The sequence below is a fragment of the Rhinopithecus roxellana genome, chromosome 12, assembly GCF_007565055.1.
Source record: "Rhinopithecus roxellana isolate Shanxi Qingling chromosome 12, ASM756505v1, whole genome shotgun sequence".
NCBI lineage: Eukaryota > Metazoa > Chordata > Mammalia > Primates > Cercopithecidae > Rhinopithecus > Rhinopithecus roxellana.
In genome coordinates this window covers 51,943,486-52,004,433 of record NC_044560.1, presented here as the reverse complement: position 1 = coordinate 52,004,433, position 60,948 = coordinate 51,943,486, and the positions used below count along the sequence as shown (strand labels likewise).

The 60,948-nt window shown below is 42.7% G+C and overlaps 1 protein-coding gene across 1 annotated transcript; it reads right to left on the bottom strand.

Moving 5' to 3' along the window:
• Positions 1-1,019: 1,019 nt before the first annotated feature.
• On the bottom strand, positions 1,020-43,852 carry C8B (complement C8 beta chain). Its single transcript, XM_030913817.1, has 12 exons — positions 43,655-43,852; positions 37,453-37,609; positions 34,204-34,345; positions 32,138-32,279; positions 24,308-24,440; positions 21,805-22,002; positions 18,114-18,354; positions 15,983-16,111; positions 13,187-13,350; positions 5,659-5,812; positions 4,126-4,194; positions 1,020-1,863 (listed from the first exon to the last, which is right to left on the bottom strand). Exons 1-12 carry the CDS (start codon positions 43,744-43,746, stop codon positions 1,709-1,711), a joined length of 1,776 nt encoding a protein of 591 aa, XP_030769677.1. The 5' UTR covers positions 43,747-43,852; the 3' UTR covers positions 1,020-1,708.
• Between the last annotated feature and the right edge of the window lie 17,096 nt (positions 43,853-60,948).

The following is a 60,948-nucleotide window of genomic DNA, read 5'->3' as shown; positions in this document are numbered from 1 at the left end:
GCAAAGCAATAATATTAAACCAAACAAGGGCCCAGACCCGTCAGCTGAATTGCAGGGGCCACGGGGATGCAGGAAGGCAGGCAGGATCACCACAACTTGCTGGAAGAACCCCTAGCAGTACAATAGAAGCTCCTTCTGATGGCTGTTCTATGGACTCAATTCCAGACAGCTGGTTGGGTGAGATTGCTGTGTGCCAGTAACCAAAGCTTGGTGTCATATGTTAAGGTCTCAGGCCCCAGCATCAAACCCAGTGGTAAACTCCAAGCAAATGGTTTGGCTGAAAATCAATGGGTTGAATCAATAGGATGAACCAATTCACCTTTAACCAACTGCTTTTTACTCTACCAACTTTATTTCAACAAATTCACCTGAAGTACTTAAATCAGACAGGAGGGGCCCAAGAGCAAAGAAAATCTTACAGGATGTTTTAATATGATGGAATGAATGAGAGAAATAAAGCTTAAATGCTCACTTGACAATCTAGAAAATTAAAATTTTATTTCTGGTAGCCCAGAGAAAAATTGTCTTCTTATTCTCTTCTTCAAGCCTTCTGCCCTACCCCCAAAATGGTATTTGCACAAGAGCATAAGTGAGCAAAGTAGAATGTACAGACAGTTTCATGGGGGAGGTAGGGAACAGTTTACTTTGCACATTACCCCACAACCATCAACTTAAAATTCTCTTTCACGTGTTTCCTCTTCCAGCCACCATGATCTTCTCTTCTCTTTCAACTTTCTCTCCTTTTTCAACCTTCTCTCCTTCAGGTATCAGTTTCCCTGGCTCTTGTCTCCAGCTCAGGATCTTCCCTGGGAACCCACCTTGCCACTCCTTTATTAAGCACAACAATTCCACTCTGCCCCAGAACTCCTGCTTCCAGCATGTATAATCACACCCTTCCTATACGCAGCATCAAAGTGAGCTGGGGGACCACGATCCTCTCTCCTCAGAAGGGAGTGGCTGGAGATTTGTCAATCACACACACACACACACACACACACACACACACACAGACACAGTAATTTCTGCTGCATTTTATTTCATGAAAAACTCTTTGTTAATCAGATACTCATTTACTGACAGGTAAGAGAGCATCATAGTTAAGAATTTAAAATTCTAGAGCCTGAATTTGCAGCCCAGGTCTGCCGCTTTCTAACTGTGTAACAATGGACAAATTGCTTAAGTGCTGTAAGCCTCAGTTCCCCCAGCTGTTCTGGCATCTACTTTATAAGACTGTCATGAGGATAGAAGGAATTAATATACAGAACACATGGCTGACATATAGTAGTCATCCAATAAACAGGAACTACTATTATTATTGAACAAGACCTTGTACTCATCAAGGAAAGTACATATTAATATTCATTCATCTATTCATTATTAACCACCTACTATACGCCAGGCGCAACTAGAAAGTGGAAGTGAAATGTGAACAACTTCCAACACAATTCCTGGCTGGTAGTCAATATGAGTGAAATAAAGTTGTAGAGTGAGTAAGGTGAGGATTACAAAGATGCTTAAGCCTTTAACTCAGTATTTATTTAAATCAACTGGCATTTTACAAGCTAATATCTCTGTTTTAAACAGCCTGCATGGCACTGCCTTTTGTCCTTGCATGAACCCCAGCTGGAAACTGGTGTAGGGGTGAGCTGGCCTGAGTATTTGAGGGCTCAGAGCTCTCACTGTATGTAGCCCACTGCTGTATTATCTGCTAGGAGCAGTCAAGTGTTTCTGAAGCAGGGCCTGAGCAGCGGCTGCCCCCATTTTGAGGAGGTGGATTGTTACACTGCCTTTGTCTTGTCTTACGTCCTCCAGAGCATGAAGACCAACTTGACCAGCAATTCCACTTCCCATCAATGGGGATATCTATAAGAAAGAAGGTCAACAAACATCAATTAGCCCTTCTTATATTCTGGTGCCTTACTGGGGTTGGGTGAGGTATGCAAGCCAAAAGGCTTTGGGAGTCTGAATCTCTAAGCTTCCTGCTGCAGTTGACTGGCCATCTTCCTAGCCATTGTACTTGTCATGCTCCTGCCTACCACAAGGCCTTTGGATAGGCTTTCCCCCCTTGCCCAGAACACTCTTCCCTCCTCTACTCACCTGGTAAATCCAATTGACCCCTCAGATCTTAGTAAAAGTGTTATTTCCTTGGGAAAACCTTATCTGACTCCCCAACTCCCTATCAGTTCCCTGTGACTCCTAACTTTCCATCAGTTCCCATAGTTTAAGTTCTCTGAGCATTTTGTAGCAGTTGTTACAATTTAAACTTTAAAGAACTTTATGGGACAATTCAAATGATATTGGCCTTCCTTTCCAAAGCAAAGTCTCCATTGTGACAGGGGCTATATCTGATTTGCTCACCCAGCAGCTAAACTGGCACACAGGAGGCCCTTGCTAAGCATATGTTGAATGGATGAATGGATGAATAAATAAATGAATGAATGGTTTCCAGCTTAGACAGATCCCAGCTATAGGATGCTGGACAGTTACCTTCTTCTCAACCTATATAATGGAGCTGTGTTATCTACTGTGAGCAATGGATGTTGTAGATGAGGTGACAACAGACACCAGTGCTTTCCACACCCTGACACTTTGCTTTCACTTGAGGATTTTTGATTGTTGGTGAGATTGGCAAGTCATCAATCACTTCCATCATGATATATCGTGTGTCCAGCTATGCCACTGCCTCACAGTGTAATTCTGGGTAAATTACTTAAATAACTCTGGGCCTCTCCATTTGAAAAATAAGAGAGCTGGAGTGCATGGTTCCCAAGGGCTCCTCCAGCCAATAAGAACCCTGTGGTTGTGTGACTGCAGACTCACTGGGAAGACGACTGTTACGGGCATGGTTGAAGTGCAAGATGAGAAGGTGGACAACCTTGAGTGTTTCACTGGGAACATAAGAGTGCAGGCAGTAGTTACGATCAAAGGCTGTGGGGGCAGACCCACTGGACCTGAACCTCAGTTTCTATACTTCCTAACTGCATGACTATTGGGCATGTTAGTGAGTGACCCATTGAACCTCAGTTTCTTCATCCATAAAATGGGAATATCAATAATATCTACTTCATGGGGTTGTTGTGAGGATTAAAGAATTTAATATATATAAGATACAAAGTAACAATGTGCTCTTTAAAAAGTAACCAATGTTATCTTGCTTTTACAATGTGTAAGGTATCATTCCAAATGCTTTATATGCCTCGTTACAAACTCAAGACAACTCTATGAGGTAGTTAATATGATCATATTCATCTTACAGGCATAGAAACTGAGGCATAAAGAGGCCGAGCATCTTGCTCAAGGTCAGTTATTAAATGATGGAGATGGAATTTCAACCCAAGCTGAGTTCAAGCACTCAGCAAGGTGTCTAGTATATAGTAAAGTGTCCAGTAAATGTTCGTTGTTTGTTTTACATGTGCCATTTCCATATTGAACAGTATCACCAAAAAGTCACAGAAAGGAATAAAAGTGAGAGAGGAGTGAAAGGTTGAGAACTCTTATGTGTTAAATTGGCCAAAGAATTTGAGAGCTGGAAGGGATCTTAATGATAGCCAAGTCTTTCATTTGTTAATTCAGCTATTATCACTGAGCAGCAGCTGCGCCTGGCTACTGAGACACAGAGGTAAATGGGATATGGTCCCTACTCACAGGTGCAGGGGAGCTAGATAGACACATCAACCCAAAGTACAATACACAAAGAGCTATAATAGATACATGTTCAAAGTCCCGGGGGAGCCAGCAGGAGGAATTAGCTAATTCCTTGGGGATTAGAGGAATTTTCTATGGAGGAGGGGGCATCCATGCTGGAATTTGAGGGCTGAATAGGAGCATCCTAAGCAGAAAAAGAGGGTAAGCATTCCAGAATGATCCAAAGAGATGGCTTACAAAAGCCACGCATTGATATTTCTCTAACATGCAGCACTCTGTGTTGTAAAAATAATGAAATGAGTAACAATCAATGCATCAGTTATTAAATGATGGAGATAGAGTTTCAACCCAAGCTGAGTTTAAGCAGGATGGATCTCAGGTTTCCTAGTATCCAGCCCCACACTCCACACCCGCACCTTGCTCTTGTTCTGGTGAATTATTCTCTGGACCTCCCCAGAGTTCCTTTTCCAATCAACTTACTCTTCCGATAGGAGATCTCACAGGCTAGGCCTTGGGATCCAACAGGACAGATGCAGTCACAGCGTGATCCTGAGAAGACAAGGCAGAGAAAGTGTGAATCATGCCAGGTGGAGCAAAGAACTCCTGGAGCTCAGCCCTGCACATCACTGCAGTTCCATCAGGTTAAAACAGAGCACATATTTAGTTAAATAGCTTGCTAAGGGCAGGTTCAGTGCCAGGAATACCTACTCCTTTCCTGAGGGCCTTTGCCATGAAGGGGTGTTTATTGCCATCCCTGGGAATACATAAAGTTGTTGAGGACAATTACTCATTAGCTGACATTTGACCCATTCTTAAATGCTTTCAGTGTCGGAAGCTACATTAGCAGTCACTGAGGCCAATTGTCATTGACGTTCAACTTCATCCCAAATAATTGCCTAGCCTAGGCTTGAATACCTCAAGGATGGGGAACTCCTTACTCTTAGATGTCTCATCTGACTTTTGGCCAGTTCTGACTCCTTGGAAGTAATTCCCTATGCGAATTTGCAATCTGTCAAGGAACTTCTCATCTGAATCAAAGAGATCAAAGAAATCTCTTTACAGGATTGCCCACCATAGGTCAGGCCCTGCAAGCACCCCAGTCTCTGGCTCCATATTCTCCCTCACCTTCACCCTATAGCCTCAGGTGGGTCCAAGTTTCTGGGTCCAAATTTCACACAAGGCAAGGGAGAGTTCAGCAACCCTAGATTAAAATCTTGAGCTGATGAGCTGATTCTACTTGCTGCAGAACTAACCCTCACATAGGGGTCCTTGTGCTGATAGCAGAACTTTTAGGCCGTATGCTCTCACTTATGTCTTCTCTGCTCATGTCCATCCTGTCCAAAGAGCTAGAGACATATTCCTTAATCCCAGTCTGGCAACTGGACTCTTTCTGCCTGAGAATATGCCTTCTTCTTTGTCCCTTCCATTGAGCTAACTTCATTCACATGGGCTCTGCCTTGACTCCAGCTGGTTCCTGGGCTGGGACTTGCTGTAACCAGTCGCTCCTGATGCCCTGTTTTGTGTGCTGGGCTGGCCTCTTTTTTACAGTCTTGTTAACCGATCACAACAGGAGCATAAGATCCCAGGCTTTCACCCCTCCCAGTCTGCTCTGCCCACTGCAGTGACACCAGGCATGTCTCTTGAGTTTAACAATCAAGTTCTAGTGGCCCATCCTTGCTGCTACCCACAAATCTTATTACATATTAGTCAGGACATGCACAAAGGGCTTCTCCTACTCAGCCCAGGCCATCTTCTGGGTAGAGATACTCTGAGTCTATTCCCACTCCTTGCTGTGGACCACAGGGTCTCAGCCTGCTCCTGAATTCAGCTTAATGATGCTGTCACCCACAGTAACCCATGGGGCTAGAACCCAGGTATACTGACAGCCAGAGTAGTTTCTCCCGGTGGACTAAATTCTGACTTCTTGGTAAATAGAAGCAGGCAAATGGCTGGCCCCTAGTCTGCTTCAGATTATGGTTTCTACCAGGGACACTGGCTGCCTGAAAGTGGTACCTTTCAGGACAGGGACTCCATTCCCTTGACAGGGAGCACAGTGGCAGGAACTAACTTCCTTCTGGAACTCCTCCAGCGCCTGCTTCATGTTCTGCTTCACTGTGCTCGAATAGGCAAAATCTGTGGCTGTCACTAGTTCGTACAAAGGCTCCACCTGGAAAGAGAAAAGGGCACTTATTTAAAGAGAAAAACATTTATCAAGTAGAAGTGTAAAGCAAAACTACAAAGGAATGGACCGGGATCAGTGCACAGAGACCACATGTGGGTTCCTATGAAACTAGATAGATCCCCCATCTTCTCTCTGCTTCCCCTTACCCGATATACACAAATTAGCTTACTCAAGTTCAGGTCAACAAACACTGAGAATGCTTACCAAGTGCTAGGCATTAAGCAAAAAAAAAAAAAAAAAAAAAAAAAAAAAAAAAAAAAAAGGCTAAGATAAAATCCCTGCTGTCAAGGAACTCAGAATCGAGAGAGACAGAGACAAACATACCAACAGATGGTTACCACATGGTGGTTACAGGCAAGAGCAGAAACTTGCAGAAAGAAGCAGGTGAGAGCAGAAAGGAGTGGATGGTTCATCTATCTTTGGTGGGGCAGAGAAGGTGATTTTCCAGCAGCTCTTTGGAAGGATTATAGGAGTACTGTCCCAACATCACTATGCCCTCCAAACCTAACAAAATCATGCCCATCCCGTAAGAGTCACCATCAGGAACCTTCCAGAGCTCCAAAGCTCACAGGACACCTTCCCTCCATTAATCACTAAAGGTACTGTCTGCACTACTCATCTGAAACAAATCCCAGGTTTTTTACTGCTCCTTTATAGTCAATACTGTTTTTTTTTTTTTTTTTTTTATGTGCAGAGTTCCTTTTTTTTTTTTTTTTTTTTTCTTTTCTGATTAGATTGTAAGCTCCTGGAGATCAGGGCAACGTCTCAGCTCTGTGTTTCGAGAGTCCAGCCCCCAGCTAAGTGAATATAGTGGCTGGATGGATGTAGGCGGATGGAAGGCCTCATTAAGGTGATGGCAGGAGGTATGGATGAGAGGATTTGGCTGTCAGAAGCATAGAGGAAGAATCAGCAGATGCTGTTCACTCGGTGGGCATGGCCGTGTTTGAGAGGGAGATGTCACAGATAGATGTGGCATTGTTTGTGGGTTAGAAAAACCAGAGGCACAGACAGTCCAAATAGATAGTTTAAAATGTTCTATTCCTCTTGACTCAAGTTGCAACTCCAGGGCCAGGTTCCTCTCCAGGTTTTGCTTGTGATTCTGCCCTAATCCTGCCCTGGAGAGTTTAGGGTCTGTCTAAATGCAGGCAATCATGACTAATAGAAGCCTCCCTTGGGAAGAAAATTGCTTCCATTTCTTAATGCATCTGACGCTGACCTTCGCTCCAGTGGGCAAAGCAAGGCCCCTTGGTGGTCCCATTGTCTCACCATTTTGTGGTCAATGAATTGATCCAGGGGCTGTTTGCAGAACCATCCAACCTGCTGGCCACACAAGGGGTGGGGGTGGGAGTTTGGAGACAAAAGAGGGGAGCTTGCTTTACACCAGTGAAGAGCTCCTCCAATAATCTGATTTTGCTCCCGAAGCACCTTAAAAGACTGCCATTAACCACAAAGGCATTTTCCTACCAGCACTGAGATTTGCTGCAGGAGACAGAGGAAATCAGAGGCCAAACTGGAATGAATCTTCCATATGTACTGTGTCCTGGGAGCTGTGTGGAGGTCTACAAATACGATCCTACTTCGTCCTCACAAACTAGCAATTATCAGCCCCATTTTCAGGTGAGGCTAAGTAATTTGATCAGTTCACAATATGGTATTACCAGAATTCGGTTCCCAAACCTGTGTTTTTCCTCCTACTTCACTGTGATTATTGATAAAAATGGCTTGATTATTCCCATTTACAATCTCCCTCCTAGGCTTCTCCAAATTTTGCAAGCTATGATTTGACTTGCAGTTTAACAGCAACTCCTCAAGACTCCAAATTTCCTTTTTAAACTTAATATAGCACATTCATCTGTTCTTTGATTTGCTCCTCATTTTTTCCTGTCTTTTTTTCTTCTCTCCTTTTGCTCCTCCCTCCTTACCTTTTGTCCTCCTTTTCTCTTTCTCTTTCTTTCCCACCTCTTCCCCCAAATACACAATTCTAACCACTCACATTGACCATTGAATCCTTAACACACCTGCCCTTGTGAAAAATTTCTTTTATCATATTGCTGCAAAGAACTGGTGAGCACCGACTAAACTCTACACAAGTTTCTATACTAAACCTTGGTGTTCTTAGCAATAACAAATAATTATTACCATAGCTAGCATTTATTAGGTGCTGAATTAAATACTTCACATACATTATCTAACTTAATCTTTACAACAATCTTATGAGGTCATTAGTCTTTTGTTTCCTTCTTGTACAGGTGAAAAAGCTGAGGCACAGAGACATTAAGTAGATTCACAAAAGTCACAAAGCTAGTGAGTAGTGGAAAAAGGATGTGACCTGTTAACACTGTGGTCTGTTCCTTTCAGTGTGTATTTTTGGGGAGGTAGATGGACCTATCCAAAGGATGAACAGGTAACTATTTACACCAAATTGGTGGCAAAAGGGCAATTTTATATCTCACTTTCTTCACTTATCATCAGAATATGAGCATTTTCCCACACGATTCCATCGTCTTTGACAAAATGGCGTCTCACAGCTTCAGAGTATCCTTCTATATGGGTGAGCCACAATGTATTCAACTCTTCATCTGTTCTTGAGCCTTTAGGACTCGAGAGTTTCCTTTCTTTCTTTTCCATTTTGCTACTTCAAATAACAAACTAAGACATGCCTTTACACATGCATCTTTACCAACTTGTCAAATTATTTCGTTAGTACACTTTTGCATTGGGGGTTGTTGGATGAAAAGCTATAAGCATTTTTAATGTATTGGATATATCCGCTTAAATTCTGTTCCTAAAGAATTGTATGAAATTATATTCCCATCCTATTTGACAGAAATATCCATCTCATCACAGTCAATGCCAGTGAGTATTGTAGACTTTTAATCACTGTCCATTTAATAGGTAGAATATAATATTGTAGTTACTTTAATTTTTATTTTTTATGACTACAGAGGTTAAACATTTTGTATCTTTATAAACCAACTGAGAAGTGTTCATCTCCTTTGAGATGTCTCTTTCTTCAAAACTATCTTTCCTTACATGTTAAGGATCTCATGTTGTGGTAAAATTTTTTTTGATGTGTTATCAGCCATTTAGTTATATTCGAGGGTTTTCTTTGTTTCTTCTTTTCCTTTTTTTTTTTTTTTCTGGAGACAGAGCCTTACTCTGTCACCCAGGCTGGAGTGCAATGGCACCATCTCAGCTCACTGCAACCTCCACCTCCCGGGTTCAAGAGATTCTCCTGCCTCAGCCTCCCGAGTAGCTGGATTACATGCGCCTGCCACCAAACCCAGCTAATTTTTCTATTTTTAGTAGAAATGGTTTTCACCATGTTGGCCAGGTTGATCTTGAACTCCTGACCTCATGTCATCCACCCTCCTTGGCCTCTCACAGTGCTGGGATTACAGGTGTGAACCACCACACCTGCTGGATTTTCCTTTTTGAAATTCAGAATTTATTTTTGCAGGTGAGCTTTGTCGGTCCAAATCCAACATTGTCTTTCCAGGCATATGCTGCCACAACATTTATATTTTAAGCACTCTCTGGACCAGAGTAATTTGCTTTGAGAAAATCTTTGAATAATTTGCTTTGAGAAAGGTATGAGGGTCATTATTACAGTTTATTAAATACTTTAGCTTCTTTTCTTTCTGGGCACATGGTAAGGCTGCCATTTTTGCTCTCTTTGAAGGCAGGTTTGCAATGTGACTTGTTTTAACCAGTGACAGGTGAGAAGAGAGTGTCACTTCAAGGTCGAGGCTTTCCAAACAGAGTGAAGCGACTTGTCCCACTCTTTTATTATCACTGCTATAGTGATCTTGGGAGCACATGGCAAGATGCAGCCCCCATCATCTGGATCTGTGAGCAACTACATGGAGCAAATGCCCCTTGCCAACACACTTTGGACATATGTGATTGAGAAACAAGCTTTGTGGTACCAAGCTACTGAAATGTGGAGATTGTTTCTCTGCATCATGACCTAGGCTATCCTGATCTCTGTGTGAGCACCATTCATTACCATATTTTTTCCCTTCTGCCCTGGGCGATGCCAGTGATTCATACAATGGCTTCTCCACCAGCATAGGACTCAGCCCACAACCTAACTATCCTGACTAGCATAGAAATGTACATGGATGACAGACTTTGTGACTAGGATTACCAGTTAAAGACAGGACATTCAGTTATATTTTAATATGAGATTAAAAAACAAATATATATATTTTTAGTTTAAGTATACCCCATGTGATATTTGGGAGATACTTACACTAAAAAATTATTCCTTATTTATCTGAAATTCAAATTGAACTGAACTTTCTGTGTTTTCATTTGCGAAATCTAGCAACCTTTTATGTGACTCTTTTACTATCTAAAATCTCTTTGGAATTCTTCACCCACTAACGACTATTTCACTAGGCCATAAGTTTTTCCTTCAAGACGCCACAGTTGTTGCTCCATTTTCTTCAAGCATTTCACACTGCAAAGAATTCTAGGGCCAGTTTGACTTTTATTCCTTTAGGATATATTTGTTCCTAAAAGTAAACACTTTCACCAGGATGTGTTTCAGTTTTGTTTTGTTTTCAGTACTTTGGCTTAGTTTTCAATGAGCTGTTCATTCTGCATTATCAGCTCAGGGAAGATTCTCTTCTTATGTTTTTGATTAATGTGTTTTCACATTTAATCTTGTCTCATTGTTAGGAAGAAGTCTCTGTGTTTTAAGCTTTCTACTCCTGTACTCTCTGTCCATCATATTTCTTTCCTGCCATTGTTTTAATCTCCCTGTCTCTTGCTTCTGCATTATAAGCACATGTTTACAACACCTTCCACATCACTGTCTCAATTTTCTGCAATGTCAGTTCTGTCCTTTATAGCTTCCAGTGTGGGCTTTAATTCTGCTATTGTATGTTTGGTTTCCTGTATTCAGTCACTTGCTTTGTCACCTGATTAGTGTCTAAACACCTCAACTTTTATTTCATAAATTCTTCTTTTCCTTGAATTTTATGATAATCACAGAAAATGTATTCTAAAATTTACTTCTATTTTTCTGGTTTTTTAGACAGCATGATTTCCTGTATCATGAACATAATTTCAATCTTTTGTGTTCAAAAATATCTTTATATGTTCATTGCTGCCTCTTAAGTCTTCTTTGAACAAAGAGCTAACTATGTGTAAAGTTTACCACTAAATATTAAGAATGGATTCCTCTGTGGTCTCCTTCCCTGCCTATCTGCTTCTATAGAAATTATGTTTTAGGCCTTGGTCTTGAAGACTGGTTTACATAATTAAGCCTTGGCTGAAACTATTGCATCTAGAAATTGCTTGTCTACTGGGCTCTGCTGTCCTGAAATCAATTGCCACTCCAGCTACCTGGTAAGCTGGCTTTGTGGAGAAGAATTATTCTGACATAATGTGAAACCATCTGCAGTTTTCTTTTGCCAGAAAAAATGCATGTGAGAGTGGGATGCCCAGAGTGTATATTTCCAACTCAGGGTGAGAAGGTACAGAGGTGTGTGAAAACCTTCAACACTCCCGCCTCCTCCACTCTTGCAACGCACCCAAAACATCTCTGATTCTCTAACACATCCCACATCACATCACATGCTTGGCATTTGACATTCCCAGTGGCCAAACAGGCACATTCAACTGATCTGAGTAACCAGGGCATTCCTTTGGTTCTCAGTTTTTTAAAAAAAGATTCAGGGAATATATTTCAGGAAAAAGAAATAAAGGCTAGAGATCTATTTTCCCTTGAACTCTGTTCTCTCCCATGATGAGCTGTGATGCCCACCAATGTCACCATGGCATCAGCCAAGCCCAGATTTCTCAGGAGCTCCTGCAGCTCAGCTGATTTTATCCTTCTCATGTTTGTCAGCAACTGTACCCTAAGTGCCACTGCTGAATAAGTGCAAAGGAGAGGGTTTGAATGGCAGTCTTCTTGTTCCACAGAAGCTATGCATTTGACATGCAAATAAAGAAATCACCCAGACTAGAGACTGCAGAGTCTCTCATCAGAGGTCCAGCCCCTCAACCCTCTACCTTGACTGCAAGGTGGGATCCCCAGCGGGTGGGTACTAGCACATAATGACTGTACAGACACTGGCAAGAAGAGCATGGTGTTAAGTTGTGCTATGGGTACCATGCAGAAGTCCCCACAGGCAAGGACCTACCATCACTGATATGTATGACAGTCCTGGTCTAACAAACATCTTTTTAGTTTAACATTGTAAAACTCCCTAGTTTGGGTGACAAGTGGTTAAGATCATTTTTTATTCATCAAACCCACAGGAAAGTCTAGAGGGGAGGGAAGAAGTCAGTCTTTTGTTTGAACCGAATAGACTCTTGAGCAGCCAAAAATGGATACAACCTCCCTAGCCCTTGATTTTTGTCAATCACAACATGGAGATAAGAATAATTAATTTGCAGACCAGTGTGGGGATTAAACAAAATAACATTTTTAAATGTTAGATGAAAAAGCATTTATAAAGAGGGTCATGAATATATTAGGTGCTCAAGACATGTTAGTTGTTGTGATGTCTTATTCTGTCCTGTAAGATAGTTATGTGTGTGTATATCTTACTGTCCCTCATAGACTGTATGTTTTATCCTTGCATCTTCCTCTATTTTTCCCTAGTACCTTAGTTCCTGTAGCATAGCAGGAATTTAGCAACTATTTGTGGGTTGAATGCATAATGTTTAATGAATAAATAATTAAATGAGTGATTCTCTACTGAAATAAAAGGAACATTAATTTAATTGATTATATTTTAATGAAATTAATATTTCTTTTATTTCACTAGAGAGGCTAGAGGCCAGGCACAGTGGCTCACACCTGTAATCCCAGCACTTTGGGAGGCAAAAGTGGGAGGATCACTTGAGATCAGGAGTTCAAGACCAACCTGGGCAACATAGCAAGACCCCATCTCTCTAAAAAAAAATTTAAATTAGCCAGGTGTGGTGACATGCACCTGTAACCCTGGCTACTTGGGAGGTTGAGGCAGGAGGATCACTTGAGCCCAGGAGCTGGAGGCTGCAGTCAGCCAAGATCATACCACTGAAGCCCAGCCTGGGCAACAGAGCAAGACCCTGTCTCTGAAAAAGAAGAAGACGAAGGAGCAAGCTAGAATTAGAAGCTGATTGTTAGTTTCTTTTAGCAACTTGGGGCCCAAGTGAGAGGGAGTCAAAGGTCTCTAGGTAGTACTGAGCAATGTGTTATAATTTATTTATTTAAAATATATTTTCTACTATTGTATATATGTCTCAAAATCAGGGCCTGGGTCTTAGTGATCTCTGCATTTTATACCTTGGCTCATAGTAGGTCCTCAGAAGCTATTTTCCGGGTGGAGGAAAGGATGGTAGAGCAGCATTGTGTACCTTAACTTTGATGATGGCTGGGTTGTACTGCACAGCGTCTCCCCACTCCTGCATCAGGTCTGCTGTCGGCAGCTCCTGGTACGCCAGGGTGGTGATGTGCTCACTTGCCCCTCCTCGTACCAGGACCACCAAGTCCTCCACCATGGTGTCCCTCTTGTTTCTGTCTGGAATGGACACAGAGAGCTAGCAGGTCACAGAGGATACCCCTCTGCCCCCTAGAATTTACTGCAACCCAACCAACAATTTGGGTACATCATATTCACTGAGCTTGTCTGAGAGATGTGGGTAGACCAGACACTTCCTTGCCCACAGGGCAGTCATGGTACATGGAGCAAAGGGAAACTCACCCATCCATAAGCAACACAAATTGAGGGCAGGACAAGAAAAAGACATTTATCTTGAGCAACTGTAAGTGCTAGTTACTGAGTAAGTTTATGGAAGATAGATGATAGCTAGACTAGATAGATAAATAAAGAGATAATAGGTAGGTAGATAGGTAGATAATAGACTGGCAAATAGGTAGGTAGATAGGAGAGTAGATAGGAAGATAGATGATAGATAAGTAGGTAGATAGGTCATAGGAGATAGATAATAGATTGTTAGAAAGACAGATAGAAAGATAGATAGATAGATAACAGATAGTAGATAGATAGATAGATAATAGAGAGACACACAGAGAGGTAGATGGATAGATAGAGAGATAGGGTATGATATTTTCTTTTACCAGACAGCAATTTTAGGAGCCCAGCATTATTAGCTCTACTTCACAAATTATGAAACTCATACCTGGAATTGTTAAGTGACTTGCCAAGGCCCACACAGCTAGCAGCTGATAAAGATAAATTTTAAACAAGGTTTGTCTGGTTTTATAGCCACTGTTCCTTGGCCAAATAACTTTCCTCTCCCCAAACTGACTCCTGCAGGTAGAGTATAGTGGAGCTCACCTGGGGGAAGCTGAGTTCATCCTCTCCTCCACTCACCCTACACACCTTGACCAGGCATGAGTCCAGCTATGATTTTGTCTAGCCTCGTGGTTTTGGACAAATTATTTATACAGTATGAGATTTCTTTTTTGTTCTCATCTGCAAAGTGGATACTCTGCATCCATGTAAAGAATAAATGGTATATTAACAGCTAATAATTATTGATTATTTATGTGTCAGTCACTAATCTAAGTGCTGTACATGTATGAATGCATTTAATCTTCACTACAAAATAGTAGCTATATAATCTTCACTGTGCAGATAAGAAATCGGGGAGAGATGAAGGTACTTACCAGACAGTCCTGTCCAGGCCTTACGTTGTCTCACTTCTTTGTGTGAGATGACAATTGTGGGAAAATTTATAAAGCCTGTGCTAAGCATGTAGTAGACACTTACTAAACAGTGGCCACGATAAAGCAATTATTATTTTAACTTATAGAGTTGCCCAGAAAGCCCTCAATCGTATCAGTGAGTTATTTCCATTCTAATGTGTCTATGTCCCCAGTGCCAAAAGAACTGGTGTAAAACAGCCCAGCGAGGTAGCTCACGCCTGTAATCCCAGCACTTTGGGAGGCCAAGGTGGGCAAATCACTTGAGGTCAGGAGTTTGAGACAGCCTGGCCAACATGGTGAAACCCTGTCTCTACTAGAAATACAAATATTAGCCAGGCATGATGGTTGGGCGCCTGTAGTCCCAGCTTTTGGGAGGCTGAGGCAGAAGAATCCCTTGAACCCAGGAGGCGGAGGTTGCAGTGAGCTGAGATCATGCCACTGTACTCCAGCCTGGGTGACAGAGTGAGACTCCATCTCAAAAAACAAACAAAAAAAGAACTGGTGTAAAACAGCTCCTCAAGTCTGAGCCTGCAACACCTGAGCAGCATTAAAAAGTAGGGGGCGTCTCCACCAGGCATGGTGGTTCATGCCTGTAATTCCAGCACTTTGGGGTGACAAGGCTTGTAGACGGCTTAAGCCCAAGAGTTTGAGACCAGCCTGGGCAACATGGCAAAACTCGTCTCTATAAAAAATAAAATAATAATAATAATAATAATAATAATAATAATTAGCCGAGCATGGTGGCATGCACCTGTAGTCCCAGCTACTCAGGAGGCTGAGGTGAGAGGATTGCCTGAGCCCAGAAGGTGGAGACTGCAGTGAGCTGAGATCACACCATTGCACTCAAGCCTGGGCAACAGAGTAAGACTCTGTCTCAAAAAAAAAAAAAAAAAAGCTGGGGGAGGGGAAGGGGAGGAGTCCTCATCTATGGCCAACAGGAGTATAAATTGGTGCAGCCATTTTAGAAAACAGTTCAGCATTATCTAGTCAAATAGAAAAAGCGCACCCTCTAAAACCCAGCAGTTCCAGTCCTATGTGTACTCCCTGGAAAGAGACTTGTACACGTGTACCAGATAACTATGTAAGATGTTCAGAGCAGCATTGATTATAATTGCTTGAAAGAGGAGACAAAACAAGTGTTCATCAATAGTAGAATGGACAAAGAAAAAGTGGTATATTCAACAAAATAGTATGCAGTGATAGAAGTGAACTAACTATAGTTATACACAAAAACATTATGTTGAATGGAAAACACAGGACTGGAAGGATTATAGTCCATCCATATAAAGTTCAAAAATAAGCAACATTAGGTCATATTAGTTGGCGATATGTTAGGTGGTAAAACTATAAAAAACAGAAGGACATACTTGGCATAGAAGTTGGGATAGTATTTGTCTCAAAAAGGGAGGGAGATGTAATCACTGGAAGCACTAGGAGGATAAACATTGTAAGTGTGGAAGTCACAAGCCCCTGTCACTCACCTTTTATTTCATTCAGAATACCTCTGCATTTGCCTGTGGACACACCCAGCTTGACATAGACCTCTTCAATGGCACCACCAATTTTAAAATCATTTTTGGCACAGGCGTGGACATTGTTAAGAGTATAATCTGAAGAAAGCAAGGAAAAAAGTCCATGACATAAAACGTAATTCATTCTGTCCCTTTCCATATGATCGAATCCAGAGGCCTAGCCCTTGTTGGATGTCACAAGGACTCGGGTTCAAATAAATAGGTCACCAGTCTGATAACAAGAAATGCAGGCAGCAACTGGCACCAGGGCAGAGACCTCGTAGAGCTCAGACCCAACTTCCCCTTTCAGCCTCCCCGCAATGCTCTCTGAGGATTTTTGCTGACTTTGAAAGAGGGGAAGTGCTCAGAGTCATTTTCTAAAAATTTGATCTTATTGATTCTCTAGGGATAGATCCAGTGAGTACAGAGACTGTTACAATCTGCCTGCCCTCCCTGACCCACTCTTCTCCAATCTTTGATAAAGTAGAAAAAGTGTGTTAGTTAATTAGTTGAGAAAATGGATATAAAAAGTAAGGCATAGTATCTGGCAAAGAGGAGGGGCAAATTTCCCTGATTTCTTCTTCATTTTTGGACTATTTCCTACTTCTTCCTCCCTAATTCTCCCTGAGACATCCTCCTCCCCTGGTCTTGCTGAAATTCCAGACATGACTTATAAGCACCTCTCTGAGCACTTTGAGGCCAGTTCAGGGAGAAAAGAGCAACTTTGACCACCAGGGCTGTCTAGCAATGTTGGTGTAGATCAGTTTTTCCCAAGGTGCATTTCTTGAAACATGAATCCCATGAGATGGTAGCAGATGTTATGAGAAAAGGAACTTCTGTGGTCAAGAAAGTGTGACAGATGTTGCATTAAAATAGGTGGAGAGGTCATTTTATTGGAGTACATTTGTGAAACTTTGAGAGTGGAATCTATTATGTGTTTTCCCAACTTATTTAATTATTAAGCCCTTTTATGGGAAGCAATTTGAGGAACAGTGGAAAGCACTTTTGAGATCATTTTTATGCAGGAAAGTACCTCTGATTTTGACAAGACTGAGGCCACACTGTATAAATTTACATTGTGTACCATGAGTCATCTTGCAAGTACATGGACTGGTAATCAAGCCCTGGCTCTGACACTGCAATCTGTGTGACCTACAGCAGTTCACTTAACCCAACAAGTGCCATGTCATAGGAAAGGATATTGGGTTGGAAAGCAGCAGACTTGTAGTTGATTGGAGTTGGAAAGAGCTGGGATATCTGTATGAAGATGAATTATAGGGGAGGGGTGGGGGTGGAATATTAGTTTGGAGACCACAGTAATAATCTGAGACCTTGCTATGTAAAGTATGGTCTATCAGCCAGCAGCATCAGGATCACTCCAAAGCTTGTTAGAAATGCACTCTCAGGTCTCACTCCAAACCCACTGAATCAGAATCTACCTCCTCCAAGATTCATACTTGATTCACATTCACATTAAACTTTGAATGTGAAGGTCTGGTCATGGGATGAGGCTACGGTGGTAATGGGAAAAATAGGAAATATAATTTGGAGGTAGAGCTGATAGATTTTAAGAAAAGAAAAAACAATAGATTTGAAGAAAAGAAAAATAATCAAGGTTGACTGCTAGTTTTATGGCTTGAGCCACTGCTTGGATGGTAGAACCATTTCTGAAATGTGGATGACTAAAGAAGAAACGTATTGGAGAAAGAAAGTCAAAAGTTCTCTTTGGGCACATGTTCAGCTGGTGAGGGTTGTTACACATTCACATGGAGACATCAATGAAACATTTCAACATAAACTCGTGGGTGCAGGAAGAGATCCAGGATGGATCCAGGAAGAGATCCAGGAGTTATCTGCATGCTGAAGGTATTTAGAACCATGGGATTGGATACAACTTCATAGAGAGAAGAGTTGTAGAAAAGAGAATGGCCTAAGGAGTTAGGCAGAAGAGGACTGACATTGTCAATCAAAAAGAAGAGGAAGAGAAATCTGCAAATGACACTGTGAAGGTGTAGCCAGGAAGGTAGAAAGAAAACTACAAGTTCGACTTAGGATGCTTTCCCCAGCTTTTAGGAAAGCCATGGTCCCTCGGGCAGTGTACCTCCTCTCTCCATGGCCTCTTTGTTCATAACGAGGGTGTATTCATAAATGCCCCCAAGTACGGCCTCTGTGATGTAGTGGGTCCCAAAATCACGGAAGAGATCTCTGTATTCCCCGTAGCTGTACTCCAGGGGCAGTCGCTTAACTCTCTGAAGGAACTCGTAATGGAGCATGAGGCTTCTGGGTTTCAGCTTGTAATGTGCTACTTCGAGGTCAGAGCGTGCATGCAGAAATACGCTTTTCTAAATGAAATACCAACATGGGAAAACCAGACCTTTAAAGTTAGGAATCTGGAACGAGAAGATGAACTTTACAAATACCATCCGATGTTCTTGGCCCGGGGTCATCACTCTTATGATTCCTTTAGGATACTTGAGAGAAGACAGCCTCTTTGACAACCTTTCAATGCTCATAAATATTCTGACATCCTGTTCAGCTTGGAAGAGCTTGCTCTTAACTCACCTCTTTACTGTAGAGAATAAGGACTGGGAAGGGTAACAGAAGCAGGCATGGCAGGGAGCAGCTGGAGGGCATGGGACCTCTCTGATGGGACATAGGATTTGCTAACCTGCAAAAGTGCCCGCTTTGCTGATACCTTGTAAACTCTGAAAAAAAGCCACACAAGAAAGAGTAAAAGTGGTGCTTTAGGAAAACCAGCAATGACAGCGTATGGCAGGAGTCAGCAAAATACAAGCCTCATACCAAACCCAGTGCCTGTAAATAAAGTTTTATTGGAACACAACTGCATCCATTTATTTCAATATGGTTTACAACTGGTGTCGCACTCCAATGGCAGCGCTGAATAGTTGCAACAGAGACCTTGCAGTCTCACAAAGCCTAAAATAATTTATTATCTGGCCCTTTACAGAAAAAGTTTGGTGACTCTCCGTGTATGGAATAGACTGAAAGTTAGTGATGCCTGATGAAGTATAAACATCTAGAAAGTGTTAGTACAATCCTAGATGAGCATTCCCTATACTACTGTACAGGAAGAGAAAAAGAGGAAGGTGGCAAACGCCTGTGAGATATGTTCTGCCTAATCCTAAATCCTTCAGCTCTACAAAGCCATGCCAACTCTGCTGGTGCCTATTGCCCTGGGGCCTCATTTTGTCTCCTAGCTTGCTCTCGCCCCATTCTAGTCCTGCCTCAGTGACCTATGACCCTCTTCCTTCTCCCTTACCCTTCCTAAATAAGCAGTCACTAGGTACTCTGTTCATTATTTTTCTGAATATTTTAGGTTGCATCTCCTTTTGCTTGCATCATTATAAAAGCCTCCTCCCTAATCTCCTTCCTTTCTCTAGCCTCCTTCAATGCCCCAATCAGAGTTGACACCCTAAAATTCAGATCGTATTATGACAATGCTTCTCTTAGCTTAAAGCAAAACCTTGCGTGGCTTGCTGTTGCCTTCAGAATAAAATCAGCTCCCTTACTCTGAGTGTAAGATCATCACAATTTGTCCTCCAGTAGCCTCTCTGGCTTCAGCTTCTACACCCCTGAAGTCTTCCTCTCCATACTTTGCTACTTTCTATCAACCACGTATGTCAGCATTCATCCAATTTTCACTGTTCCCCAAGCCTGCCATTCTCTTTCATATTATTTTGCACATGCTGTTCCTTCTCCCTGAAATATTATTTTCTCCCTTTTCTGCCTGACACATAACTACTTATCTTTTAAATCTCTGCTTTGCCATTGCCTCCAATTTGATACCAACCTGAAGTTCCCAGACACACCCTGGCACTCCCTTTTCTAAGATTGCATTGTACTTGCTTGTATTTCCTTTATAGCATATGCCATGTTGTATTATAACTGATATAATTAAGAATAATATGGCTGGGAGTGGTGGCTGAGGCCTGTAATCCCAGCACTTTGGGAGGCCAAGGCAGGCAGATCACAAGGTCAGGAGATCAAGACCGTCCTGACTAATGTGGTGAAACCCTGTCTCTACTAAAAATACAACAAAATTAGCCCAGCAGGAGGCACATGCCTGTAGTCTCAGCTGCTCGGGAGGCTGAGGCAGGAGAATCACTTGAACCTGGGAGGTGGAGGTTGAAGTGAGCCGAGATCATGCCACTGCACTCCAGCCTGGGTGGCAGAGCGAGACTCTGTCTCCAAAAAAAAAAAAAAAAAAAAAAAAAAGAATACACTGGCTTTCATGTTTGATACTCCTACTATACTGAACATGAAGGCAAGAATATTACCCTAGAGACTACAGATCCCTAGTCTGTCTTTAGGATAGTGCCTGGCACAATGTTAGCATCCTATAACTGGCAATTTGAATCAGGGAGCTGGAAGGCAGAGAAGGAGAGAAGGAAAACGGGAGGGAGTAAGCAATAGGAAGCAGATGATATGATCAGATTAGCATCATAGAAACATTTCTTCATGCATGTGAAGGGGCAAGCTAGGAGACAGAGAAACTATTTAGTTGGGTACAGTAAGAGATGAAAGAACCTGGATTAATTAAGAGGTAATAGGAGTTAGTGTAAGCAAATGTTGAAGAGTAATACTGAAGGATTTGGTAATCAACAGATGTGGACATGAAGCAGAAGTGAGAGCCAGATATGATTCTGGCTCAGTTCTTAGCCTGGAAAAGTAGAGAGGAATATGCCATTAACATCCATTGAAAATTTAGGAAGAAGACATTGCCTTGGAGTGTCAGCACGATGCCCAGGTGAGATGCTCAGAAGAGTGGATAGGGAAGGTCTGAAGTTTAACCGAGAGGTTAGAAGCAGTGATGAAGGCTCATAGCTTGTCCCTGTAAAAGAGGAAGTGAGTTGAAGATGACACCCAGGGGATATTGGAGAGTACATAGAGAAGAGGGCCATGAATTAAATAAAGGACAGATGGGAATATTAGACCCAGGGAGGAAGCTGATAAGGAGCAGAAAGAAAGCAGGAGAAACAGGAGAGCAATGGTTTGGTCATCTCCACCAAGCACCCTAAGAAGTCAGAGAAGAGGTCTTGGGTGACATTCCAGAGAGGAATTTCAGTCAGATGTCTGGGATAAAAGTCAAATTCCTGTGGATTGAAAAGTTTCCAGAGAAGTTCTAGTCTTCAAAGGTACATCTTAAGCTTATTGAAAACCTAAGGGAAAAGTGTATTAGAAAATGAAAGAAAATAATTATAGAAGGTTATCTCTGCTTGGTCTCTTTAAAAAGTAAGTTAGCTATTTTTTTGAGAAGATTTCAAGACAACAGAAAGATAATCGGTTGTTAGGACTAGTAGTAATGTGGAATATAGACACATCGGAGGGCATGTCGTTTCAAAAGGATCCATAGGCTATAGCTGGAATGTCCCCTCCAAAACTCATGTTGAAATTTAATTGCCATTGTAACAGTTTTGAAAGGAGGCACCTTTATGAGGTTATTATGTCATGAGGGTTCTGCCCTCATGAATAGATTAATGCTGTTGTTTCAGGAGAGGGCTAGTTATTGTGGGAGTGGGCTCCTGATAAAAGAACGAAGTTCAGCCCCCTTATGTACTTCCTCACCATGTGATGCCTTCTACCATGTTACGATGCAGCAAGAAGGCCCTCACCAGATGTAGCCCCTTGATCTTGGACTTCCCAGCCTCCAGAACTGTGAGCCAAGTAAATGTCTTTTCTTTATAAATTATTCATTCTGTGGTGTTCTGTTACAGCAGCAGAAAATGGAGTAAGACAACATATACGTTTAAAAGCAACAAAGACATACTTACAGTATGAGAGAATCGTTTAGTTCTCCTAATATAATGTTTGCCTCGATCACTTTGACTGCTGATACCAAGTTCAAATATTCCAGATATTTTGAAACCAAAACTGAAACCAGAACTGCTTGCCGCTTTCTCTATGACATTGTGTTCAAAATCTGAGTACGATTCATATTCTTTCAATGTAAATTCGTATTTGCCTTGGGTCTAAAGAAGAAAAAAAAAGTGTTTTTTATTTCATTTGACTCAAATCAGTTCAATACCAGTGAGCAGACAGCCACTCTACTCCTACTATGTGCTGGATACTGAATTAGAATGCTCTGGATACAGAAAAACCAGGGCCAATTTGTGTCCCCACCTCAGGGCTCTTGGTTCAGTAGTAGAGACAGACCTGATCAATACCTTGGGTGGAAACTTAGAGGTTGGTTTTTGATTTGGATTATGACTGGCAAAAATGCAGGGGAACATTCTGGGCTGTAGGCTCAGCTTAATTAAAAGCATGGAGGTTGGAAAGGGCAGGGTGTACCCCAGGAACTGCAAGGATAGCAGTACAGTTCAATGAGAAGTTGAAACAGTGAGGAGAAAAGGGGGATATTGCGAGAGGATGTTCTGGTGTCAAAATAGGCTGTTGAATTACTTGTCCTGAAATCTGGGCTTAATTCAAATACGACCCAGCAGAGGAAGTAGATCAAGCCTCAGGAAGATGATTTGGGCCAGCCTGGTGGTTGGATTGGAAGGGAAAAATTTGGAGTCAGACAAATCCATGAGGAGGCTGTATGAGTAGTGCAGGTGACGGTTGATGAGGGTCTGGTCTAAGGCAGTGGCTGGAGGACCAAGTGACAAAGACAGGAACGTGCCTTAGAGAGAACTTAGGAGAGCCCTTTGCTCGAAAACCAGTGTTCATGGCTTTGTGTGTAGGGGAACTGCCAAGGGTACTGCCTCGGGGGCCCTGGAGTGACCAGTCTCAAGTCACCTCCCTGCCCACAGTTCCCATCGGCTTCTGGATGCCCGCAATTCCCAGAGGCGGATGCAACAGCTCAGCTGCTACAAGGGGAAGGAGGAGCAGTTCAGACATGGTCTGCAGAGTGGCCGCTGAGATGCACTGCATCTCTGCTCTTTCCTAGTCGGATGACTTTGGACAATTGCCTTGACCTCTCCATGCCTCAGTTTCTTCATGTGTAAAATGGAGGCGATAATGGTCCCTTTCATCAGGCTTGTTCTGAGGATTGGGCTTATACTGGTAAATCACAGCACAGCACCTGGCACAGCGCTCAAAGAATGTTGGTATGGAGAGTGGAGAGTTTACCATGTATGTCCTGCCTGAGTTGGGATCCACTTTTACCTGGATGGTAATGGCTGCTCTGAAATCCTCCCTTGAAAGTAGTTTTGCGGATGGCACTGGACACCCTGATGGAGAGTGTGTTTGGCGCTAAACTAAATTTGTTCTTTCTTGGCTAAAAAGTGTGTTGGGGAGGAAGGGAAGGAGGAGTAAGAAGGAGCTAGCCTTCAACATGGTGCAATATATACATTTTAAAGACAGGATCTTGCTTTGTCACCAAGCTGGAGTGCAGTGGTACGACCTTGACTCGCTGTAGCCTCAACCTCCTGGGCTCAAGCGATCCTTCTGCCTCAGCCTCCCGAGTGGCTGGGACTATAGACATGCACCACCACACCGGGCTAGAAAACAGCGTGCAATTTTGGAAGTGGAAATTACTGTCAAGATCCTCTAGTTCCGTCCACCAGTTTCACAGATGAGAAAACTGAGGCCCAGAGTGGAAAAGGAATTTAACCTAAGGTAAAATTGGGACCTGTGGCAGAGCCAGTCCTGGCACCCAGTATGTTCCCTCCCATCAGATCTCAAGTGTGTGTGTCTTACGGGCTATTCTAAACCCCACTGTCTGTGAGATGTGTTTCTAAGTTTGTACATTAATCATAATAGGGACTTACATTGGTAGAGCACTTCATAAAATGCTTAGAGCAATGCCTGCTTTTAATAGGCAGGGATTTGATAAGAATGCAGTAACAGCAGTAACAAGAGTTAACATTTTCTGTGGACTCACCATTAAGCCAGGCGCTGTGCTAAATACTTACACACATTATCTCACTAATCCTCTCCCTGCAGGGTAGAACCTCCATAACTCCCAATTTAAAGATAGGAAAACAGAGGCTCTTAGCCTTTAGGATTGTATGGATGGTAAGTGGCAGAGCCACCAAGTCAGTGTGACTCCAAATCCTAAGCTTTATTTCTACCTTCAAGGTAGCTTCTGATATTATGGTTTCTATTATTACTGCTCTACAATTGCCCTCCTGTTACTATATACAGCATGTCATCTTCTACGCAAGGTCTAAAGGAAGGAACTGCCCATTTTTACATATGAAGAAACTGAGGCTCTAAGAGAAAAGGGGATGTGTCTAATGTCACATAGCTAGCAGGCTGTCTGGCCAGGCCATGGACCCTGCTAACTGGGTGCTCAGCTGGGGCTCCCTCCGTTGCTACCTGGTTGTCCCTTACCTGTGGCGTGTAGCTTTCCACATTGTAGGGCTTCCTAAACCTCGTGTTCAGGATGTAATGTGGGGAGCATCCACCCGCATAATACCTGTGGTCAAGAACTGAGCCTTCCAAACTATTTGTGAACAAATTTATCCTGTAAGGAAGAGACAGAGAAGGCGAAGAGGTTGGGGTTTGGGGTTGCTTAATCTTGATTGTCAGACCCTACTGAACGAAAACAAAAATTCCTTGGCACAGCCTTCAAGGCTCTTGATACCGGGTCCAAACCAGCTTTCCAGCTTCATCTCTGGCCACTCTTAACCACAGCCACATGCCCTAGTCCCCAGCCGTGTGAAGAGACTTGCTCTTGCTCCAGTCTACTCAGCTCCTTCTGTGAAGAACTGTTCCCTGCACCCAGAATGCCCTTCCACCCAGTCACTGTTTTATCTCTGACTTGTCTGTCAAGATTGAGCTCTGTTGCCACTGTGGTGAGAGGTTTCACTAACACCTGTGGCGCTTGAAGCCCGCAGCCCAGCTGGGTTAGGGGCCCTCATAACACCCTGTGCTCGCACCGTTGTGCGTTTATTGTCCCGTATGACTACAGTTGCCTTGCAAGAGTTGGGTAGCATAGTAGGTAAGTGTGTGGACTTTGGAGCCAGACGGCTGAGACCTAATCTCTGTTTTGCCCCTTACTGCCCAGGTGACCTTGGGCAAGCCAATTAAACCTTGGGTGGCTACTTACGACCTCTGTGCCTCAGTCTGCTCGTATGCAAATGGGGACCATGAAAATACTGCCTCATGGGGATGTTGTGAGGATCACATGTGTCAAGTTTATGAAGTCCTTAAAACACTGCTTGGTCCATGATAAATGTGCTATGTATGTATTTGTCACCCTCACTATACTGTGTGCTGTTTGAAGTGGCAGTTTTCTTAATTTCTGTACCACCCTCATCACAACCCATTTACAATATTATTCACAATAATTACTGTTTACTGAGGGTATAACTGGAGACAAACACAGCAGTGGGTAGCTACATGCATCATCTCATTAGTGTCCCTGCAACTCTGTGCAACAGATGTTGTCTCCATTTTAGAGAGGAAAAGAATCCAGCCCCTCTTTAGACATTATTTGTCACTGCCTCCTAGGGCAAGCCTCCATTCTTGACCATCTCTAACTACTGAAATTTCTGTTTTTATTAAGAGTCTCTGTCTCCTATCAGCTTCCACTTACTGGACTTGGTTCTGTTCCTTACCAGAATTGTCTGGGGTCTCTTTCCCATGACATATTCCACGTATCAAAATAATGTATACATGTTTATTTTCTTTAACAACTATAATGTGGTGCTGACTTTGTGGAGGCATCATCCTAATCAATTTACACACAAGGGTTCATTTAATCCTTATGAGGATTAGTCATTAGGAGGTAAGTATTATTATTATTTTTTTTTTACAGAATACTAGATACATTTTAATTTTATATAAACAATGAACAATTTTATATTAGTATATTCTGTGAAATATTAAAGATGTACATATACAGAAGACATTGGTTGTTCATCTGAAACTCAAATGTAACTGGGTGTCCTGAAATATATTTGGCAATCATAGCCAGGAGTCATATGCAGTCCTGGTCTGATAGTTGCAATGTTGCCCTCCCCCTCCTTTTTTTTTTTATTTTTTAATTTTTTTATTACTATTATACTTTAAGTTCTAGGGTACATGTGCATAACGTGCAGGTTTGTTACATATGTATACTTGTGCCATGTTGGTGTGCTGCACCCATCAACTCATCAGCACCCATCAACTCATCATTTACATCAGGTATAACTCCCAAAGCAATCCCTCCCTCCTCCCCCCTCCCCATGATAGGCCCCAGTGTGCAATGTTCCCCTTCCCGAGTCCAAGTGATCTCATTGTTCAGTTCCCACCTATGAGTGAGAACATGCGGTGTTTGGTTTTCTGTTCTTGTGATAGTTTGCTAAGAATGATGGTTTCCAGCTGCATCCATGTCCTTACAAAGGACACGAACTCATCCTTTTTTATGGCTCCATAGTATTCCATGGTGTATATGTGCCACATTTTCTTAATCCAGTCTGTCACTGATGGACATTTGGGTTGATTCCAAGTCTTTGCTATTGTGAATGGTGCCACAATAAACATACGTGTGCATGTGTCTTTATAGCAGCATGATTTATGATCCTTTGGGTATATACCCAGTAATGGGATGGCTGGGTCATATGGTACATCTAGTTCTAGATCCTTGAGGAATCGCCATACTGTTTTCCATAATGGTTGAACTAGTTTACAGTCCCACCAACAGTGTAAAAGTGTTCCTATTTCTCCACATCCTCTCCAGCACCTGTTGTTTCCTGACTTTTTAATGATTGCCATTCTAACTGGTGTGAGATGGTATCTCATTGTGGTTTTGATTTGCATTTCTCTGATGGCCAGTGATGATGAGCATTTTTTCATGTGTCTGTTGGCTGTATGAATGTCTTCTTTTGAGAAATGTCTGTTCATATCCTTTGCCCACTTTTTGATGGGGTTGTTTGCTTTTTTCTTGTAAATTTGTTTGAGTTCTTTGTAGGTTCTGGATATTAGCCATTTGTCAGATGAGTAGATTGCAAAAATTTTCTCCCATTCTGTAGGTTGCCTGTTCACTGTGATGGTAGTTTCTTTTGCTGTGCAGAAGCTCTTTAGTTTAATTAGATCCCATTTGTCAATTTTTGCTTTTGCTGCCGTTGCTTTTGGTGTTTTAGACATGAAGTCCTTGCCCATGCATATGTCCTGAATGGTACTACCTAGGTTTTCTTCTAGGGTTTTTATGGTATTAGGTCTAACATTTAAGTCTCTAATCCATCTTGAATTAATTTTCGTATAAGGAGTAAGGAAAGGATCTAGTTTCAGCTTTCTACTTATGGCTAGCCAATTTTCCCAGCACCATTTATTAAATAGGGAATCCTTTCCCCATTTCTTGTTTCTCTCAGGTTTGTCAAAGATCCGATGGCTGTAGATGTGTGGTATTATTTCTGAGGACTCTGTTCTGTTCCATTGGTCTATATCTCTGTTTTGGTACCAGTACCATGCTGTTTTCGTTAATTGTTGCCTCAATTTCTGAGCCTGCTATTGCTCTATTCAGGGATTCAACTTCTTCCTGGTTTAGTCTTGGGAGAGTGTAAGTGTCCAGGAAATTATCCATTTCTTCTAGATTTTCTAGTTGATTTGCAGAGAGGTGTTTATAGTATTCTCTGATGGTAGTTTGTATTTCTGTGGGGTTGGTGGTGATATCCCCTTTATCATTTTTTATTGCGTCTATTTGATTCTTCTCTCTTTTCTTCTTTATTAGTCTTGCTAGCAGTCTATCAATTTTGTTGATCTTTTCAAAAAACCAACTCCTGGATTCATTGATTTTTTGGAGGGTTTTTTGTATCTCTATCTCCTTCAGTTCTGCTCTGATCTTAGTTATTTCTTGCCTTCTGCTAGCTTTTGAATGTGTTTGCTCTTGCCACTCTAGTTCTTTTAATTGTGATGTTAGAGTGTCAATTTTAGATCTTTCCTGCTTTCTCTTGTGGGCATTTAGTGCTATAAATTTCCTTCTACACACTGCTTTAAATGTGTCCCAGAGATTCTGGTATGTTTTATCTTTGTTCTCATTGGTTTCAAAGAACATCTTTATTTCTGCCTTCATTTCGTTATGTACCCAGTAGTCATTCAGGAGCAGGTTGTTCAGTTTCCATGTAGTTGAGCGGTTTTGATTGAGTTTCTTAGTCCTGAGTTCTAGTTTGATTGCACTGTGGTCTGAGAGACAGTTTGTTATAATTTCTGTTCTTTTACATTTGCTGAGGAGTGCTTTACTTCCAATTATGTGGTCAATTTTGGAATACGTGCGGTTTGGTTCTGAGAAGAATGTATATTCTGTTGATTTGGGGTGGAGAGTTCTATAGATGTCTATTAGGTCCGCTTAGTGCAGAGATGAGTTTAATTCCTGGATATCTTTGTTAACTTTCTGTCTCGTTGATCTGTCTAATGTTGACAGTGGAGTGTTGAAGTCTCCCATTATTATTGTATGGGAGTCTAAGTGTCTTTGTAAGTCTCTAAGGACTTGCTTTATGAATCTGGGTGCTCCTGTATTGGGTGCATATATATTTAGGATAGTTAGCCCTTCCTGTTGAATTGATCCCTTTACCATTATGTAATGGCCTTCTTTGTCTCTTTTGATCTTTGATGGTTTAAAGTCTGTTTTATCAGAGACTAGGATTGCAACCCCTGCTTTTTTTGTTCTCCATTTGCTTGGTAGATCTTCCTCCATCCCTTTATTTTGAGCCTATGTATGTCTCTGCATGTGAGATGGGTCTCCTGAATACAGCAGACTATGGGTCTTGATTCTTTATCCAGCTTGCCAGTCTGTGTCTTTTAATTGGAGCATTTAGTCCATTTATATTTAAGGTTAATATTGTTATGTGTGAACTTGATCCTGCCATTATGATATTAACTGGTTATTTTGCTCATTAGCTGATGCAGTTTCTTCCTAGCCTCGATGGTCTTTACATTTTGGCATGTTTTTGCAATGGCTGGTACTGGTTGTTCCTTTCCATGTTTAGGGCTTCCTTCAGGGTCTCTTGTAAGGCAGGCCTGGTGGTGACAAAATCTCTAAGCATTTGCTTATCTGTAAAGGATTTTATTTCTCCTTCACTTATGAAACTTAGTTTGGCTGGATATGAAATTCTGGGTTGAAAATTCTTTTCTTTAAGAATGTTGAATATTGGCCCCCACTCTCTTCTGGCTTGTAGAGTTTCTGCCAAGAGATCTGCTGTTAGTCTGATGGGCTTCCCTTTGTGGGTAACCCGACCTTTCTCTCTGGCTGCCCTTAAGACTTTTTCCTTCATTTCAACTTTGGTGAATCTGACAATTATGTGTCTTGGAGTTGCTCTTCTGGAGGAGTATCTTTGTGGCGTTCTCTGTATTTCCTGAATTTGAATGTTGGCCTGCCCTACTAGGTTGGGGAAGTTCTCCTGGATGATATCCTGAAGAGTGTTTTCCAACTTGGTTCCATTTTCCCCCTCACTTTCAGGCACCCCAATCAGATGTAGATTTGGTCTTTTTACATAATCCCATACTTCTTGCAGGCTTTGTTCATTTCTTTTTCTTCTCTTTTCTTTTGGTTTCTCTTCTCGCTTCATTTCATTCATTTGATCCTCAATCGCTGATACTCTTTCTTCCAGTTGATCGAGTCGGTTACTGAAGCTTGTGCATTTGTCACGTATTTCTCGTGTCGTGGTTTTCATCTCTGTCATTTCGTTTATGACCTTCTCTGCATTAATTACTCTAGCTATCAATTCTTCCACTCTTTTTTCAAGATTTTTAGTTTCTTTGCACTGGGTATGTGATTCCTCCTTTAGCTCTGAGAAGTTTGATGGACTGAAGCCTTCTTCTCTCATCTTGTCAAAGTCATTCTCTGACCAGCTTTGATCCGTTGCTGGCGATGAGCTGCGCTCCTTTGCAGGGGGAGATGCGCTCTTATTTTTTGAATTTCCAACTTTTCTGCCCTGCTTTTCCCCCATCTTTGTGGTTTTATCTGCCTCTGATCTTTGAGGATGGTGATGTACTGATGGGGTTTTGGTGTAGGTTTCCTTCCTGTTTTATAGTTTTCCTTCTAACAGTCAGGACCCTCAGCTGTAGGTCTGTTGGAGATTGCTTGAGGTCCACTCCAGACCCTGTTTGCCTGGGTATCAGCAGCAGAGGCTGCAGAAGATAGAATATTGCTGAACAGCGAGTGTACCTGTCTGATTCTTCCTTTGGAAGCTTCCTCTCAGGGGTGTACTCCACCGTGTGAGGTGTGGGGTGTCAGTCTGCCCCCAGTGGGGGATGTCTCCCAGTTAGGCTACTCAGGGGTCAGGGATCCACTTGAGCAGGCAGTCTGTCCCTTCTCAGATCTCAACCTCCGTGTTGGGAGATCCACTGCTCTCTTCAAAGCTGTCAGAGTCGTTTGTGTCTGCAGAGGTTTCTGCTGCTTTTTTGTTGTTGTTGTTGTTGTTGTTGTTGTTGTTGTTGTTGTTTAGCTGTGCGCTGTCCCCAGAGGTGGAGTCTGCAGAGACAGGCAGGCTTCCTTGAGCTGCTGTGAGCTCCACCCAGTTCGAGCTTCCCAGAGGCTTTGTTTACCTACTTAAGCCTCAGCAATGGCAGGCGCCCCTCCCCCAGCCTCGCTGCTGCCTTGCAGTTAGATCACAGACTGCTGTGCTAGCAATGAGGGAGGCTCCGTGGGCGTGGGACCCTCCCGGCCAGGTGTGGGATATATTCTCCTGGTGTGCCCGTTTGCTTAAAGCGCAGTATTGGGGTGGGAGTTACCTGATTTTCCAGGTGTTGTGTGTCTCAGTTCCCCTGGCTAGGAAAAGGGATTCCCTTCCCCCTTGCGCTTCCCAGGTGAGGCGATGCCTCGCCCTGCTTCAGCTCTCGCTGGTCGGGCTGCAGCAGCTGACCAGCACAGATTGTCCAGCACTCCCTAGTGAGCTGAACCCAGTACCTCAGTTGAAAATGCAGAAATCACCGGTCTTCTGTGTCGCTCGCGCTGGGAGTTGGAGACTGGAGCTGTTCCTATTCGGCCATCTTGCTCCGTCCTCGGTAAGTATCATTATTATCCCCATTTTGCAGATGAGAAACATGAGGGTAACTGACTAACCCAGAGTCTCCCTGTGAGGAGCAATGGGTGGGCTGGAGTTTGAAAACTGCAGTGGAGCAAGAACAGAGTCTGTATTCTTCCCACCACACGAGCTGCCCAGCACCTCTTATATTAGTCACATTCGCTTGTTCAATCTTCACAGTACTTTGAAAGAAACATGTTATTAACTTCCTCCTGCAGATGATAAAACTAAAGTTCCACGTAGATAAGTACCTTGCCTGAGGTGCCCTGGCCAGTGAACCACTCCTTCTGTTCCCTCCTACAGGGTCCTGTCAGACCCTACTGCTGGCTTTGAATGTCTACTATCCCACACTCTAGCTGGGTGACCCTGGAACTCACTCAACTTTCCTAGGCCTCAGTTTCCTTATCTGCAAGGTGGGGATTATAATAACTGGCTTATAAGGTAGTCCTGAGAGAAGTCTCCCACGTGAAGAGTCTCTAGCGACAACTTTAAAAATTGAGATTTGATGGGTTTTTTTAGAAAGAAGGTAAATCCCATTCAGGGTCACTCTTCCCCTCCCCAAGCTGTGTCTCATATGATGATTCCTAAAGCATATGAGGGGAAGGTCTCCCTTTTCCACCTGCAGGCTGAGAAGCTGCAAAATATGGCAGGAAAGTAAGGTGCATGCCAGGCCAGTGTGGCCCTTTCTGACCTTGCTCCTCTGTCCTTGCCAGAGGACTGGACCAACTCAGAGATCCCCAGAAGCCCTGGAAATCCATCCCTTCACTGTCTAACTAGAGACCTCTCTTCTTGGAGGGACTAATGCTGGGAGATAGGGAGAGACCTGGAAAAAACCTACCTGCCAGGTTGTCAATAGGATCCAAGACATAAGGCTTCCAAAGCACCTAACATGGTTCATACTGCAGGTGTTAAAAAAAAAGGCTCCCTCTCCACCCCAGCCCTCGCAGAGCAGCCTGCGTGGTTTCCACACATGCACAGCTCTGTCCCAGTGTTCCATACCAGCCCTCCTGATGCCTAGGTCTGTCTGTGGGATGTGTTCCTGGAGCAACTTGGAACTGCCCTCGGAGAGCAACCAGAAGCGTCACTTACAATACAGGCTTTTCTCAGAAAGGTGAGCGGGGAACTCTGTTTATATCAGCTCTCTCATTCTCTATCCTCCAGAATTCCATTTAATGCTGTGCCTTCCCATCACCACCACAGAAAAATGGTCACTTACCCACTGGCCAGACTGCCAATTCCCCAGTATTGGTCCATTTCATGCTGACACTTTTTATAAATCCTTCTACAGTTTGCCTCATCTGACTGGTCTCCACAGTCGTTGTCCCCATTGCAAAGAAGTCTGCGGTTTACACACCTTCCTAGGATAGAGAAAGAGTATTACTCACAGCCACATGGTTGGCAAGAAAGGAACTAACAGAGTATAAGCATCTACTAGGTGCCAGACCTTTTGTCAGGCCTTGCATGCTGCCCTGTTTTAATTAGTCATCCCGTATCCAGATAGACTGGTAATGGCACTAACAGTTTATTCCTCTATTGCCACCTCCCTCAGCAGAAGAGGTCAGGGTTGTATTCCGGAAAGCAGCAGGACAGTTTGGATTCTCTCTCCCTGGGGCTGGAAAAAGGGGGTGAGATGGGTGGGTCCTGTAAGTTGTGAGAGCTGGGCCACCTTCACTTGTAACCTCTCTGCCTCAATGTACTCACCTGTAAAATAGAAGTCATCATATCTATCCCATAAGGTTGTTCAAAATCTAAATGAGTAGATAAAACAGTACTGACTCCCAGGAAATGCTGTGTAAGTGTTATCAGTACTATTCGTGTTTTTGAGGGCCAAGGGCACATTAACTAGTAAATATTTGCAGCGGGATTGAAACATTTAACTGTGTAATCACAATTCTTCCCACTAAACCACACTGCCTTCAACAACGTAGTCATTTGGATTATGAAAAATTATTTGCATCCCTTTTGCTTCCTTTAAACTTTTCTTTTCCTGATTGATTTCCTTTCTTATTAGTATATTGTTGGGAGATAAAGCCCATAAGACAGGTAGTCCTATTTCCTCAGATATGTCTGGTCATTTTAAACCAATGTTCTTGGAGTGTTAAAAGCAGAAAAATAACTATCTGGCCTTCAAATGTTTCTTACCAGGCATTGAAACTAAAGTCTGCCCGAGTAACCATTATGGCTTTGGTCAAAATCATGGAACACTGGCCATAATGAGTCCATGGATACACTGTAAAAAAGTCTTTCAGATTTATTGGATAGAATTTTGCATTTGCAGTAGCCCCTCAAAATTGCTCTAAGAATCTCTAACTCTTTCTTGAAAAATCCCCATGCACAGTCCACATGGGTACAGTAAATGTAGAGAATTGCAACTCCCGTCTAGAAAATGTGGGTCAAAATACTCTCATTTTTGCTGGAGACAGAGAAATAGAGAAGCATCTGTTTGCTTGGATTCTCTGAATGAACTGAAAAGTTGTGTTTATTTAGTTTTGCAGCAGGTGATTATTCATTTGTGTGCTCCTTTCTTCCTACCTTCCTTCCTTCTGTCAATCTATCCATCTGTCCTTTTTTCTTTTCTTCCTTTTTATAAACAATAATTTTTACTGGGTATATCATGGATTAGGGATCATCTTGGATTTAGTGATGCAGAAATGCAAATGACAGGAAATATCTTTCTAAAGATTTATCAGAGATAAATGACGCTAACTGCCCTATGTAACTGTTCTAGATTTTGTCACATTCTGCTTAACCCCAGACCTCTGAGAGAGCTAGGGGAGCCAACAGTCTACAAAGAGCTCTCATAGCTATGATGTCACTTGATGCTTATAACAGACTTGTAAGGTATTCACATCACCCCTAATTTGAGGGAGCCAAATTGCAGAAAGGTTAAGGGACTTCTCCTAGTCACAAAGTCAAAATACAACTCGACCCAAGATTTCTGACTCTAGCACACATAATTTTTGTGTCTTTAATGTCAATGAATGTAATCTGAATTCTCAAATTGCCAATAGAAGCTTTTCCACTTACCTGCTATATGAAGAAGTAACCTCTTCAAGTCTCGATTTTTAAGGTGTGTAACGAGGATAATCATAACACCTACATTATAAGGTGATTTTAACAACATAATACATGTGAAAGGAGGTCAGAGATTGTAGGACAAGGAGGCCTCCTGAGCTGCCCCGTGACCCTGATCTTGATCACTAGACTTGGCCTGTCCCTTGGTCATCAAGAACCATTATCTCATTTCAGGTATTCCCCTCTTACTCCTACATTGATTTATACCTGTCTGTGCACACACAAAGCCTTCACATCGCACTTGACTTCTGCATGGTCTGTTGGTAACACAGTCTTCGACTTCCTTGTCAGAGAAGTTGCACGGTTCCCCATGGAACTGAGAGGGCCGGAGCAAGTAGGCATACCTGTACTGTAGTAGAGAGGAGCCAGGTGAACCGAGAGCAGAGCCTCAGATCCCAGGAGCTGAGCGATACTCTATGTAAATGGGTCTTGAGCCAGGATTTGGGCTCCACAAGAGCATTGAAATGTCTAATTATCATTCCCCCAGCCCCTTGTGCTCCCCCCATTATACACACTTAAGGAGCTATGTTTTGATTGGCTGTTTGCCGGATGGTTTCTTCAATTAGTCTGTGAGTTCTCTGAGGGCAGGGACCTTGGCCTTGATCTCTGCTTCTGCAGTGATCAGTCAAGATTTGCTGAATATGGGAAAGTCAGCCCATGCTGACTCCATGGGCTCTGGAGTCAAAGATTAGTAAATGGACTCATGTAGCCAGTTCAATAACACAAAATAAATTATCTCTCAGCTTAATTACTCTACTGGGTTGATTTAAGTATTCCCCCTTTATTCCTGAAGACATCAGTATATTATAAATGCAAAAACATGGGCTGTGGAGCTACAACTGACTCTGATACTTTATAGTTATGTGATATTGGGCAAATTACTTAATCTTTGTGCATCTCAATTTACCCATCTGTAAAATAGGGATCACGAATTATCTAAATGTTCAGTTATGAAGTTTAAATTATATAATCTCATTATGTTGTTGGATATATAGCAGGCATTCAATTTCTTGGACTTGTTTTTCTTTATTATTGCTTTTTAGCAGTCAATATTGCTATATCTCTATCATCTTATTCATTTATTCCAAAATGATTAAGCCACCCAGTGTTAAAAAAGGTAGGTGTTATTGTTGCTTGCTTGTTTGGTCAGTTTTACTGGTAATTGTATCCCCTAGCCTGTTCTCAAGGAGGTCACAGATGCTGGAGTTGGGCCCCAGGCAGTTGCGGCACAGTGCAATGAGTGCCATGACAGGGGAGGCAGAGTGCTCCGTACGCTCATCGGGACATCGGGAGTCCCTCATGCAAACTTAGGAGAAGCCCAAGTGGAAGGCTTTGGAAGAACTAAGTGACACCTCAGCTGAAACTTGACGATTGAGTAGGAATGTCTGGCAGGTGTGAAGAACTGGCGAGAGTGGGGCACAGAAGAGTGATATGGGTGGAGGAAATTCCTAGACCAAAGCTGAGAGGACTAGAGAAGGCATCCTATGTTCCACAAAACATTAAAAAGATTCATCGTGGCTGGATAGAAGAGCACAAGTAGGAGAGTGGCCAGAGTGGGAGGGAGACATAGACAAGAGCAGATAACACAGGGCCCTCCAGGCCTTGGGAAAGTGATTACAGGATTTTATCCTGGGGCAATGAGAAACTGCTTCAGAGGAAGAAAGTGATCAGATTTGGGTGATTTCCAAATGTTAGGTGCAGTCAAGATTTTAGTAAACAAAAGAGCACAGGCAGCAAGCCAGGATAGCAGCCCCTGCTTTGCAGGATGACATTAATGAGGCATAGTTATTACTTGTATGACATCTATACTTGGCCCTTGGAAATCCAAAAAAAGAAATGTAGATAACCATTCACCCGTGCCCTTTGTACTTGCAGAGGGTCATTCTTTCTGGAAGGCAGAGCCTGTCAGGACAGGGACAAGGCTTGCAGAGAACACTGTGGAAAAAAAAAAAAAAAGACTAAAAATCTCCAGGCTCCAAAGGCAAAGTGGGCTAGAGGAGTGGAAGTGATGGAGGAAATACATCACCCAATCTGACTTGAGAGGCTTTGCTGAGCCCCCAGGCAGTGACCCTGCAGACAGGGATGATGACCAGCTGAGGGAACGTCTGCAGCAGTTTCTGAGAGAGGAGCTCTGGCTGCCAGGCTGACTGAGTCTTCCTAGTTTATGGTGCGGATGAAGCAATTATCCAGATAATTGGATCAATACTGATAACTTCAGCAATAAAACCTACTTTGGGAACTGAATGATCCTGCTTGGCTCTCTCCATTGATCCAATTAACTGCGTGATTGTCCTGGGCCTACTTCCACAGCCTCTTTAGAGTCTAAGCCCATGGCTGATTTGGTTTCCCAAGGATCTGGTGAAATAGCAACCATTCTCTTTTCTCTGGCATATCTATTGTTCTCAGAACTAGGATCCTGGGTCAGCCCTTCTATGACAAAGGAGGCTGAATGACAGATATTGCAGAAACTGAATGTGTTCACTGGTAGAACCCTAGACAAGGAACACTGGACAGTGGCCTGAGTTCGAGGCCTGCATTTACTACTAGGTGAACTCAAGAAGCCACTTACCTGCTCTGATTTCCTGTTTATCTATCTGTTTAACAGAAAGTGTAACAACAACCTTCCCTTCCCTATAGAGATATCAGAAAACAGAACAAGATCAAACACCACACATTTATGAAAAACCTATTCTGTGCCAGAGATTGGTCTACACATTGAAGATACAGAATTGAATCAGCCTTCACAAGTTCACTGTCTAGTGAAGGTGAAAAATAAGCAGTGTGATGTGATAAATGCTAGGATACAAGAGTAATAAGGGGCTATTGAAGCTCACAAAAGATTGCTTTATCCAACTGGATGTAGGGCTGAGGAGGAGTCAAAAAGCTTTCTCAAAAGGGGCAGCTCCTGAGTAGAGTTTCAAATTGTGAATAGGTGTTAGCCAGTGAAGGAAGTGGGAAAAGTCACCCCACCTGAGAAAGCAGCATGAAGAAATGCCCAGAGAGAGTGAAGGCCAGAGTCATACAAAGGTCCAGTGTGCTGAAGATATAAGCTAGGTCATAGGGATCCTTGAAAACCATGATCCTGGACATGATCCTAAGTATCATCGGTAGACTGTGAATGGTTTCCAAGTGGGCAAAGACAACTCAGACATACACTGTGATTGCTTCCCCTGTTTCATGGTGAAAGATTGATTGAAAGAACAGGTTCAAGGCAGAGAGTCTAATTAGGAAGCTGGTAGAGTGAGAAAGGCTGGGTGTGCTTGGAAAACACTAGAGAACCAAAGGAAAGAACTTATTGCTGCTTGAAAGCATGGAAGGAAAGGATGCTTTAATTAAGTTAGCTGACATTTATTGAGGGCCAACTATGTGCCAGGTACTGTTAATAATGGCTCAGCCAATCTTGCTGGGGACAAAGGCTCCTGGAGGCTTAGAGCTGTCCCAGGCCTGGTTGCTTACCCTTTTCTTCTGACAGGGGTCACATGTGGTCCAAGAGGACCAACTAGACAGCTCACAATCAATGGGCATCAGGGTAACATCCACACTCCGCGTCTGTCTGCTCTTAGCAAAGCTCTTGTTGACTGCATTTGACTCAAAGGAATGTAGCCTTTCACCTCTAAAAGTCACCAGGAGAGAAGAGAGTCACATGTCAGAAGGGAATTAAGTATACATCCAACTGTCTATTTGTACATTCAATAAAGATATATTTGCTCACTTGTGCAAGGCTATTAGTTTATCATTCCAGGATAGGTTAATTAATCCAACAAATATTTATTGAATATGTAGCAAGCACCTAACATTATGGCTAGCTCTCGTCAAAAGAGTATTGAACTTGGATCAGAAGACAGTCCATTAGCAGCTGACTGGTTGTGGTCTGGTTTTATAACCTGTATGAGCTTCACTTTTCTCATCTATATAATGAGGATAATCAAACCTGCCACGAAGGCTATTTTTAGGATTAAAAATGATAGCACATGGGAAAACACTATAAACTCTAAAATGCTACAGCTATGCAAGGAACACAGCCACAGCTAGACATATGATCTTAAGCAATTTACTCCCCATCTCTGGGCCTCTGTTTCATCCTCTGGAAAATCAGAGGTTTGGACTAGATTGTCTTTAAGGTATCTGTTCATGTTAAGAGTCTATGAAACATTTGCTGAGGACTAACTCAGGGTACTGTCCTACAGGGAATACCTAGAGATATAAGACCAAGGTTCTGACTTCTGGAAGTCACAGTTTATCTCAGAGTAGGAAAAGAGAAACATGTCTCACGTCCTAGCTCTATGGGACTTTATCCAGAGGGCAAGGATTTCCAGCATGCAGGCCGCATGGCTGGAGCTGTGCAGGTCCAGTGGGAGTCAGGAGAGCCTGGTGGTAGGGAAACAAGGAGGAGGCTGGCAGCAGCAGTCCCATCGAGTGGTATAAGCCTGAATCATGGCAATGGTTGGGGAGAGAGGATGGGGAGAACCAAAGTATGAGATATTTCTCATGTGGAATGGATGGAAAGTGATGGATAATTGGATGGTGGAGGTAGGGTGTTAAAGGAAGGCCTTTTAAATGGATGCTGGTTTCCCATTTGAGTGTGTGGGTGGTGGGAAACACAGCAGAAGATAAATCTTAATGGGGAAGACGTGAGTTTCGGGTGGGGCATACTGAGTTCCAGGTGCCATGAAACACCTATAGAGACTCATTTAGTAAATAGTTCCTATATGGGCTTGGATCTCAGGATGAGAGATTTGTGCTAGGTACAGATCTGATCATGAAAAGCTATGGAAGAGGAAGAGATGGTTCTTGAGAGAAGTGAGCAAGGGATAGTCATTCTTGGAAACCTCAGCACCACCAGCAGAGAGAAGGCAATTCTTTTTGTTCATTTCCTGGAGCACACTGGGTTATGAGTTAATGAATGAGGATGCTAATTAACTTGCCTGGGCCTTCAGTTTCTTCCTCTATCATATGAAGAGTGTATGATGATTCTTATTTTTTCTTACAAATGAAAGAGTGCATTACACTGTAAGATTCTTTGTAATTTGTGTTCCTTTCCAAGGCACAAAAGGAGATGGGAAGACAAAAGGAATAGAGGTTTTGTTGAGCACCTATGACAGACATGTTAAGGCTGTGCTCAATGGCCCAGCTTCACCCATGCTACCTCCTTCTATTTTCACAGCAATGCTGGAAGGCAGCTGTGGAGCACTGCCGCCTGGGCAGATGAGGGAAGTGGCCCAGAGAGACAGTGACACGTCCACCGTCATGCAGCTGGTATGCAGTGGTGTTAGGATCTGAGCCAAGGTCTGTTAATCTCTAGAGTATATATGGGCTTTTTCCGTTGCCCCATGCTGCCTGGAAGGAAACAGGGCCAGCATTGACTCCACCAATCTCTTCCAACCTCTATGTAAGGCCTCTTTCATTCCCATATCCAGGATTGAGTCATTAGGGAGAAGAGCATCACATAGTTTTCACCGTCTCATATACACAGGATGTCACTCCCGACAAGGTTATTAACAATACGTTCTCACTTGGCAAAAGTCCTAAAAAGAGGATAATATTAACTACAGTGAAATCCGTGTCCATGACCGCCCCAGAGACCAGCAAAAATCAATTGCCTAGTAAAGTTGGATCTTTAATGAAAGGTCAAAGACTACTGGAAACCACAGGTGGATACTTTAAAATGGTTACTTGAGGCAGGATGCTGCACACCAGTGGGGGGCTTCAGAATGTGTTCTTATTTACTAATTTGACCAGGTTTGACAAACCAATATTGTCTGTGATTTAGCTTCTCCTAAGTATGTATTTGACAGCTCTGCAGGGTACCCTCTTCTTATTTCAACTACAAAACAGTTACATTGTGTTTTTAGCAACCGAGACAACTCCAGAGCCACAGTTGAGACTGAGCGAATAAGTAATGTAACACTAGCTATTAAGAGTCACAATTATTTTCCTCTCTGAGATTTGAAAGCCTATTAATGGGCAAGATGATCACTTACAGAAAGAGCTTGGTAAAAAGTAGTTATATCCACCACATCTCTCATTTTTGCACCCAATTTTCATTATGGAAGGTGACAATATAATGAAGTAATCAGCTGAATAAATAGTATGTTTGTAAATTACATCGGATGAAATGTGTGCGGTTTATTAGTACTACAAAATGCAAATCTGAAAGAAAGGCTAGCATTAAATCGCATCTTTAATTCCTGGGAGTAATGAGGAGCCACATAAATTCTAGGCTCCATCAGGGCCTCTGTGTGTGGGAACAACACAAGCCTTTCACCCCTACGAATTTCTATAGAAACAAACCTGATGGACATTTTGACCTACTGACTAAACTTCTGTCGTTAAAAATCCTCTGTATGCTTTTAACACTGAAAAATTAAACAGGCCGAGAAAAGATGCTTTTAACATTGAAAAATTAAACAGGCCGAGAGAAGTACAAGAAGTAATATAATAAACACCCATGTACTCACATCCAGATTGGCAAGTGTTCATACTTTGGTACACTTGCTTCAAGTCTTTTTTTTAATTTTTAATTTTGACATCTGCATTTTACAGCAGTCTCAATTTTGCTCCCCCCACCTTACCCCTAGAGGAGCTATTGCCATGAATTTGGTGTGTTTCCTTCTAGTCTCTTTTAAATAATTTGACATCTATAGACTATCTATAGTATTGCTTGTGTGTGCTTTATTCATACTTACACATATGATTCTACAACTTGCTTTTGTTAATCGACATTGCATTTCTGAAGCCTATCCATGTTGATTCATAAAGAGATCTAGTTCATTTCTTTTTTCTGGATGTTCTATTATATGAAACGCATTGCATTTATTTCATTCCTTTTCCTTTTGAGGAACATTTATATTTTCCCAATGTTTTGCGATTGCAAATAGAGCTACAGTAAACACCCTTGGTCAGGTCCTTGAACATGGGCCCCCTCTACTTAAGGACTGGCAAGGGGTGACTTTCCTGGGGATGCAGAAAATGCTGTAGCCAGCATTAGGACACATTTCACCGGGCCCAGGTCTCCCACTCTCTTCCTAACAGGCGTCTCTGATCAAAATAAAGATGGATCCATCCAGTACAGCAGGATTGGGTCAGCAGTAAATTGCAAGCCATCAACTTATATAGATGGGGTGCGTCAATATATTTTGGCTTTCGGTAGAAATGCCCTGACACAACAACTTTCTTGTCACACACAATTTGTTAAGCAGCTGCATCCCCTTTGCAAACAGCATCCTTTTTCTTTGCTAGAAGGGGCAGCTTCTGGGTGGCAGGTTTTCAATTTCTCTTCTCTCTGTTGTTTGCTGTGGTAGACATGAAATTTAAAGCAACATCTCAAGGCAACAAATGTGTGGCCCAGAGATGGAGAAATGGCACGGGAGGCCAGCAAGTCAGATACACAATGTGGGGGTTGGAGGATGGGTTGGGGCGGGGAGGGGACAATGCATTAGTGAGAAGCAGAAGGATGCAGAGAGAGTGCAGGGATTTTGAGACCTGAACAAAACTGGATTTGAATCCATAGTCAGCTATTTGTTAAGTGGGTAGCCTTGGGACACTTATGTTTTCTGTTTCCCTCTCTGTGAAATGGTAAACAGTAGCACTTACCTGGAATAGCTGTGAGGATTATAGCTAATGTTTCCAAGTGGCTGGTACAGAGTGGCAATATATAAATGATAGGTCTTATGACACAGTGAATATGATTTCATTATCTGACTTGATTACAAGAGTAAGTAAAAGCAAAAAACCTCTTGGCCAATACGAAGGTGGTCTCAGCATTTTCTGTCCCAGAACCAAAGACTATTCTTTTATTTCATGGATGGAATTCCAATACCTGCCGTGTTCAAGACTGCCTCATGGGAATTATGAGTGGATGTCAGAACTACACCTGGATTCAGGTAAGGGTTTGAGACTCACCACACATGCATGAATCTTTTCTTGTCACTGAGGATCAGTTTGTTCTCCTACATAGCAAGAAGGAGAGATTACAGCCACCTCATGACATTGTGGTGATGATTAAATACAATTTCTCAGGCTGCACCCTAATCAACCATTTGCCCCTCCACTCCCTACCTCAGAGTGAACTTCCTAATATGTAAATTTGATCGTGTTACTCCTTTGCTTCAACCCTTCAATGTCCTCCCATTGCATTGCGGCGAGGATACGGTTCACGCTCCTTAGCTGGTACTCCTGCATCCCCTAACTCTGCCCATGACCTGATGCCTGCTCACTCCTACTCTATCTCATCCCTCTCAACTCCCTGCTGGGACCTGTGCTCAAGGCCCACTGTAGTGTCTGGAAGCTTCAGGAGCAAGCGAGCTCTCTCACACTCATGCACAGTTGCCTGTGCTGCTCCCTCTACCTGGCACACCTTTCAATCCCTTAGCCATTCGGCAAACACCCACTCACCTGTAGAGATTCAGTCCTAGCACTCTCTCTTCTCGAAGCCTTTCCAGGCTCCATGCCCCACAGAGCTGATCATTCCCTCCTTGTTTGCTGGCTGCCCCTGTGGCATCTCTTGCAATGGTACACACAGCATGTGCTCACATGTCGGCATTCTTTGTGAGAACATAGAGTCATCTCTGTATCCTCAGAGCCCAACAGAAATCTCCCCCCAGGGGCACAGTGCTATAGATAGGTTTGCTACAGTTCCCTTAAGTCCTCCATTCCGGAGACATTTTCTTGGGTCTTGAATGCTTCTCTGTGTACACACAGTACAAACAAGGAAGGTTTTGGCAGCTTAGTTATTCTCTGGGCTAAATGGAGATTCTTGGTCATCCTAATAGCTGTTACTTATTGAGTGGCCAATGGATAGTGAATGAATGCTCATCATGCTGTGGTTCCTAATGGCAACTCAACAGAACTGAGACCAGAGGCTGTGTCCCATGGGTAGGAGGTACTCCTCACACAAAGTGAAAGGTTTATTCAGATCTCATTTTTGGACTAAGTAAAAGGAATGGAATTACAGTCCCTCTTCCCACAGGAGTGTTTACATGGAGGCCAGGGACACGTGCATGCTTCAACATCTCATGGTAGGGTTTCTCATGCACATGGAGCGTCCCCAGATTGCTACGTCACTGGCTCTTCTATCACTGGAGCCCAAGTTTGAGCTCCCACTAAGACATTTTCTTTAGCTTGTTTTGCACCCTATTAATGGAGACTAACAATAATGAAACAAATCAGTTAGCATTTAACTGCTGGGAACATTGTGGGGGGTGGGGGGCGAGAGAGAGTGTGTGTGTAAGAGGAGGGTGGGAAAGAACCTGAGAATCTGAAGATTTGAGGTCGATGAGTAGGTAGAGTGGGTCAATCTCATTTATTAAAATCATCTCATGAATTGGCTCTTTTTTCCTCTGTACGTAACAAACTTTTTTTTCATAAAGAATCACATGGAGGCTTTGTTCAGAATACAGAACAAATATCCTATTCTTCTCAGCATGACAAAATACATTTAAACATGCCAGTTTCTTACAGGAACTTTTGTTGAAATCAGCCGCTTGGTTCCACAATAATTTGAAGAGAGTTGATGATAGTATGTTAACAGATGCATGCAAATTGCCTCAAGAGACCTTCCTCATTCAATAGACATGCAACAAAAAGATGGTCAGCATCATGTGGCTGCACCTTCCCTGTCATATTATTGATCAGCGAATTATTGGTAACTGTCACGTACCTGGAGGCAGGCAAACTGAGACAGCCTAGGGCAGCACAGAGAAGAAATAGCTCCACCAGCGCCCTCCACGCCGATGTCCTGGAATTCTTCATTTTCCCAATGTGACAGGAGATGCCACAGAGGCTGCTAGACCCATGACAAGTCTGTGCTGTGAGTGCACTGTCAGCTTCTGTCCCCAAGAGCAAATAGCTCTGCAAAGTAAACAGAAAGCCACTTGTGACTGGAAACTCAGACTTTGCACAGACCAAAAACTTACCTGTCACTCTGGAAACCAACCAGAATAATGAAAAATCTGTAGCAGCATGGTGTTTATTCCTTTATAACTTTGGGGTAAGCTGCTAAGCGGACAGGCTATTAGTGAGGCTGCAAGGACTGTGGGCTCTAGGTCCAGACAGCCTGCGTTCAAGTACATTCTCTGTCACTGACCGGATTGGTGCAAAAGTAATTGCGGTTTTTGTCATTGCTTTAAATGGCAAAAGCCACAATTACTTTTGCACCAACCTAATAGCTTTGGACTATGGGCAAGTTGCTTTACTTCTGTGCCTCATTTTCCTTATTGCAAAGTGGTGAGAATTAAACAAATTAATATAAGGAAATGATTAGAACAGGCCTCTGTTGGGTGCTCAGATATGTAAGCTATTGTTACTTAGTAGAATTCAGGCTTTGGAGTCAGACAGGCCAAGGTTTGAATTCCATGTTTGCCCCTTTCCAGTTCCGTGATTTTGAGCAAGTCAGTAAGAGGCTGTAGGGCTCTAGAGCTCATGTGCCTGAGTTCAAATAGCTTCTGTGTGATTCACCAGCTGTGTGGCCAGAGAAAATTACTAACCTTTTCTGGGCCTAAGTTCCTTCATCTATAAAACAGTGATAGTAATAGTTCCAACCTTACTGGGTTGTTGTGAAGATTAAATAAATCTAAGTATTCAAAACATGTTGAGCATTGCCTGGCACATTCTATGTGCTCTCTCTATTAGTGAATTGATACTTTTATTGACTGTCTCTGATTCTATTTCCTCATATGTAAAATTAGGAGGACTATGCCGACTTACCACTCACAGTTGGGAGAGTCAGACCAAATACCAAACGTGTAAATGTTGAATACATAGGCATTATAGAAATAACTACATGATATTTTGGGAGGCTGCGGCAGGTGGATCACGAGGTTAGGAGATCGAGACCATACTGGCTAACATGGTGAAATCCTGTCTCTACTAAAAATGCAAAAAAAATTAGCTGGGTGTGGTGGTGGGCGCCTGTAGCCCTAGCTACTCGGGAGGCTGAGGCAGGAGAATGGCGTGAACCAGGGAGGTGGAGCTTGCAGTGAGCCGAGATCGTGTCACTTCACTCCAGCCTGGGCGACAGAGTGAGACAGCATCTCAAAAAAAAAAAAAAAGAAAAAAAAAAAGAAAGAAAAAAGAAATAACTACATGAAAACAATTATCTAAATATATATGTGTTGTTGTTATTGCTTGTATCCCAAAAGATGCAAATGACTGAGATTCTCCAACCTACCTTCCTGAAAACCAACCCTGACTCCCCAGAATCAACATATTAAAGTCCAAACTGCACCAACCTGGCATTTACAAAACCAACCTGCAACACATAAAGGGCTGAGTCCATGTGTTGGATGGCGGTCCTGTTGCTTTTGCTATTGCAATGTGGGTGAGGAACCTCACATAGGAGAGGCAGCTTGCAAGGTATGAGGGTGGGCTAGTAGAAAGAACACAGACTGGATTTGTTTTCCTTAAACACAGTTACAGAGTTCCTCTAAGACTCTGTTTTCTCATCTGTGAAATGGGGATAATAATTCATTACTGCCTACTTGATAAGTTTGTTTTGGGTTTGAATGTACAAAATGGTAAGCCTCCCCCTCCTGCCATCCCTGCAGAGTAGCTGGGTTGGGGTTGGAGAATCAAATAAGGAAGTATAGTGAGGGGATGGATGGGAAAGCCACAGAAGATGGTAGTCTTCTCACATTGTGTCCAAAACACAGAACACAAGTTCTGTGCTAGATCACCCAGAGTGCATTCCAGTTGTCGTAAGCCTAAGTACAAGGCAACATGTCACCGTTGTCCCAAAGGATGCAACTGACCTGAACTTTGACACAATTGATTGTGGTGGTTAATCATTTGTAAACAAGCAGAAAATTGTGTTTCAAGAAAGATCCATGTCCTGTCTCCTATCTGCCTGCCTTTAAGAGAAACCAAACCCTTAGAAGACAGGGCTCCCCTTCGACCTTTGCCCTCCTCAACCTGAGGTACTCACGGAGGAGCCTGCAGGCTTAGAGAGGACAGTTACATGAGTGAATCCTGAGCTCTCTCACCTCCAGGATTTTTGCATGCCGTTCCCTCTGTCCAGAGTATGTGCCACTTAGCTAAATACGACTCATTATTCAAATTTTATATTAATGTCATTTGTTCAAGAAAGCCTTCCCGATAGATTCTCCTGGGCTTTTTCCCGCTCCAGGCTCTCCTGTCTCCTGGAGTTCCAACCTCATTGCGCCCCCTGGTGGTTTCTCAGTGCAGCTCACCTGAGATCCTGCCTGGAGGACGGCAGCGTCAGGCTGTAGTGAAAATAATACACATATTTTTCAGGGACGGTTCTTAGCAATTTAACGGTTTCCCCATACATCATCTTATTTGATTTTGACAATAAGCCAAGAAACTTAGTGTAATCTTCCAAGCCTCTGAGATGGGGTTTCACAGCTGTCTCCACAGCTGGTTAGTAGGAAATCTGTGGCTAGACACACTTTTTTTTTTTTTTCCTGACTCCTAAACGCTCCTTTTTCTAATTCTGAAGCTTCCCCTTGCCCTTAGGATGTGCCAGCACTGCTTTAAGTCTACTACAGTTATCACACCACACCACACTTCTGGTCTAGCTGCTCTTACTCAGGGCTATAGATCTCATCTCTGACCATGGGAGAGCCTTGAAACTGATCATATGTCTCTAGGCCTTTAAACTATATGTAGCAATTTGTAACTCTAGGTCTACGGATCCACTAACAGTTTGTTGTTTTTCCAACTTTTGTTAACTGATTTTCCAGCCTCCACCCAGTTCCACAGTCAATGCCACTTTTCATGTTTCTGCTATGGCAGCACTCTACTCCTCGTACCTATTTTTGTATTAGCTTTTGCTGCATAACAAATAATCCCAAAATTGTAGATTAAAATAATCATCACTTATCAGCTCACAATTCCTTGGGTCATCAAATAGGCCTAGACTAAGACGGGTGCCGGCCTTGCCTTGGTTCAAGCAACTGGTAGGTCAGCAGGAGCCTGCTTGGTCCAGGATGGCCTTACTCACCTGCCTGATGATTCATTCTGCCTGTCAGTTAGTGTTGGCTGTTGGCTGAAGTGATGAAGTACATGGGCCACATGACTCCAAATAGACTAACTCAGGCTTGATCTCAGGGTGATCTAACGGTTTCAAAAAGCAGCAAGAAAAGACAAGCCCCAATGCACAAGTGCTTTCCAAACCTCTGCTTGCCTGAGGTTTCTTACTGTCTTCTTGGCTGAAGCAATGGCCAAGCCCATATTCAAGAGCTGGAGACAGAGCTTATACTGGTTGATGGGAGGAACAGCAGAGTCACTTTGCAAAGGGGCATGCCTACGATTTTGGAAGGAATTCGTGGACATTCGGCAATTTATCACAAACATGTGACACTTCCGGTCTGAACCACTTAAGAGCCAGTGTGCCCTCTCCATTTCTGTCTTCTGTCCTGTAGATTTGGAAGCATGTGTTGACAGAACACTGTCTTACAGTGAAGGAAGCCTAAACCCCTGAGTCACTGGATGGAGGAGAGCCGTTGCTGACCCATAAAGGACTTCATGTGAGTTAGAATTCAATTTTTGTTGTGCTGTGTCATTGGCATTTGGTGGTTTATATGCTGCTGCAACAATACCTACCCCATTCTGACCAATATACTTTTAGCACACTCTTACATTGCATTAAAAATTTGATGTGTGTATACATTTTTCTGGGGGAAAAATCCATAACTTTCCCGAGATTCTCAAAAGGACTTAAGATTTAAAAGAAGTAAAACAAAACAAAACATTTCTTTGAGAGATATAACTTTTTCAGCCAACGTACTGATCTGTCTCCCTTTGAAGATCATGTGACATAGTGTGAAGTATTTGAGGCGTCAGAAAGACTGAGGTATCTCATTTCTCCCGTGAGTTAGTTTACATCCTGGACAAACCCCTTAAGCCCTCTAAGCAGTAGTTTACTGAGTTTAAAATGCAGGTTTGTTGATAAAACACTTCAACAGTCATTTGTTGAGCACCTGCTAGATGCCAGGTGCAATGCTAGGTGACTGGGTATCAAGATGAGTATGCAATGGACCTTCCCTATGAAAGCTCACAGCTTGGTGAGACAGGCAGGCACAGCAATACATCACAGCAGTACAGTGTGACGATGAGAGAGTTTGCACAGCATAGCTTGTGCATCAGCCAAGTATGTGTGGGGCCATTGGAAAAGCATTCTCAGGAATGAAGTGACACTTAAGAGTTAAAGAGAAGTTAGCAAATCAAAGGGAGGGCATGTGGCATTACAGAGAGAGGGGTCATCAAAGTTATGATCCAAAGGTGAGGAAGCTCACTGGGTTTGCGGAAACCATATGCCATTCAGTGTTGCTGTAGCTACAGAGTTCAGCATGAGCAATGGAAAGAAATGAAACAGGAGAGGCAGGCAGAAGCCATATCAGGTAGGGCCTGATGAGCATGCTAATGACATGGATTTTATCCAAACTGCGAGAGAAGCTATTGAAGGGTGTTAGGAGGGGAAGAAGGGGGACTGCTTTCTTTGAGAGATTACTGTTGCTACAGTGTAGAGAATGGATTAGAGGGAGGCAAATTGGAGCCAAGAGACCTGTTAGGAGGCTGTCCTAAGGGTCCACTGAGAAATGATGCAGGCCTGAAGTAAGGCAGTGGTAGCAGAAGAGAGAGTAGAGATGGAGAGGAAGGCATAAACTTAATACCTGTCTTATATTATTGAAGGAAGAAAATAACACACTCTCAGTTAACAGCGAAGGGCTTTGTACACTACACAGCTCTGTGCAAAGCTGGAATTATGATGACCGAAGTTATGGTTCTCTACTAAGGAAGGTATATTAAGTCCCCGGGGTTGAGCCTGGCAGCTGTTCAGGGTGACACTACCCTACACAGCACGCATTTCCCCCTTCATCACCCACAGCCCCATGGATTACAGCATGGGCTTGTCCACCTTCAGGTGAGCTCCTTGTCTTCCAGGCTTACCTTCCCTGGATCCTGGAGGACAGAATCTATCTCCCTCCTATTGTTCTAGAGCCTTAATCAGTGTCTGGGAAATGCTGACGTCTACTGTTTCCACTGTAGGTTTTTCCTTGCGGCCTGGGGAACCTGATTTTCAAAAGTCCTTAGCTGACTGCTGTGATAACTACATCACCGAAGGTGGTTATGCGTATTGGAATGCCTTATCCATTGCATGGGTATTATCACCACTGTGGTTCAAAATTTTCCCAGAAACAAGTGTGGGTGGGCTGAGTGGGCAACAAGGTTATTGGAGGGCTATCTGGGGAAAATAAAACCCTAATGAGAAAAAGAAGTGACTCTATTCCCTATTGGAAAAATAAGAAGGAAAAAATTAACAGATAGATAATGATAGCCAGCAAAATTATCCTCCTGTGGCAAAGAGAATTGCCAGGTACAGAGCCCAGATCCCCTTCCTCTGAAGCTACACTACATGCCCCAGCTTACCTTGCAATTATACTTAGCCCTGTGACTGCAGTCTGGTTAATGGAATATAGAGAGAAGTGGCATGTACTGTTTTATGTGACCCATGGTAAACCTCCAGTGTGTAATCCTACACTCTCTTTTTTCCTCATATGCCAGCTATATGTGGAGACCCCTGGTGATCTTGAAAGTTAGTGTTGAAGAAGGTAGAACCTCTGGCAGCCTGGGTTCCTGCATGACTGCTTGGAGCAGAATCTTCCCCACTTTCTGCTGATTAGACTATGCAAGAATAAGAAAGAAATTTCTGTTGTATTAGGCCACTGAGATGTCACTGTTTTTCTGTTATAGTGGCTAGCATTACCTAAACAAATACACTCCCCTTCCCCAAATCCTCATTCTCCGCCTCACAAAACTGGCAAGCATTCTCTAGAAAGGAGTCACAGGTTGAAAATCGCCTTCTAAGTGTTCGCTGTCTATGACATGGATGTGGTGGTGGCAGGAGGGCAGTGTCTATTTAGCAGAGGAGGCTAACTATCTATTCTAGGGTTTTGTTTGTTCTCTGTGTTGACAGATATGGAAATTCTGTGTCCTTTATTATGTGTATTTCTGTATATAAAGAAAGGATATCTATTTATCTGTAGACATGCACAGGTGCCCTGTTTCTTCTATTGTGCATGGTCTTACAAATTATTGGTATTTCTCTCTGGCTGTAAAAGAGGCTTAGATGTAGAATACTGTGTAAGCCATGTAGCTCAGGAACAGATAGTGGTCTGGTTTGATTGTGTCCCCATCCAAATCTCATCTTGAATTCCCATGTGTCATGGGAGAGACCCGGTGGGGGGTAATTGACTGATGGAAGCAGGTCTTTTCCATGCTGTACTTGTGATAGTAAATAAGTCTCGCAAGATCTGATGGTTTTAGCTCTCTTCTCTTGTCTGCCACCATGTGAGTTATGCCTTTCACGTTTCACCATGACTGTGAGGCCTCCCCAGCCACACGGAACTGTAAGTTCATTAAACCTCTTTATTTTGTAAATTGCCCAGTCTCAGGTATGTCTTTATCAGCAGCATGAAAACGGACTGATACAGATAGGATGTGTACTAAGAACTGTTGGTCAGCACTGACGGTGACCATGAGCACTGTATAACCAGTTGAAAACAGACTGATACAGATAGGATGTGTACTAAGAACTGTTGGTCAGCACTGACGGTGACCATGAGCACTGTATAACCAGGTGAGAACGGACTGATACAGATAGGATGTGTACTAAGAACTGTTGGTCAGCACTGACGGTGACCATGAGCACTGTATAACCAGGTGAGAACGGACTGATACAGATAGGATGTGTACTAAGAACTGTTGGTCAGCACTGACGGTGACAATGAGCACCGTATAACCAGGTGAAAACGAACTAATATAGGCAGGATGTGTACTAAGAACTGTTGATCAGCACTGACAGTGACAATGAGCAATGTATAACCAGGTGAATGCAAAAGGTCAACAGTGTGCTCCAAGGCGAGGCATTCAGCAGAGTGCTGAGAGGAGAGCTGACCTCGCAGATGTTGTCTCCATCATTTGGGATGTGCTCACCAAATACAAGTGAGCAGACTGAAGAGAGAGTTCTTTAGGTACAACTTGACTTGGTGCTAGTTATTTAGGGCCAGGTGTGGGCATGATATGTTTAATACTGGAGGTACAGTACATCATATGTTCTATTAAGTCCTTTTTTGGTTCCCAAAAATCTTTGAATATTTTTTTTTATCTTTGTCAGAATGCTAACTTTTATTTATTTATTTTTTAAATTTTATTTTATTATTATTATACTTTAAGTTCTAGGGTACATGTGCATAACGTACAGGTTTGTTACATATGTATACTTGTACCATGTTGGTGTGCTGCACCCATCAACTCGTCAGCACCCATCAACTCGTCATTTACATCAGGTAAAACCCCCAATGCAATCCCTTCCCCCACCCCCCTCTCCATGATAGGCCCCGGTGTGTGATGTTCCCCTTCCCGAGTCCAAGTGATCTCATTGTTCAGTTCCCACCTACGAGTGAGAACATGCGGTGTTTGGTTTTCTGTTCTTGTGATAGTTTGCTGAGAATGATGGTTTCCAGCTGCATCCATGTCCCTACAAAGGACACGAACTCATCCTTTTTTATGGCTGCGTAGTATTCTATGGTGTATATGTGCCACATTTTCTTAATCCAGTCTGTCACAGATGGACATTTGGGTTGATTCCAAATCTTTCCTATTGTGAATAGTGCCGCAATAAACATACGTGTGCATGTGTCTTTATAGCAGCATGATTTATAATCCTTTGGGTATATACCCAGTAATGGGATGGCTGGATCATATGGTACTTCTAGTTCTAGATCCTTGAGGAATCGCCATACTGTTTTCCATAATGGTTGAACTAGTTTACAATCCCACCAACAGTGTAAAAGTGTTCCTATTTCTCCACATCCTCTCCAGCACCTGTTGTTTCCTGACTTTTTAATGATTGCCATTCTAACTGGTGTGAGATGGTATCTCATTGTGGTTTTGATTTGCATTTCTCTGATGGCCAGTGATGATGAGCATTTTTTCATGTGTCTGTTGGCTGTATGAATGTCTTCTTTTGAGAAATGTCTGTTCATATCCTTTCCCCACTTTTTGATGGGGTTGTTTGTTTTTTTCTTGTAAATTTGTTTGAGTTCTTTGTAGGTTCTGGATATTAGCCCTTTGTCAGATGAGTAGATTGCAAAAATTTTCTCCCATTCTGTAGGTTGCCTGTTCACTCTGATGGTAGTTTCTTTTGCTGTGCAGAAGCTCTTTAGTTTAATTAGATTCCATTTGTCAATTTTGGCTTTTGCTGCCATTGCTTTTGGTGTTTTAGACATGAAGTCCTTGCCCATGCCTATGTCCTGAATGGTACTACCTAGATTTTCTTCTAGGGTTTTTATGGTATTAGGTCTAACATTTAAGTCTCTAATCCATCTTGAATTAATTTTTGTATAAGGAGTAAGGAAAGGATCCAGTTTCAGCTTTGTACTTATGGCTAGCCAATTTTCCCAGCACCATTTATTAAATAGGGAATCCTTTCCCCATTTCTTGTTTTTGTCAGGGTTGTCAAAGATCAGATGGCTGTAGATGTGTGGTATTATTTCTGAGGACTCTGTTCTGTTCCATTGGTCTATATCTCTGTTTTGGTACCAGCACCATGCTGTTTTGGTCACTGTAGCCTTGTAGTAGAGTTTGAAGTCAGGTAGCGTGATGCCTCCAGCTTTGTTCTTTTGACTTAGGATTGTCTTGGCAATGCGGGCTCTTTTTTGGTTCCATATGAACTTTAAAGCAGTTTTTTCCAATTCTGTGAAGAAACTCATTGGTAGCTTGATGGGGATGGCATTGAATCTATAAATCACCTTGGGCAGTATGGCCATTTTCACGATAATGATTCTTCCTATCCATGAGCATGGTATGTTCTTGCATTTGTTTGTGTCCTCTTTGATTTCACTGAGCAGTGGTTTGTAGTTCTCCTTGAAGAGGTCCTTGACATCCCTTGTAAGTTGGATTCCTAGGTATTTGATTCTCTTTGAAGCAATTGTGAATGGAAGTTCATTCCTGATTTGGCTCTCTGTTTGTCTGTTACTGGTGTATAAGAATGCTTGTGATTTTTGCACATTAATTTTGTATCCTGAGACTTTGCTGAAGTTGCTTATCAGCTTAAGGAGATTTTGGGCTGAGACGATGGGGTTTTCTAAATATACAATCATGTCATCTGCAAACAGGGACAATTTGACTTCTTCTTTTCCTAATTGAATACACTTTATTTCTTTTTCTTGCCTGATTGCCCTAGCCAGAACTTCCAACGCTATGTTGAATAGGAGTGGTGAGAGAGGGCATCCCTGTCTTGTGCCAGTTTTCAAAGGGAATTTTTCCAGTTTTTGCCCATTCAGTATGATATTGGCTGTGGGTTTGTCATAAATAGCTCTTATTATTTTGAGGTACGTTCCATCAATACCGAATTTATTGAGCGTTTTTAGCATGAAGGGCTGTTGAATTTTGTCAAAGGCCTTTTCTGCATCTATTGAGATAATCATGTGGTTTTTGTCTTTGGTTCTGTTTATATGCTGGATTACGTTTATTGATTTGTGAATGTTGAACCAGCCTTGCATCCCAGGGATGAAGCCCACTTGATCATGGTGGATAAGCTTTTTGATGTGCTGCTGGATCCGGTTTGCCAGTATTTTATTGAGGATTTTTGCATCCATGTTCATCAGGGATATTGGTCTAAAATTCTCTTTTTTGTTGTGTCTCTGCCAGGCTTTGGTATCAGGATGATGTTGGCCTCATAAAATGAGTTAGGGAGGATTCCCTCTTTTTCTATTGATTGGAATAGTTTCAGAAGGAATAGTATCAGCTCCTCCTTTACCTCTGGTAGAATTCAGCTGTGAATCCATCTGGTCCTGGACTTCTTTTGGTTGGTAGGCTATTAATTATTGCCTCAATTTCAGAGAAGGAGAATTGCTTGAGGCTAGGAGTTTGAGAGCAGCCTGGACAAGACCCCTGTGCAAGACCCCATCTGGTGTGGTGGCACACACTTGTAGTCCTAGCTACTTGGGAGGCTGAGGTAGAAGGGTTGCTCTAGCCCTGGAGTTTGAGGCTGCAGTGAGCTAGGATTGTGCCACTGTGCTCTACCCTGGGACAAAGAGTGAGACCCTTTCTCTAAAATATAGTAAAGACATAAAAAAGACTTAGAATGAACTTCAAGAATTGGCAGGTACAATGAGCAAGATCTTTCTTCAAAGGATTTTAAGACCCTCGATGAATGGAAATGATGTAATCCAAAAATGGGGCATGAGAGAGAAGAGCGGGGACCCTCTGAAGATGATCACCAGAACTCACAAGCAAACCACAGCAAGGAGAACTCGGTCCTGCCTGACCAGAGGCCATTCTCTTTGCCAAGGAAGACATCAAATCTGAAATCTAGCATTTCTACAGTTTGTTGTACATTTCTGCTTAACTGTGTGGTAAATCAAACATATGAAATTAGGCTAGGATTGCACACATATTAAGAGGGTGACTCTTCAGGCAGAACGTCTGTTGGTGGAGCCTATCTCTACAACTTACTGAATGTGTGGCCATGGGCTGTGTTACTTAGCATTTCTGTTCAGGACTGTGAAAGTGCTTAGCACAGTGCCACACATGATAGGAAATGGTAACTATTAATATCATCATTGGTTATGTTCTGGATGTTAATTTCATAATTTCTAACTTAAACAGCCTTCCAGCCAGACAATTGACTCAATGGGCTCCTGTATCTATCCATTGATGTGAAAAGTTTAGCAACCAGAGTCCTTTTTTCAGAAGGGGAGATTTATTTCTGTCTAGATGGAGTCAGCATCCAACTTTGCAGAATTCGCTAGAGAGGAAAAGCCTGACTTCATAAACCTGGCTACTTACACATGGTTCACAAACAGCAGGTCAAAGTCAAAGATGAATACAGGACACCTAAATCATACTGATTGATATGGTTTGGCTGTGTGCCCAACCCAAGTCCCATCTTGAATTGTAGCTCCCATAATTCCCACATGTCTTGGGAGGGATCCAGTGGGAGGTAACTGAATCATGGGTGTGGGTCTTTCCCATGGTCTTCTCGTGATAGTGAGTAAGTCTCATGAGATCTGATGGTTTTATAAAGGGAAATTCCCCCACATAAGCTCTCTTGCCTGCTGCCATGGAAGATGTGCCTTTGTTTCTCCTTTGCCTTCTGCCATGATTGTGAGGCCTCCCCAGCCATGCTGAACTGTGAGTCCATTAAACCTCTTCCCTTTATAAATTACCTAGTCTCAGGTATGTCTTTATTAGCAGCACAAGAACAGACTAATACACTGACTGACCAACCCAATTACCTTTTTGTTGTTGTTTGATATAGAAACAATACATTTAAGGAGTCTTATAAGTATATATGTGGTGTTGATTTTGTTTCAAAATATTGTTATACTTTACAAGTTTCTGGTTCTCCTGAATGCACTAGCCTATGAACTCTAATACATGTTTGGATAGCTGCATTTGTCAAAGTGTGCAACTGTTATTCCTCAGAGGCCCCTGACACCAGAATCTCTATATGTGAGCCAGGTATAGAGGAGTTCCCTGTCTTCTTAAGGAACGACATGAGAGAAAGGCTACATGCACAAGCTCTACAGCCCTGACACATGGTGCAAAAGTGGGCTACCACACTTACTAGCTGTGCTTCTTAACTTCATTTTTCCTGTCTGGAAAATAGGGCGAATTGTGCCCACCTTATGGGGCTCCTGTGAAGATCAAATGAGTTACCATACATAAAATGTTTAGAACAATTCTGGGCACATGATGAGTACCTTATACAAGCATTAGCTATTATAATTATTCAGCTTCTACATCAATGTGGAAGTTTTTAATTTTATTTCATTAGTTTTGGGGGAAGAGTTGGCTTTTGGTTACATGGATAATTTCTTTAATGGTGATATCTGAGATTTTGGTGCACCTGTCACCCAAGCAGTGTACACTATATCCAATGTGTAGTCTTTTATCCCTCACCACTCTCACCCTTCCCTGCGAGTCCATTGTATCATTCTATGCCTTTGCATCCTGGTAGCTTAGCTCCCACTTATAAGTGAGAACATAAAGATATTTGGTTTTCCTGAGTTACTTCACTTAGAATAATGGCCTCCAACTTCATCCAGGTTGCTGCCAATGCCATTATGTGGAAGTTTATCCCAGTTCTCGGGCCACCCCTGTCTGGACCCTGACTCTGAACCTCAAGGACTTCCTTAAACAAGTGTGAGAAGAGGGCAGAGAGGTGGCCTTTTCCAGTATAGAGATCTGCCTGATGCCTAAAACCTAGCCCCAGATTTGAGATTCTTCTATGAGACTGAATGGAGTTGGAGGAAATATTCTGTGATTCATGCTACAGAATCAGGTTTCGCCCATTCTTGACACTTGCATACCATCTGTGTGTGTTCTGGGGCAGGTGGAGTCTCCCTTCTGAGTCCCTGGTTCTCACCTGCACAATAAGGTAGCAATCCCTGTGGGAAGGAGCCCACAACCACTTCAGATCCAGGCAGATTGGCTGCTGAGGCAGGGCAAGCCTAAGTGCCCACACATCCAGAGTCACCTGGATTCCCTTAAGGTCTGGCAAGTAGACAATGCCCAGAGCCCAGCTACTAGAAATGGGGCACAAGGACCCAAAAAGCCTGGCAGCCAAGCTGACTTGTGTTCAGATGCTTGCAGAGTAAGTGGCTGGGGACTGTTACACCCTCCAAATCTTATGACTTGTGTCCTCAGAGGCTGGGAGTAGGACAGCCTGTGAGTGTGTTCTGCAAGCACTACACGTCTCTGAGGCTGGCTTGTCCTTCCCATGCAGGCTACTTTCCAAGCCCTCTAGAATGAGCCAGGCCTCTCCAGTCTGCTCCAGCATCTGCTCTGACCCTCTGCTCCTGTTAGCACCTTCTCCTGTTACTCCTACCATCCATGAGTTCTGTTAGTTGGCTATCCTTTGGTGGGAGGCCATTCCACCTAATGGTCATGACCCAGTTGTAGTACTTGCCTATGGTTTGGGGGTTTGTATTTTTGAGAGGCAGTGCCACCAATACTCTGTCCCTCGCCCTGTGAGGATAGCCTGTCTCCACAGGAGGAAGGTTGTTAGCAATCTTATCCTCCCTAACAGGTGGGGTTTGGAGATAGCTTTGTCTTTTCAACTCAAAACAGGCCTCTTCATGGAACCACGGCCTTCCTTTTGGATGCAGTATAGGCACTGGAGGGGCAATGGGCTGAGTTTGAATCTCAATTCTGTCATTTGTTAGCTATCTGACTTTGGGCAAGTTACTTTGCCTCTCTGATTCTCAGTTCCTTCACTATAGAGAAAATTGTTCTTGTATGGGGGTCATAAGGATTAGGAACAATAAATGTAAATTTCCTGCACAGTGCTTGACACACAGTAGGTGTTCAATACGTGCAAGGTGCTACTTCTATCATAACTATCATTATTATCATCTGTGACTCTACATCCATGTCCAGGACTGCCAGAGGAGGGTAACACAGGTAGATAATCATGCAACCATGAAGGTTAATCAAAAGGTCATTTTATCTTAGAGTACTTGAGGGACAGACTTCAATCTCACATTTAGCCATATCTCAGAGTTTTGACCTAAAACCCTCATCAGAATATTCGCTAGAATTCTTCCATCCTCTGAGATCTGCAAGAAAGCCTTTCCAGATAAGTGGGAAAACGAAACCCTCTGAGCAGAACTCCACAGCTTTGAAACTGCAGCCTTGGCCCTGCAGTCCCACAGGTATCCACAAAGATAGTTGGCATCTTCAAAATGCTTAATAATTTTCAGCCACAGTGATAATGACCATCACAGCATAAGGATAACAATAGCAGGTTTTAAAAGGACCGTATATTGACCACAAATAGGTGTAATCACACACTCTCCATGGTGCTGCTTAGGCTATCATTTTTCCCATGCAGCCCTGACCCAATTGCAGAAAGAGAAATTCTGCAGAATTTTGAGAGAGTGAAAAGTGCCCGTCTCCCGGGCTCCCTCACCATTCCTGAGCTCTCAGAATGAGTCACCAGGAGGGTGCTAGTGTGCAGGAGACAGTGGCCAAGTCTACATGGCAGCTGCCTTGCCAGGTTCCTTGTCAATACCTGTTGACATTTCCCTGAGTAATCATTCTGGGCACCTCGGTATATTTTTTCATATCACTGGATAGATTACCGGGGCTCTATTGATTTTGTGGTTTCATGTGTGAAAGATCTAATCTTAATCCTCCGTTGTTCATTTTCCTTAACCTTTTAATAACATGATACGGAGGGAACCTGTCAGAATGGAAATTGTTTCTGAGGCATGCTGTCATAAATATATGCCACACACTGTTTTATTTCATAGGTGCAGCCATATTTTTTGAAATAATAATAATGATAACATTTGGATAGTGTATTGCGGTTTACAAAGCACTTTTCCTTATCAACTTGTTTGATCCTGATGGCAATCCTGACAGGTAAGAGTTATTTTATTTCCTTTGATCTATTTATTCTCGGAGCCTTTCCACAACATGAATTTTTATTATTATTCGCTGTGTCACAGATGAGAAACCTGCATTGCCCAAGGTCACACAGCTTTTAAAAATAAGGTTCAGAGTTAGAGAGATCTGCACTCAAACTCTGACACTGCTAGGTTGTTGCTGTATCACCTTGAACATAAGACTTGGGCTCTCTGCGGCTCATTTATTTATTTACAAAATGGGGGTGATGTTGTCTTTCTGGGATTTTGCAGGGATTAAAGATGATGTGGGCAAACCATCTGCACAGTACCCGGCACTTAGGAGAGGATCAACAAAAGCTATTATAATCAAAATGATAATAATAGCAAGTATTTGAGAAAGGCAGGGTTTGAGTCAGGACTTCATGTCAAACCTCAGTTCTCCGTTCACTTTGTTGGAGAGCAATTAGATTCTGCTCTCTCACATGCATGCATGCTTGCTCTCTCTCATTTCTTTCCTTAATTTGTAAAGCCCCAGTGAATGACAATAAACTAAGGACTCTTGAGATGAACACTTGGAAGTCTCTGTTGATGCTTGGGGTGAAGTACAAGAGCCATCTGGGCAGCAATGCCCTTGAGTCTTTCTCCCTGGAGCAAGATTCCAGCCAGTGATCTGGAAATCGGCCTGCAAAAGTGCAGTTCCCAGCCCCGGAGGCAGGCTGGCTACACCTGTGTCCTGAGTTCAGAAAGGCTGATGGAGGCATGCAGATGTTCTCACCATAGTTTAGAGAACTTACATATGGAGAAGTTATTAGAGATTGTGGACTTGAGCCAGAAAACCAGAAGGACTGGGGCTTTATTCCCAGCTTGAGGCTTTGAGAAAGTCATTTTCTTTACCCATGCCACGGCTTTCTCATCCTTAAAATGACAGTGTTCACTGTAATTTGTGTTTCCCAGCCCAAATTTAGCTGAAAACCAAAAACTACTTAAATCCTGCCCCCTCCCACATCCCATTTCCAGTCCTAGAATGATGAATGGGGTGGGTGAGGAGAAAATGGCAGCAGGGCAGGGGTGTATAAAAGGAAAAAGAAATGTTCATATTAGGAAATTTGAGTTCAGATGACTTCTAAATTTCTTCGGAGGACTCACATTCCATGGCTTCAGCTTTCTGGAATTGAAGCTCAGTGCCATACCAGCTGTTTCACAGCTTTCTTTGTTAGCACTTGAGTATTGCTCATCAATGCAGGTAAGATGGAAACAAATAGATCCCCAGCACAAAATGACATATTTTTCTCTCTCTTCCCCTCCCCTCCTCTCCTCTTCCATCCTTCCCCATGAGTAAATGCATACTCTTCTAGATTAAATCCTGGCTCTCCACTGATAAATCCTTAAATTTCCTGACTTGTGCAACTTTAGTACATGTTGTTCCCTGTGTCACATGGGCTTTCTACTGGGGTCCTCATTCTCCATCTGGTAAACTCATGTTCATCTTTTCAAGATCCATCTCAAATGTCACTCCTTCTTTGAGAAGCTTTTATCAGTCTGCTTTTGTGTTGCTATAAAGAAATACCTGAGGCTGGGTAATTTATGAAGAAAAGATATTTAATAGGCTCATAGTTCTGTAGGCTGTACAGGAACCATGGGGCTGGCATCTGCTTCTTATGAGGGCCTCAGGAAGCTTCCAATCATCGTGGAAGGTGAAGGGAAGCAGGAATATCACATGGGGAGAGCATGAGCAAGAGACTGATTGGGGGAGGCCCCAGACTTTTCAACAACCAGATCTTGTGTGAACTAACTGAGCAAGAACTCACTCATCACCAAGGAGGTTAGTGCAAAACCATTCATGAGGGATCCGCCCCCATGATCCAATCACTTTCCAGTAGGCCCTACCTCCAATATTGGGAATCACATTTCAACACGAGACTTGGAAGGGGCAAATATCCAAACTGTATCAGAAACTTTGCCTGACTATCCTAAGAAAAGAAGCCATGTCTTACTTTGGCCCCATAGTAATATATGTAGGATAGTATTTGCTGGTATTTGTGACACTGTGTTGTAATTCCTTGGCCATCTGTCCTTCCTTCTCCCTCCACCTGAGCATTCCTTCAAGGAGAGGACCATGTCCTCTTTCATTTTGATATCTCTAGCACTTGTAGGGATGTCCTTCTATTATGATATTAGTTTGCTGATTGGAATGTTAATAACCCTGTCAACACAGCTTTTATTCATTTATTCACTGATTCATTTATTATTCCTAGACTCAGAATATTTTACAACATTGAAAAGGGCATTACATGTATCACCCAGCCTCTTCATTTGTTCAGAAATTGAGGCTCAGAGAGATAAAGTAACTTACCCGGTGCTACCCACCTTAGCAGAAGTAGAGTTGGTAGTTAACTGCATGACCTCTCCTTCAGCCCAGGGTCTTTTTCTCAGTCCTACATGTCCTTTCCAGCTCACCTACTACGTTTCAGGCACTGTGCCATGTGTAGGGAAAGGATATTAATATGATACAGTTCCTGCCTGCAAGGGGTTTACAGTCTAGTAGGAAAGCAGAGACCTTTTCCACATACTGTAA

Bases quoted from the DNA above. Each gene is read 5' to 3' on its own strand.
- C8B (XM_030913817.1), bottom strand. From the start codon at position 43,746: ATGAAGAATTCCAGGACATCGGCGTGGAGGGCGCTGGTGGAGCTATTT. The intron at 34,346-37,452 runs GTAAGCAACCAG...TCTCTACTACAG, and splicing joins ACCCCTGTCAGAAGAAAAGG to TACAGGTATGCCTACTTGCT. The intron at 1,864-4,125 runs GTAAGTTGATTG...TCTTTCTTATAG, and splicing joins TGAGATCTCCTATCGGAAGA to ATATCCCCATTGATGGGAAG.